General features: G+C 32.9%; 3 protein-coding genes across 4 annotated transcripts; 2 read left to right on the forward strand and 1 right to left on the reverse strand.

Moving 5' to 3' along the window:
* The first annotated feature begins 23415 nt into the window (after positions 1 to 23415).
* On the forward strand, positions 23416 to 27951 carry LOC9324282 (protein FAM135B). 2 transcript variants are annotated; one of them, XM_021035712.1, is made up of 15 exons: positions 23416 to 23711; positions 23923 to 24224; positions 24305 to 24390; positions 24486 to 24640; positions 24765 to 25018; positions 25116 to 25170; positions 25271 to 25489; positions 25585 to 25715; positions 25826 to 26006; positions 26087 to 26146; positions 26229 to 26477; positions 26594 to 26852; positions 26935 to 27140; positions 27236 to 27286; positions 27402 to 27951. In XM_021035712.1, exons 2-15 carry the CDS (start codon positions 24052 to 24054, stop codon positions 27702 to 27704), a joined length of 2382 nt encoding a protein of 793 aa, XP_020891371.1. In that variant the 5' UTR covers positions 23416 to 23711; positions 23923 to 24051; the 3' UTR covers positions 27705 to 27951. The 2 variants fall into 2 exon arrangements, with proteins under 2 accessions (XP_020891371.1, XP_020891369.1); XM_021035710.1 differs by having other exon boundaries at positions 23417 to 23711; positions 25582 to 25715.
* A 10264-nt stretch (positions 27952 to 38215) lies between these two features.
* On the forward strand, positions 38216 to 39121 carry LOC110230885. Its single transcript, XM_021035105.1, has one exon. The coding sequence runs from the start codon at positions 38216 to 38218 to the stop codon at positions 39119 to 39121; it is 906 nt and encodes a 301-aa protein (XP_020890764.1).
* Positions 39122 to 41454: 2333 nt separating this feature from the next.
* On the reverse strand, positions 41455 to 44623 carry LOC9322761 (protein DETOXIFICATION 48). The gene is made up of 2 exons (XM_002888173.2): positions 43545 to 44623; positions 41455 to 43177 (listed from the first exon to the last, which is right to left on the reverse strand). Exons 1-2 carry the CDS (start codon positions 43704 to 43706, stop codon positions 41741 to 41743), a joined length of 1599 nt encoding a protein of 532 aa, XP_002888219.1. The 5' UTR covers positions 43707 to 44623; the 3' UTR covers positions 41455 to 41740.
* Between the last annotated feature and the right edge of the window lie 27466 nt (positions 44624 to 72089).

The raw sequence follows: 72089 nt of genomic DNA on the forward strand, positions 1-72089 counted from the left end.
TAAACCTTGAATCATGTCGCAATCCTTTTCGTAGGGCGGATAAAGCCGATTGCTGGGAGATTCTTGGGAGTTTTGACAGCACTCCTTTGAATTTGGTGATGAAAACTCGAAGTGACTCATTAGATCCTTGCGTTAAGTTCCAAAGATCGGCATCCGAGATGCTTTTATCCATAAGGATAGAGTATTGCTTTAAAAATACGGCTGATAGTTCGTCGAAATTGCTGATCGAACCCGGCTCTAATTGGGTGAACCACATTAGAGCTTGGCCACACAGATTTTCCGAAAACAGTTTGCAATAGCCTGCGTCCTCATCAGCTTCATCCAACTCGACTCTTCCTGCAACGATTAGAAAGGCTGCAAGATAGCTTTTTGGATCCTCCAATCCGCTGTAAGGGTCCAACTTGAGCTTCCGGGAATCTTTGATCCTCAAACTTGCAATTCGCGGGATAAAAGGGGTTCGCCTAGCTTCTTCAATGACTCGATTGATGTCTGGCTCCGAACTTGTAGCCTGATGAAATTTTGATTTCATTTCTTTTAATTCCTGGCTAACTTTCCTCATGGTCTCGAACTGGTCGAGGTTCTCCTGCTCGTACTGAGCTGCAAGTTGTTCTTCATCCCCGAGCTGCGTCTCTTCTTCCGACGTCTGAGCTACATTATTAGTAGCACCGGGAGTTGTTTGTCCGCTGGTTTCATTTCGTGCAGCGGAATTTGGCGAGTTGAATATCCCTCTTCGGGTTCCCACCGGGTTTCCTGCACTTAAAGAGCGAACACGAGTTTGTATATTATTGACATTTTGACTAAGAGATACCTGGGATGTTTGCAACGTATCGACGGCCTTCTCCACATCCGAGAATTTTTGTGATATGTCCGACATGGTTTGCTGCATAGCTTTGAGGGTTTCGGCCAATGATGTTTCAACGGCGTCTCCTCCGGACATTGTCGCTTATCTCGGAAATGTAGAAAAGAAAAAATCTGACCACTCAAGAATCCTGATATTCCCCACAGACGGCGCCAAAATGTGGATGTCGGATTCACACACTCAAGTATTTTTGTTAAGTGGGAAAGATTATTCTTGAGGGACAAAATGAATATATAAAAAACTTGTAAATTGATACGAAAATTGCTATATTATTTCTCTCTCGAGAGGAAGATCCCCTTTACATGGCCATCGGCCTTTATATTTATACACCGATAAACGACATTAAAATGAGTAATTAAGCACAATTATTTCTTCTTAAATGTGTCCGTTTTGATTCTCCGGCTTTAATGCTCAACGTTTGAATTTGAGTTGACTCTGATCTTCATGGGCCTCGCCTCTTTCGGCCCAAGTGTCCGTAAACCGACTTTCCCGTGTCTTCTTACACCGAACTTGTGTCACAGTGTAATCACTTCGGATTCTCGAAATGGTGACAACCACTTCGACCGTCCCTTCGGCTCACGGGCCCAATGGGCTTCATCCTTTATGGGCCATTATCTTGATCACGTGGCAATCTTTGGTTGGTCTCGTACTTCTGGTGCGGGATCCGACACCAATAATGGAGAACTGACTTTAAAGTAGCCCCAATTTTGAAATTGATGTAAGATATAAAATTTTGGTCCATTCTAGTTTTTTTTTAAAATGAGAGAGATAAAGATGGAAGCAAAAGTGGTTAAGTCCATTTGACTCCGTCTTACCTACCGGAATTCGACTCCAATAAGTCGCGTTACCCCGCGTAGTAGAGATTGACTATGGATCGGGCTTGGTCGATCCAAAGATGTCAAAAAAAAAAAAAGATGGAAGCAAAGTTGAAATTGCAATTTTAAAAGAACAGCGAATATTGGTTTTTTTTTTTTTTTAAATAAGGAACAATGAATATTGATAGTATGGAATAAGGATTTTAAGGCCACGGATTAAATGTTTCCATTTCTTTCTTTTTTTTTTGTTCAAACGAAATTTCCCATCTATGAACCTTCTAAAGTGATTAGAAAACCATCCCCTGTTAATAGTAAGTAAATGCTAGCAAAATTTCTTGAAATTTTAACAAGAATTTTCCATATTTTAGTGATAGTGAAAGCTTTTTAAGTTATACTTGTTGCGAAATATTGTGATTCCAAAAGTAAACATAAGAATTCGTTACATTTGAGTATTGTATAGATATTAGAAATATCTGAATATATATACCTTCATGCTCCTAAATGGATGTCTAACCCTTTGGAAAAGAATACCATGCGTTTCCTTGGCACGGTGACCATTTTCCGCGAAATGTGTATAATTTCATTTTGAAGAATGTTTGCTCTCAAAGAAAAAATAGTTGTTTAGAGCTAATTAAGAAAATTAGTTGAGTGGACTTTGATATTCAAACTTAAATTGATTTGGTTATTGTTTTGAGAAGCGGGTATCTTATAGATTTTTTTGGATCTTTTAACACCTTTGAAGTCTCAACATAGATTACAACCTCCATAAAAAACTAGATTTAGATTAAAGTATGTAAATTCGGTGATGTTTTCAAATGTTTGCATGGTGTTCTTTCTAGCTTTAATGTAGCACAGAAATTGATTAAAGCCTCTTGTTAATGTTGTTGGATTCTTGAGTCCAAATGTAATAAGTAGTTCTTGGGAAGCTTTCAGTCTATGTCGTGTCAGCTGATGGCTTTTGGCTATCGTCCTTACTCGCAGCCCTCTCGTTTCGATGCATCAAGCATCTTTCTCATAATTGGCACTTCTACCAATCGACATGTTTGATCGGTCAACCAATCCATGTAACTTTTACAAGATTTTCTTATTCTTATACGTAGAGCCGTCTAAATCCCACTAATCCGACTTTGATTCTTTAGCACAATGCCGTCTAGTTTTTTCGACTAAATGCCAACTTCAATCATTTTGAAGTTGGTAATGAACGTCTCGTCCGATTGACTCTTTTGTAGTCATAAAGAAAGGCTGCATAATCATTTTTTAAGGTGTAGCTTCAACTCGAAATTATAGGATTATCTCTTAATAAAACTGCACTCGTTTTTTTCGCGAACTTTGCTAAATTTGTAAATTAATTTTATTAGAGTATCATCTAATTCATACTAAACTAAAAATGCATATATGATTAAAGGTAAATTTTTGAAAAGACTGAAAACAACTGCTTAAAAATAAAGATAAATTTATAAAACCAAAAAAAAATTGTTTAAAAGTACGACGGAACCATTTATTGTAAGTGGGGAAAAAAAACAATATGAGAAGCTAAAAGAAATTAATATGATAGGGTGGGTCATACAAAGATTGATTATCTATCTTAACGGCCGGAGTCGAATGGTGCTTTTTTACCATTTTATGATCATCCACTAAATCTAACCTAATTTGAATAAAAGAAATCAAAATTAAAATCTAACGGTGTCACATGGCCTCATAAAGTTCTTACTTCTTAGTGGATCCGCTCACGTCGACGATCATCTAGTACATTCTTCAACCTCTTCTCTAGGAATATCGAATATCGAAACAACTAAGGCATGCCTTTATTGCTCAGGGTCTTAACCGATAAGCTCTCTTGAAAACATAAGATAACAATTCGTTCTCTTCGAAGCTCCTTTCTTTAAAACCCTGTCCATATCAATTCATATCATACATCACATACCCTGGCCTCTTCAAATGATATCATTAGCTCATCATCGTCATTATACCATTTATTGTCATATGTCCTTAAGCAATATGTCATTCATCTATAAAAGCTGTTTAATTGTTTGGGAGTATATAGACCATTTTAACCAAAACAAGTAGATGCACTAAATAACTATGTAATTAGAAGTTTATCTGCAAAACGACGCGGCCGAAAACAATTTATAAGTGTAATGTAATATTGCATGTGTGTGTTTTAAACAGATAATAGCCTGGTTTGGAACTGGCTAAGGCGTTTCCAATTTTTATCTATTTTTCATTAACTTTTAAATCTCTTCGGCTATGTTACATTTGATAAACTTTTTTTTTTTTTTTTGCAATATAGTTTCACACTAAAATAATAATAATAATAATAATAATAATAATAATAATAATAATAATAATCTATATATAATAGCAATCTAATAAATACCATTTGCACATCTAAACGGTTGCTCTTTTTATCGCAACTTTTCGTTAATGTTTTTATTAATTAAAATATATATTTTACGGTTATGTTTTTTTATAAATGACATTCTGAATGTTTTCTACGGTTGCGTTTTTTATTGTAACTCTTCATAAATATTTGAAACCGCTTATTCGAATCATTGCAATATTTAGTTTATTTTACGAACAATTGCAACCTTTGGTTTATATATTTAGTTTATTTCACGAACAATTGCAATTTTTGGTTTATTTTATAAATAGCTATAACATTTAATTATCTACCGCCGCGTTTCTCGGTGTAACTTTTCATAAATTATTATTTTAATTCTTAATTTTTAATTACTAAAATGTATTTAAATGACATTGTAACTATTTAATTGAACTGTTTCAACATTTGGAATATTTGACGAATTATTGCAACTTTTGGTTTTGTGTTACGAACCATTGTTATCTTTAGTATATTTGATGAACTATTGCAAAATTTGGTATAATTGACGAACCGTTGCAGTTTTTGGAATATTTGATATCTACGGTTGCGTTTCTCGGATAAGTTCGTCATATTTTTAAAAAATATTTAAATACTAAAATATATTTAAATGAATTGTTGTTACCGTTTAATTAAATACAATAGTGTTTGGTTTATTTGACGTTGAACATTTTGGCTTATTTATCAAACCATTGTAATATTTGGTTTATTAGTTTATGCTTTTTGCACTTGGGAATAGTTTTTAGTTACAAATTATTATATTTCTAATATTAATATACTTAATAAATGCTTGTGAGGGTTTTCTTTATCATAATTTTTGTAAAATATATATTGATTTGTTATTAAAAAAATTTAAAATTATTACAATTCATTATGAATTTTTCGTTTGATATTTTTTAAATGATTTTTGAAATATATTCCTCCGCGACATCACGAGGGTCTTGAGTCCTAGTAATAATAATAATAATAATAATAATAATAATAATAATAATAATAATAATAATAGTTACACCATATAAATCAATCGATACTAAGTCAACTTGATGAACAAAGTTAATCGAAGACCACCCACCGGTGCCCAGGACACTAAAATGATACAATCCAAACCCAAGGGACCCTGTCAAGCAAAGATGACAACGAAAATCCCAAAAGAAAAATAGTAAGAGAAAATCAATTTAATTACTCATTTTAAGAAATTCCCCGGATGTGTAATACTATAGCGTAAAAGCAAATAATTTCCAAAACTACTTACCAAAAAAAAAAAAATCCAAAACTAGCATTTAATGCTATTGGATACATCTCCTCCGAGAAGAAAAGATGCACGACACACAACTTCTATCAAATTAAATTCAAAGGATATGTGACCTGAGCTGAACCAACCAATTCTGGAGCGCTATTATAATTTTTCCAAAATAACAATAGTAGTAGGTTTTTTCTTCAATAATAAATTTTTTTTTCCTGAAATTGGGTCCTTTTGTAATAGATTTTTTTCCAGAAAAAATAGGAACCCCATTGTATTGTTTGATGTTAATGTGCTCAGGTCCGGCTCTGTATGGGACCAACCTACATGTAGAACAACTCATGCAGTAATAATCCAAATATACTTTACGTAAACAATACAGTTACCCACATATGTACCTCTAAAAAATATCAGTGTGATCGAATCTGTTCTAGCTAAAACTATTTTTCTACATTTTTTACACGTCTTCATTCAAAGTTATCACATTTTCTTAGTCTTGTACCTTTTGTATTTAATAATTTTAATTAGAAGATATACGCCTTTCGAGGTTCAAGCAACCCAAACTGACTACAACAATTGAGAAGTATTTGATGGCCTAGTGGTTTCAATGTGACTTCTCACACACGACTGTCAGAGGTCACGAGTTCGACTCTCTGTCGATGGGATGGAACTGAAACCTCTCCAAATAAAATCCTGTTGTAGATGGCCCACGGGTTTCTATGACGCATATAAGATTTTCCTGAATATGGGGCCTTTCGGGGTGGGGTCAGTCACTAGAAAAAGTTTACCCTAACAGTTTTTGCCCAAGCATCTGTGGTCTAGTGGCAGAGGAAGCTTTGGGAAAGGGTGAAACTCCCAAAATCTGAGTTCGATTCTCCCTGGAAACAAAAATACATTTGTTTGAGAAGTCTGTCAGTTGGGCCTTGGCCCAATTGGTTTATCTGGTAGCCAGAAATGCAGGCGGCCTGACTACCCCCTGACACTTAGTCGGAAGGCATTCCAAACTCGGGATAGGCAAAGTGGTAGCCCGTAAGAGTCTAACCGTTAACACGGTGGACCAGTCCACTATGTAGTATCTCGGTGCGTTTCTACCGAGACCGACCGGATAGCCGATAGGATTTATCAAAAAAAAAAAAAAAAAAAAAAAACTTACTACAACCACTACGCACCTCCTCACTTCAAGCTTGATCAGATTTCTTATAGCACTCTCTAGCCCAACTCACAAATAGCAGATTTCATCTTATACAATCTTTGGTCATATTTGACATAGTTACAAAAATTCGCTTTTCGAAAGCACCCCGTTGTTGTAACATGTTACTAGTTTGAAAGAAGTTACATTGGCGTTTGCGAAACTCATCAACATCTTCTCAATCATTTCATTTTAAAGTTAAAATCTACGAACATTAAAACCACGAGTAATTTTAGATTTTTAACGATAAGATCCCATAAGAAGTTGAATGATTTGCATCATTACCAAAACAAATATATATATAATTTTTTTTAGTTGTCGTTTTCAACTGTAACAACACGTCGTCCTAAATCAAGTAGTTTTCAACTGTAGTTTGTGATGACGTTTTGTTTTTTCTAAAACGTGGTTGTGGTTATCGAGAGACAAAAATTGATTTCTGAATCAAGGACACAATTCGAGAAGATAATTCTAGGTATAGGATACAACCTGACGTCGCATTATATTTACCAGAAAAGATTTATAGCGATACCAGTAAAGAAATCAATAAGAGCATCATTATCAAGGGTGTCTTAAAAATGACTCTTAAAAATATTAAAGTAATAAATTTAAAAATAGCTCTTAAAAAATGGTTCTTAAGTGTGTATTTGTTTCTTAGGTAAGCAACTCAGCTTAGCTTTAAAGTTTATTTGATAATTAATTTTAATCATTTAATTGCTAAGATCATTTTAAGAAAATCTTAAGATCCCCTTGTTAATCATGGTTTGGCACAATGCATAAATTGACAAAGTAATTAACCAAACGAATTTCATTCTTTACTTTATTTAGTGCAATGTCTATTTCACTAGCTTATACTATACGTGGGAGGTTCATATTTTTTTTATAAAAACTTTAGGATATGATATAAGTAATGAAATTCAAAGACACGTGAAAGAGTTTGGCCGATAAAGTCGACCCCACAAATTAAATTCCAAATTATCAACTTATACAATGATTTCGAGAATGGAAAAAGTACTTTGAATTTGTATGTAAACTTTTTTGGGGGAACCCAAATTTTCATAGTCCACATCCAAAAAGAACTTTTGAATTTGAACTGATAAAAAATACTTATAATAATGTGTTCAGAGACAACCAAAACAAACTAAAACCTTTACCAAGAAAAAAAAAACTGAAAAAAGAAATATAGCAAAAGTCGATTTCGATTATGGGTGTGACTAGATGTTATAAATAGAGGAAAAAAATTAGAAAGAAAAATAATTCTTCTCAATTACTCTGTCATTCCTCCAATGAAGAAGAATTTATTCACCATCCAATTCTTCTCAATTCTTCTACTTTTCAGTAGAAACAACTATAAAAATTTCTTCCCATAAATACATGGTATACAAATTTCTTCTACTATTTATTTTTCTTTTCTTCTCATTTCCTCTAATAATTTTCTTCTCTTTTCTTCTCTTTTCTTCTTAAACCACACCAGTCACACCCTATGTATTTGCTGAGACAACTAACTCTGAATAAAATGGACGGTGTATCATTAAGTAACTTTAGTGCCGACTTCTAAATAGAAAGTTGAAAAAAATATTAATAAAACAACAGTCATAAAAATAATAAAATAAACATTAGTTTAGAATTTAGATACTAAAATTGGTTTTACAAATATCACCAAAGTAGCTCTCGGATTCTTAGAGCATGTACATGGGTGATACCCATTTAGTATCATTAGGAATTTTTTAGTATTATTTATAATGTTTGTTTATTGTTTGAGATTTTTTATGATACTCCTACTAAATATGTTTGCATTGGTGAGACCGGTTTAAGTATCATAAAAAAAAAAAATTGCAAAATCAAAAATTAATATATTAAAACATAGGATTACAAAATGTAATATTACAATAAAAAAAAAACATAGAATATAAAGCAAAATAAAACATAAAATTCAAAAAAAGTGAAAAAAAACATGATGATAAAAATAATTTAGTCGCTTGTAGTCAATTACCTTGGCCCCATTTTTGCCAAATATGTTCAATCAAATCTTCTTTTAATTGTCGATGTGTTTGTTCATGACGTATTTGAGCTCGATTGGCCATCAAATTGTTCACATTTGTAGCTGTCTCTGTAGAAAAAGAGTTGTCTACTTGAGAAGTCCCGCTTCCTTCGCCTTCTACGAAATCAGATAAATCGAACTGAGTATCTTTGTCTCGTTCATCTTCTACAATCATATTGTGCAATATGATACATGCTCTCATTATCTTGCCCATTCGCTCTTTATCCCAAAACAGACCTGGGTTTCGAATAATAGCAAACCGAGCCTGCAAGACTCCAAAAGCACTCTGAGAGAAACCCTAGACGGCCGGAAGAGAAGAGTAGGTACCGAAAGCAAGATCGTGAAGACGAATCGGCGGAGGAGAGGGAAACTCGAAATCGGCGGAGGAGGAGGAGTTCTAGGTTTTCTCGGGAGAGAGAGGTGAGAAATTTTTTTTTTCTCTGCCTTTAGCCAAAAACGCGTTTGCAGCACCAATCAGCACGTGCCACGTCGACTGATACCCAGTATCAGAAGTATCAGTCCACTGATACGGCTCAGACCCAAAAAAGTTGTTTGGTCTATTAATTAATATTTTCTGGGCTTATGATACCCACAATAAATCACCGCTGGACATGGTCTTATTTCAGGTCATATCACCAGATTTTCTACACAATCGACCGGAGTAGTTCAAACACGACTCAAATAGTACTTTAGTTCATGTTAGTCTTTGACACTGATTGATTTAGTGTTTGTTACATTTATTATTTTTAATGATTTATGAAAATGATTTTGGAAAAGTTTCAATGTCGTTGACAAACAAATTTCAAACTGTTTTGTTGACTAAGAAAAATAGAATTCCACAGAAACTAAAAAATAACATATATTCAGTTCAATATATGAATGTGAAATTGTTAGGAAAATACCTTAATTAACATTTTTTGTTTTGTATTTTAATAGTATATACATCATAGTGTGTACGTATATTCTTGTCCAGTATCGTCTCTCTATCTATACATCATTTTTGTATTACAAAATATATTATTCAGCAAAAACAAAATTTACATTAATAAAAGTGGGAATTAGATGTTTCTATATGGACACAATAGTGAATATATTTTATTAGAATATCCATTTATTATTTAAATTATTTAATAGCCAATCTAAAATATTTAATATTTGTAGAATTTAGATAATAAGAACCTCCACCATTGTTTTCTAGAATGTAATGTTGGAGTAGCATGGTCTAAAAAGAAACTACTAGTGGTGCTTTTTGGGTGCTCCATGATCACATGTGTAAGGTTTTTGATGCATGCATGATTTGCATTAGGTTAGTTCTATGCTCGGGCCGTTATACTGTTTGATTATGGCCATAAGGCTACTTTATTTTCTTACCACATCTTCGCTAACCATAAGTTACGAATGTAACTCTCTCGACCACTATTTTTAATACTAAGGCGAAAAACTCTTGTTATTACATTATAGTTATGAAAACGTTTCCAGGTTTTTATCATTCCGAGATAATTAATGATAGGATAGAAATTTCTAAAACGCTGCAACAAAACTAGACTACTAGGATTCCAAAAGCTGAACTCAATTGAACATTGGTAAATTCTTCTTCAAATGCCATTATCGAAATCATCATCACGAAATTAACTTCAACTTTAGTCCTCGCATTTATCACAATTCTTTTCCTTATACCAAATTTTCTAAGAAGAACCCTTGGATTCATCTCTAAAACACACTACAAACATATGGTAAATATATCATTTCGAATATGACTATGTTGTTGAGGGGAACATACTAAGGCCCTGAGAATGCCTCTCGAAACTTGGGAAGACTTAGAATATATATATATATATGATATACACAGAAGTTAGATTAATTTTGGAAATCATCAAAAGAAGTAAGAAATGTAAGGTTGGCCTAGAGGCTTCATGCCATGATGGAGAAGAATTTTTATGATCAAAATGGCAATGAATTTAAGAATCAATTCAAAACCTATTTAGGCTTGTCTAAGTTAAGGTACCATTTGTCTCCACATATGCTATTTTTGTTCTAGTTGTATTCATTCTCTCTATGTAGTATCCTCATCGTACATATAACCTAGCTAGTGGATAATTGTTTCTTGGAATGGAAGAAAGCTTCTTGATTTTTTTTTTCTTTTCCTATCGCCTGTTGATTTTTCAATTTGGTTATGCGGTTTGAGAATGACATGATTTGATTGTTTTAATTTACTTAGAAATTAGCGGAGACGCTTGTAGATCCCTCTATTCACCTTTTATCATTTTTAACATCCTAGTCGATGAAATAAACAAGACTCTAACCTTTATTATCCAGATTGTTTAATGAGTATATTTATTTCATCCAAAAATGCAAAACGTAAGTTCTCTGCCTAAATATAGTTCCACTAAACTGTCTAAGTGAAATGAAGAATTCCTAACACAAATTTATATATTTTATAAACTTGCAAATAAAATCTTGACTCTAACGGGAGTTTAACGTCGGTGACATGGCTAAACAAAGCATTAGACGTCACAACGGAGAAAATGGATGAAGACATATGGATGTCGAGGTACAGGAAGATCCTGTGGAGCATATGAGAGACTGCGAGACATTAAATGAAGATGACGTGGCGAACAGTGATTGGTGATTGGAAGTTTCCAGAACGTGATGCTCAAGTTATTCGATGTATTGAAGATACGATCAAATCAAGGAAAGAAGATTTGGTGTGATCTGAAGATTAGGAAAGTTGTCTATGACGCTTCCTTTATATTTGCAGTCTAGACTTTAGGTTTAAGTGGGCGTTTAGAATATCTCTGTGAATCTCAAGTACTAGGCTAGAAGCTGTTAGGGTTCTTGGTGAGTGAACATAGTGTATGCATAGCTGTTGCTGTGTTGTGAGTTTGGGTAGATTAAGAATTGGTCAGTGACGAGTTGTGTCAATGTCATGTAAATCTGATTAAACATCTTGTAGATTGTTTAAGTGATTCTTAATAAAGAAAAAGAAGTTCTTTTCAATTGCCTCAACATCTACTCCCTCCGTTTTCGAATAATTGTCGTTTTAACTATATGCACACAAATTAAGAAGCTATTAATGTTGTTAGTTTTTCAATATAAAAATATCATTAATTATCTACCTAAACATAATTTAACCAATAGTAAATCAAGTTGCATAATAAAAATAAATATAAAAAATAAAAAAGTAATAAATTTTGCATCAAAAACTGAAAACGACAACTAATTAAAAACAAAAAAATTTCTCTAAAATGACAACTATTCGAAAACGGAGGGAGTATATAATTACACTTGGTATCAGAGCGGGTGACCGACCTGAGTACTAACTCAATACAGGTTAAGATCCTGCAGATTAGAGATGTCGAAGGCAGAACTCAACAGACCGGTGATGCTGGATCACAGAGGCTACGGTCACTGGAAAACTCGGATGATGCAGTTAATCAGAGGACAGGGAGAGGACGCCTGGACTGCAGTTGAAGATGGCTGGGAACCTCCGTCCAGCACAACAGAAGACGGTCTGACAGTGAAGAAACCAAAAGCTAACTGGACTGATGCAGAAAAGAATTTATCCAAGTTCAATGCAAGGGCTATGAATGCTATCTATTCATGCCTTGATGATGATGAATTCAATCTAGTTCAAGGCAGTGAGAATGCTAAACAGATGTGGAATATTCTGTAGAAAACCCATGAGGGCAACACTGGTGTAAAACGCACCAGACTGGACCAGTTGGCTACAGACTTTGAAAATCTGAAGATGGATCCTTCAGAAACAATTGTTCAGTTCAGTTCTAAGCTGAGTGGGACTGCAAACGAAGCAAAATCATTAGGGAAAACGTACAAGGAGAAAAAGCTGGTGAAGAAGATGCTTCGTTGCCTACCACCGAAATACACTGCACACAAAGCTGTCATGAGAGTTTCAGGAAATACAGATACCCTGAAATATGAAGATCTGGTTGGGATTCTAAAGTCTGAAGAGATGGAAGTTGCTGAAGATCAACGAAACCAGAACAAAGGAATAGCGGTCAAAGCTGATGTAGAAAAGGGTCCAGATCCGCTGCAGGAAATCAGAGACAATCTGTCTCTCATGGCCAAAAATTTCAGAAAAGCTTTGAAACAGGTTGAAGAGGGTAAGGACAGAGATAGCAGGGACACAAGAGAGATCAGTCGCTAGAACAGAAGTGATGCTGACAAGTCAGACAGCATGCCTGTAAGGAGCGAATCATCAGGAAGGAAACTTGATCTGAAATGTCACAAGTGTGGAGGTATAGGACATACTCGACCTGAATGTCCTGTGGCAAGACGCAAGGAGCTGAAGTGCTATGAGTGTAATGAATTTGGTCATGTAAAATCAGAATGTCCAAGTTCACAGAAAGGTAAAGAGAAATCTTTGTTGAGCTTCAGTGAGTCTGAATCAGATAGTGATGGTGAAGCTGAACCTATGCTGAATTTTGTGGCATTCAGTGCAAAAGATCAGAATAACTCCAGTGAGGATTCTGATTCAGATATTGATGATGGAAATCAGATCACTAGTGACGACTACAAGACTCTGTATGATAGCTGGATCTCTCTCAGAAATGACAAGCTGCAGCTCACTAAGGAAAACTTGATGCTGGTGGCACAAGTGAACATGCTGGAAGAAGAAGTGGAGGAAGAAAAAATTGGTGAGAAGCTACCTGTGTCAAAAAAGGAGTTTCTTGAGGAGAAAATGAAATGCTTACTTGAGAGCTATGAAAAGGAGAAAGAAAAAGCTTTAATGTTGGAAAGAGAACTGAGTGAGAACCACAAGAAGATCAAAATGCTGAATAATGGTGGTAAAAATCTGGATTAGATTCTGTCCATGGGAATAGTTGGTTCAAGTCATAGAGGATTGGGCTATCAGTCATATGCTCCCAAAGCATCTCTGGATATGCCAAAGACATTTCAGTTCTTGAGGAGTACAACCTATCATGATGAAGAAGCTCAAGTGGAAGAGAAACAACAGCCTAGGAAGGTGAATTAGAATGCTCCACAGAATACGGCTGTACAATACAAGAAGACTGCACCAAGAAAGACTGTACCCAGAAAGAAGTGGACCAGGTCGAACAATAATACGGCTGTACAATACAGGAAGACTACACCAAGAAAGACTGCATCCAGAAAGAAGTGGACCATGTCAAACAGAGGTCGAAAAGTGTTTGAATGTTTTTATTGTGGAAAACCAGGTCATATCAGAAGGTCTTGTTATAAGTTTCAAGACAAGATCAAACAACTGTGGCAAGCAAGGAAATGCTTTATTGAACCATCCAAGTTTGGTAAAGTCTGGGTTCGCAAGATAGACCTGTACAACAAAGATTCAGAGCATGATGAGAAACAGTACAACAAAGCAGTCTCTGAATTTGAAGAAATCAGTCTGACCTGTAACATGACGATTGTACAACTGGATGAGTCTGATAAAGATGAGGAGTTTACTACAAAGGTAGCTTACACATCTACAGATGGAACTGCAAATAACCCTTGGTACTTTGACAGTGGCTGCTCAAGACACATGACAGGTGATTTAAGTGTTCTGTCAACCTTCACAGAAGAGGCCAGTGGAAAAGTTACATTTGGTGATGGTGGTAAAGGACGTATAAGAGGCAAAGGAAACATCGAATGTGATGATCAACCACCACTGATAAATGTGTACTACGTTGAAGGCTTGAAAGAAAATTTGATTAGCATAAGTCAGCTGTGCGATGATGGTCTGAAAGTAATCTTCACAAGGACTGATTGTCAAGCTGTTGATGAAAATGGAAACACTGTACTGTGTGGGGTGCGCTCAGGCAATAACTGCTACATGTGGAAGGCATCAGATATCTGTTTGTCTGTGTTTGTTAATGATCTGGAGCTGTGGCACAAGAGACTTGGACACATGAACGTTCAGACCCTGATTAAGATTGTGAACGCTGGAGTGGTTCGAGGTGTACCAAAACTGGCTGACAAACTGGAGTCTGTATGCAGTGTATGTAACAAAGGAAAGCAGATCAAGGTCAATTATAAGAAGGTACCTAAAATTGAAACTAAAAAGGTACTTAAGCTGATTCATATAGATCTCATGGGTCAAGTACAAATGGAAAGTATCAATGGGAAGAAGTACATCTTTGTGTTGGTAGATGATTTTTCAAGGTACACATGGGTTCAGTTCCTAAGAGAGAAGTCTGAAGCAGTGGAAACCTTTAAGATTCTTGCCCTACAGCTTCAGAATGAAAAGGGAAGGATCATTCAAATAAGAAGTGATCATGGAAGAGAATTCCAGAATGAGATCTTTGAACAGTTCTGTCAAACGCAAGGAATCAGACATCAGTATTCAGCACCCAGAACACCTCAGCAGAATGGAATTGTTGAACAGAAAAACAGAACACTGCAGAAAATGGCTCGTGCTATGATACATGGTAATAACATCTCTCAAGGTTTCTGGGCAGAAGCAGTTAGCACAGCCTGCTACATTGTCAACATGGTTTATGTGAAACCTGGCACAATGAACACTTCATACGAGATATGAAAGAGAAAAAATCCGAATCTGAGCCATTTTCGTGTATTTGGATGTGTGTGTTATATTCTTAATGAAAATGAGCACTTCGGAAAATTTGACTCTAAAAGTGATGAGGGAATTTTCTTGGGATACTCTACAAACAGCTCAGCATACAGAGTGTATAACAAGAAAACCAAGCTAATTGGTGATGCTGTCAATGTGGTCTTTGATGATAAAAATAGATTTTTGTTACCTCCTGTGCTAGACGAGTACATAGAAGAATCTGCAGCATACGAGTCTCCAGAAGCATCTGCAGCAGACGAGTCTGCAGAAGCACCTACATTAGACGAGTCTGCAGAAACACCTACAGCAGACGAGTTTGCAGAAGCACCTGCAGCAGACGCACCTGAAACAGCTCTTGAAGAAAAAGTCACTGACAGAGAAGTATCATCTGAGGCACATTCACCTGTTGTACCTTCTACGACAAAGAAACTAGTTGTTCATAAGTATCATTCAGCTACTGATGTGATAGGAGATCTGAATGAAAGAATGACCAGAGGTGTTCAGCTTAACTTCAAAGAAATGCTGCAGCACTCGTGTTTTGTGTGTTTGGTTGAACCCAAGAATATTGCTGCAGCTCTTGAAGATGAATTCTGGTATGGTACTTGTACAGAGGAACTAAATCAGTTTTCTAGAAATAAAGTGTGGGATCTGGTACCTCGACCTGCACAGATAAATGTTGTGGGCACAATGTGGATATTCAAGAACAAGATTGATGAAGATGGTTAGGATGTTGATCAGAAACTCTACAGAGCCATAATCGGAAGTCTACTGTATATGATAGCTAGCAGACCAGATCTGTGTTATAGTGTTGGTATGTGTGCCCGTTACCAAGCCTGTCTACGTGTATCCCATCTAAATGCAGTTAAACGTATTATCAAATACGTCAAAGGTACAGTTAAATATGGGTTGTCCTATACCAAGCATACTAATCATAATCTTGCAGGTTTCTGTGATGCAGACTTGTCAGGATGTCTTGATGGCAGACGAAGCACATCTGGAGGATGTTTTTTTCTGGGAAACAACCTGATCGCTTGGCATAGCAAGAAGCAGAACTGTGTCTCCCTGTCGTCCGCTCAGGCTGAGTACATTGCTATGGGTAGCTGCTGTACTCACCTACTGTGGATGAAACAAATGCTTGCAGATTATGGTATGACTTTTGAAATTCTGTTGATACACTGTGATAATACAGGTGCTATTGATATTACAAAGAACCTTGTTCATCACACTCGCACTAAGCACATTAATATTAGGCACCATTTCATCAGAGAGCTAATTGAAGGGAAACTTGTTGAGATCTAGTATATTGATACTGAGAAACAATTGACTGATATTTTCACTAAACCACTCGATTTGAGCACTTTCACAAATTTACAAAAGTCACTTGGTATTTGTGAAAACTGACCTGTTTTGTGTCACTAAGGGATTGTTGGAACGGGTTCACTGCACAGGAGTACATCAATTTTTTTTTTTAATCCCTTGGTTACTGTGGTACTGACTACAGCAAGAAAAACCTCCTATTGACAACTTCCCTTAGAAAAAGAGCTGCTCTGCATACTTAGCTTCGACGATGTTCAACAGAGATGGCTTTCTTGTCTGCTTTGCATATCAATCTTGGTCATTGAAAACAAGAGAAAAGAAAAAGAAAACAAAGAAATGAAAAGATGAAATGATTCTCTTTTGAGTAAAGAGGTAGGAAAATTTCCTATGACCTCATTATTTTACTTCGAAATGGATGATCACACAAAGATGGAAGCGAGGTTAGGAAAATTTCCCGTGATACCACTATTCGCCTACATTTTTTGAATGAAAAAAAGGAGAAAATTAAAGGGGAGAAAGCTGTCTTGAGAATGTTTTCTGGTTAAGTATGCAGATGTGTAGACTAGTCTGAGTAAAGCAGTGTGTGTGAAAGCTCCTCATCAGAGAAATAGCTACCTCACTGAGCTGGTGGGTTGAAACAGTTTTTTACAGTTCGATGTGCTTGCTCATGTGTACATCATGTTACTTTAGGAACTCAGTGTTCAAAGGTATGTGGTTGGTGCATTTATTGAGTGACTCAAAATGAATTGAATTTTTAATATGATGTTTCATGGAAAACAATTATGGATCTCTGACATGGTCACTTCCTGCCTCTGGTTGTTTAGTTGTTGCCTGTGATATTCATATGCTTAACAGTGTTCAATCTGTACAGAGTGCATGTTAAAACAAATTTCAAAGCAAAGGTGAATTTGTTATCTCATCGGTTAAAACTGGTTTATGTATCTTATTGGAATTTCGAGTTTTTGATGCAATTACAGGTCTGCTTTGTTGTGAAGGAGTTTTATGCCAATTTTGCTGAGTTGGAAACTCGTGCTGATGGTCTTACATTTGTCTACTGGATTCCTGGCACAAATCGGACTACCCTATGGCCTGATCGTCTTCTGTTGATAGATATGGTGCTGTCCTCCCAGAGAGCTGTTCTGACTCTGCAAACTGATACATTATCTCGTTCTCCTGGAGTATTCAAGGTCGAGACTGCTGAAGCTCAGAATGCTACACCTCCAGTTCAGACATCAAGGACCTTGCTTCGTGATGATCTTGCAGATCTCCTGGCTGTAGCTACCCGGATGAAGCGTCGCCTGGACGGTAAGTGTCTGTTCTCCTTCATCTGATTTTCCTGCTTAACTTGATTGTTTTTGGTTTACATGAATGTGCACTCAAGCAGGGGGAGAATAATTGTGATGGAAATCCTGCTGGGGATCCTAGTGATGAGGAGACTAGTGGTGATTAGTTTAGACTAGGCCTACTAATAAGGGGGAGCAAATGTGTAGTGTGTCTTTGATAGATTTTGCACTACTATTCTGTATTTGCTTCTGTTGGGTGTTGAACCTTGCACATGGTTCTTGGTGTATATCTTGGCAAACTAACCCTGACAGGTAGCTCTGGAGCTTGAGGTGTCACATTCAGGTAAAAAGGGGGAGATTGAAGACATATGGATGTCGAGCTACATGAAGATCCTGTGGAGCACAGGAGAGAGCTGTATGTGGGAAACTGCGAGACATTAAATGAAGATGACATGGCGAATTGGTGATTGGAAGTTTCCAGAACGTGATGCTCAAGTTATTCGATGTATTGAAGATACGATCAAATCAAGGAAAGAAGATTTGGTGTGATCTGAAGATTAGGAAAGTTGTCTATGACGCTTCCTTTATATTCGCAGTCTAGACTTTAGGTTTAGGTGGGCGTTTAGAATATCTCTGTGAATCTCAAGTACTAGGCTAGAAGCTGTTAGGGTTCTTGGTGAGTGAACAGAGTGTATGCATAGCTGTTGCTGTGTTGTGAGTTTGGGTAGATTAAGAATTGGTCAGTGACGAGTTGTGTCAACGTCGTGTAAATCTGATTAAACATATCTTGTAGATTGTTTAAGTGATTCTTAATAAAGGAAAAGAAGTTCTTTTCAATTGCCTCAACATCTATATAATTACTATGGACACATGCAGAAACGTCAACGTTTAAAAACTTCAAAAACCAAACTTTTTTTTTTTTTTTTGATAATTCAAAAAACCAAACTTACAAATGCATGCCGAGAAGTCTTCCTTGGATTTCAATTTTAAGGTACACATAACTCTAAGGTACAAAGTCTTCCTTGGATTTCATATTTGTATCACAAATACCACATTATTTAGGCCAGTCACAAATACGTCTAATGGTACAACATTGTGTCTAATTTTTGGATAATTTTGTTTTACAGTATAAAAGACAATCTTTTAGTTACAAAAAAATTGTTTAAACTATATGATATTTTCAACTTTCAATGCAAAAATTATTAATTTTTTATTGTTTTTGACTATATTGTTTTATCAGTGGTAAAATTATGTTTAGGTAATTATAATAAATGATGTTTTAGTTTAGAAAAAAAAAATGATTCCTTAATTTTTGTGCAAAATCCTTAAACATCATCTAGTTTAAATTGAAAGAAGTATGTTAAAGTTGATATTTGTTTTAAACGTCATTGTGGCGGAGAAAATATTCATGATATTAAAATTATGAACCAAATGCAAATGTGTTCAAAATGTGTACTCATCATTTATATCCAAATATCAAACTAAAATGTGTGTATGATTGTTCAAGGATGATAATGTATTTAAAATGCATGAAATTTAAAAGAAAATTGTTAACTGTCTTAGATATTAGTTCTTTTATTATTATTATAACATGGTTTGTAATTGACATGGTTTTGGACAATTGTGTTTTCTAATGATCCTAAATTTAGTTTAGTAGGTTATTTTTTTAGTTGGTAGTACATAAAACTTTCATCTTATAAAAATTAAAAATTTAGATGAATGGCCCCACAAGTGGATTACATGACAATATGTTATCACTACTGTATTTGATGATAGTAAAAGACCATTGCAGAGATTTCAAAGTAAAATAATATTAAAGATTTGAAAGAATTATCATTCTTTTATAAGAAAAATCTCAAGTATTTTTCATTCGACGTTTAATTCCTAATGTTTTTGGTTGAAAGAAAAATATATCCTTTAAATATATCTAGTATATATATCTTATTTTTGAATTGTTGGTAGATTCGAAACCCGCGATTTAATAGCCATAACCGGCGTTATGGAATTATTAAACGACGTTAAATTTTAACTTACATTTTTAAATAGATATATCCAAACTATTTACAAATTTTTGCGAATTTGTTGGTGTGACATGATGGTAACGCGTCAATAGAAAAAACCCACCTAACGCGGGTTCGATACCAACTTAACGCTACAGAGACATGAAATTTAACGTTGACAATACCAATCTAATTCAATTGGGTTTCACATTATTTGACGGTGGAAAAATTTCACGTAGTTTAATGATTTTGTAACGTCCGTTAATGGCTGTGAAATTACGGGTTCGAATCTACGAACAATTCAAAGATAAGGTATTTTTAGACCAGATATATTTAAATGAGGTATTGTTCTTCCAACCGAAAAATATTAGGTATTAAACGTCCAAATAAAAAATTGGAAAAATGTTGAAAAAACGTAAACTTTCAAATTTGGGACGAAAAAAGTATGAACTTTCGAAATATTATGTAAATCCTAAAGTTTAATTTGATTTTTTTTGATAAAATGGTCAAGTTTCGTTGACTTAACCATTTCAGACATGTCGTTAAGTTTCCGTTAACCAAACGATAATGGGGTTAATCTTTTTTTGGGATTTTTCCCGAATAAAAAGTGTTCAGTTTCTTGTGATTTTTTTCAATAAAAATCATGGTCTCAATAAATTAGGAAGAAAAATTTATTTGTCCACATCAAATTACCAATACAATAAGCTATTTACAATTGCTTCCTTCTAATAACAATCTTTTGGAAATCATATATATCGCTGAGAAACTCAAGTTTCTTAAGATCTAAAACCAAATAAATTTTTAAAGAGAACCACATATAACGTCCATCCCGAAACGACGAACCAACATCTTTAAGTATATTACAACCCAATTTTGAAGATAAACTATTACTTCAAATGATGGTAATTTTTAAGATTTTTTATTCATTCGAATTAAGGAATACTATTCTCATGGTATGATAAATTCCTTTGAATTCTATTTTCAAAGTGTAGTTAGAAACAAAATTTCGAGTAAAAGTTTTTAGAGTATGTTAGGGGTAAGGAGATAAGTTTGTTTAGTTGCATGTAAAGGCTCTGAACTTTTTTGTCCAAGGAAGTTTGAGTGTAGTAGAGATGTGATCGAATATAAAATAGGCATCATACCAATGATGTTCAAAACAAACATCAACTTTAACAAAAACTTAAATACAATATTATTATGAACGTAATATACAGTTTCATTTTACTACTTTATCTAATCATTGGACCAATGATATTTTGACAAAAAGTAATGTTTAGAAATAAGAAATGAATATAAGTTCGATTTTTCGAGGTCGACATTTAATCAAGTAAATTTTCGATGTACATTATTAACAATGATTATGTACTTTCTCAGAAACTCAGTATACATACAACGCCTTTTGATGAAACAAAACCATGCAATGTCTTTAGATCCAAGACTTTAAACATTCATTGTTAAACAGTAATCATGATTTTACACATGCATCGAATATATAAGACACAAAAAAATATGGTGCACAAAAAAAAAGAAAAAAAAAAGAAAAAAAAAAAGACACAAATGAAATATACGAAATAAGAAAACCATGATATAAATTATAAAAATAGAAAATAATTTTAAAATTGCTTAGTAAAAGATATATATATATATATATATATATATATATATATATATATTATTTTCTCCAAGATTTTTTTTTATAAATGTATGATTGAGAATCTCTATTTCAATTTTTGAATGTAATTTGATATACTATATAATAGAAAGCTTATCCTTTGATTGGCAACGCCAATATTCCTCCAGATATATATAATTAATCTTTTTTATAATATATATATATATATATATATATATATATATAATTAATCTTATGGGTTGAATACACATTCTTATCTACTTAATTAATAAAATGACAAAATAAGCAAAGAATCCTAATGGAATATTAGATTCTACGTTTAAAAAGAACATTAAGACTTTATCTTGCTAAACAAATTTGATGAGAAATAGATGAAGATGCCACTCGTGATGCTAACGATCTTCTTCATTTAGCTTTACAAAAAGATGTGTCTCTTTCTAACACTTTGTTCTTGAAATGTGAAGGAATCTAAAATGGTCCATGATTCCATGTACAATTTAATTCATATAGTAGTACTACATTATCAAGTCCATATACAATTTTAGGATAAAACGGAATTTGAACATCGGGTACATCTAATCTTTTGGCCTTTTGAAGATGTCTTGCATATCAAACGAAGTTTATCGACTTGACAAAACCAGTATCTATATATACATTTTTGGATCACAATTAGCAAATAAATCCTGAAGTTGAGAAGTATTTACAATGGCATGCCATTAGCATTAATTATTTAGATTTGTTTTATTTAAGTAAAGATTTTTAAATGAAATTCATTTCTCATATATTTAGCAAAAGTCTCTACAAAATCTTTCCTTAAGTAAAGATTTTAAAATCAAATAAGTTTTCAACAATTTACCAAAAATCTCTACACAATCTTTTTAAAAATCTCGACTTAGTTAACTTCTGATTTTTATCTACAAAAAAAAAAATTAATAGTAACGAATGATGTAAAAATCGGGAATGTTGATACTTGATACTACAATTTCTTCTACTTCTATTTTTTTTTCATATAATGAAAATTATTTTTTAGGGATATTTTCTCAAAACCTCTAAATACAACAAAGGGTTTCAAAAGATAGCTTCTCTTTTGGCGGGTCGACACGCAAACCCGCAACTCTCTACGGGCTTATCCGCATGAACCTGCGACCCGTAGTGGATAAAAATATTATTCAAAAAAAAATAACAAATGATGTTTAATTTTACGGAACGGGGTTATATGGTGTAACGGGTTTAGATCGATATTAATATTAAACAATATACTTTGGATGAAATCTTAGAATTAAAAATCAAAATTTAATTATAAAATCAGAAACACTAAACAAAATAAACAATATTAACAAAACAAATACAACTTAAAATTTTGCTAAATAATTTTTTAGTTATAAAAAATCGACCCGCGGTGTACCGCGGGATAAAATCTAGTATCAATACAAAACCTTTTAAACTCTAACACTTTAATTTGTTTATTTTTTTTCTTCCAAAAATGGTATTTGCGATTTTATGACATATATTTTAAATCGATCAGATAGTACAAGAAACGTTGAAATGTTATACATTTTTGAAATTAACATTTCAAAACTAAGTTAGTTATCATCGATTTCTAAAATACATCAATAAGTCGACTAGTGTTTTTTTTTTTTTTTTTTTTTTTTTTTGGTGTGTGTGTCAAAAACATGCAATATGAACTTAATTCAGAATATTGATTTGTTAATAACATTAACACAAACCATTAAACTATATAACATTGTAGTGTATATCATTAAATCGTATAAAATATTTGTTTTAGGGGAAAATGTGAAAACAAAAATCCCCATTTTTAGAAAATTCGAAAAAAGCCTAAACTTTGTCTCCTGTAAAATAATTCGCTAACTTTTATTGACTTTTCTAAATAAATCACGTCGTTAAATGTTTGATTAAGAGACAATATTAATGGAATTGTTAAAAAAAAAAGAAAGAAGAAGACTAAATTAATGGAGTTGCATAATTTGACGATATTGTTTGGGCCTAAACAAATGGCCCATTAAGCATAACAAAAGGCCCAAAACTAACTTAGTCAAGTTACCCGCAATTTGGCGGGTCAGATCTTTTTACTGTACGAATCGAAAAGACAAGACAGCTTGTATCGAAGATGAACATTCATCCTTACCCGACAAATTTACTCAATTCCGATCTAAAGTTTTGATTTTTATAATCAAATTTTCTCGAATTACTCGACAAAATTTTATTCCTTCACCATCACAATTTGTATTTTTCCCAGATCCTTTTTTCCTCTGTTCTCTTTCACATTGTTATCTTCAGTGTCTGTCACATTGTTCTCTTTCCCCAGAAGCTGAAACCAAAAAAAAGCTATAGCAAATCGGGTTTTTTTTTTCGTTTCTGTGAATCGTCAGATCTTGATCTGAGAGACCTAAAGGTTCTGTTTCTTCTCTACGATTGATTTAATTACATTTTGATTGATGATTTTATGTTCATGGATCGTTAATTACACTAACAAATCATGGGTTTTGTTAAAGTTTACTTTTTTCAAAAAAAATTATGTTTGAAGAAATGTTCATCTACTTAGTTTGTTGGAGAATATGTTTGTGATCATGTTTCTCTAAATGTGCTTATTGCTTTATCTGCAGGTTCTCTGAGTGTTTGGTTTCACCCAAAAGTGGAAGGATTAAGGATCATGAGATTTTGCTAAGAGTTGATTAATCTGAAAAGAACAGAGTCAAAGATTTAGAAAGTGATGTGATTTTTTGGGTTCACATATGTTACACCGTCTTAGATGGTTAATTGGATTGAGTAAAAGAAGTAGACAAGCAAAGACGCTTGATGCTAAACCTTACATAGCCAAGGTTAAGCCAGTACTGATGGTTGACACGGTTCAAGAGATTGCGATTTATATCCACCGGTTTCATAACCTTGATCTTTTCCAACAAGGGTATGTAACTTGTTATAGAAATTGATGTTTCTACTTCAGCATTGTTGTTTGAAAGTTTCTGACTCTTTTAAATTTATCAGATGGTATCAAATCAAAATCACCATGAGATGGGAGGATGGAGATAACGTAACTCGGGGTATTCCTTCACGAGTCGTTCAGTATGAAGGTAATGTATAGTAGCACACATGTCTAGGATCAGTACTATTACTAGAGAATTTATTTTGAGTATAATTTGATAGTGAGGATTGATTTTTGTTACAGCTACTGAATCCGGTTCTAATGACTCGTACGGAGTGTGGAGGATAGTTGATAAAGATAATAGTTTCTTAACACAGCCCTTCCGTATCAAATATGCACGGCAGGATATTCGTTTGTGTATGATGATCTCATTTACTCTGCCACTGGAACGATATGAGGTAGCAATCTAATAAATTACTAAAGTTGAGTACTGAATGAATTAGTCTCTGAAATGAACTGAATGATAATCATCCGGCGTGGATATTGCGTTTCTGAAGTTGCGAAATGATTCTACGTATGCAGGGATCAGCTACATCTGCAGCTATATTAAAGTTTGAGCTCATGTATGCTCCTTCTGTAGATAATGCATCAGCGAAGCATTTAGATGCTTCTTCTGTTGCAGTTCATGAGTTCCGTATTCCTCCTAAAGCTCTTACAGGCTTGCATTCTTACTGTCCAGTGCATTTTGATACACTTCATGCGGTTCTTGTCGATGTGAGTGTCCACATCAGTGTATTGAAATCGGCTGCGTATAAACGACCTGCACGTCTATCAAGGTTTGTCAACAGAATGTTTGGATTCTACATAATTTATTATATTGTCTGCTTAAGTTAATATTTCTATTAGTTAATATCTCAAGGTGTTTTGATGCAGTGGCGTAAGTAACAGTAAAAATGTCAGTGGCAGCAGCGCTCAATCTTTTAAGAAAGTATGTGATAATGATTCAGTACTCAGTAGTTTAGTATTTTGCAGTTGTCTAGATTTTGAAGACGTCTTATTGATTGGTTGCCAACCTTTTAATTCACTAGGCACTTGGTTTGCTTGCTTCTGCTGATAAGAAACTGGTGTCATTTGTCAAAGCATTACTTGGAGCTCGTGGTATTTTACTCGAGGAAATGCAAAGACTTAGCAAGGCAGTTGGTCAAACGATAGACTTGTCTGACTTTGTATCAAACATGAACAATATTCCCTTATCAAACTCAACAATTAACGGTTCAGGACAAGGCAAGGAACAAAACAGTCTTGAGGTCCTTGCTTTATTTTGATGCTGATTGGTTTTTTTTTTTTCGATTATTTTGCGTCGTCTTCTTCTGCTTATTTCTCCATTCTTTTGGCGCAGAAGTTGAATATCACATTTGATTTAGCAAGTGATGATTGGCTTCATGAACTCTCGAAGGATCATCTATCCCGTATATTCCACTTACTGGGCACCCAGCTGCATCATCTTTGGAACACATTTCTGGGATTTCACCGGTAATTCTTTGGATTTCAATGATCTAATTAAGTTGTAGGCCAAGATCGTTTCTTTATCTATCTACTGAAATATCAATATTCTAGGCATTTATCTCATATGTCTTTGTTAGGGATAATCACACAAAAATACTGGAGTACCTTCGTGATATCTGGACTAAAGATCGGAGAGCTGAATGGTCAATATGGATGGTGTACTCTAAGGTTGAAATGCCCCATCATTTTATAAATAGTGGAATGACAGATATCTTAAACCAGAGTGCGCACAAAAGGGCCTCAGGCGTATTGAATGAAGTGAGTTTAGTGTTCTGTCTCTGTTAATAAAATTTTGTGAAGACACAAGCCTGACTCATCCAATTTTTGCTTTGATGTAGCCGGCCCAAATTGCAGCTACCCGTGCTGAACTTCACCGTCGAAGTATTGCACAGATGCGGGTTTGTTCTTCTCTGTTTGATTTAGTTCCCTCTTGGTTTCATATACTCTTGGTTTATTTTGTTAATACATTTGTTGGTACAGATTAACAACCGTTCAATACAAGACATGCATATACTTGGAGATCCTATGCGGGTTCCTATTGTTATAATTGAACGTGTCTTGAATGCACCAAGACGCACTTTAAGTGATAATTCGTATCTGAGACATATGGATCTGCTTGATTCTAGCTTACTTAATGGGCACAAGGATGAAGCAGAAAAAACAAAAGCTACTAACTCCCACCAAAGTGCCCGTGAACTAAAAATCGTTGTATTTGTTCATGGTTTTCAGGCAAGTATCTTCTGGAAATTCACTGAACCATAGTAACAATTTTCTTAACTAGCTCCGTTCCTTTCGATCTGTTTTTCGCTTGCTTGATAGAAATTTGCTCATATTTGGTACCATAGGGGCATCACTTGGACTTACGGCTTGTCCGGAATCAGTGGCTTTTGATAGATCCAAAGATAGAGTTTCTCATGTCAGAGGTAAATGAGGAGAAAACACATGGCGATTTCAGGGAAATGGGACAAAGGCTTGCGCAGGAAGTTGTTTCTTTCCTTAAGAGGAAAAAGGATAGATATGCGAGACAGGGACATTTGAAAAGCATCAAATTGAGTTTTGTCGGGCATTCCATCGGCAATGTCATTATCAGAACAGCAATTGCCGGTAATATTCTAAGAAATCTGGTAAATATCAAATGACTCTTAGTTATGTTTCGTTGTTTATGCCTTCTCTTTTCTTGTTTCAGATAGTTTAATGGAACCATACAGGAGGTTTCTGCATACATATCTATCGCTTTCAGGTCCACACTTGGGGTATCTATACAGTACAAACTCCTTATTTAATTCTGGGCTTTGGCTCCTGAAGAAGTTAAAGAGTACACAAGTTATCCATCAGCTTACACTCACAGATGATCCTGATCTCCGGCATACTTTCTTTTACAAACTCTGCAAGGTTAGAGAAAAATACCTCAACTTGTGTTCAGATTCATGGATATACAGAAATATTTCTCTGTTCGGTTCTAAAATCGGTTTGAATTCGTTTTTCAGCAAAAGACATTGGAAAACTTCAAAAATATAATTCTCCTCTCGTCGCCTCAGGTACGGTTCCATGTTTTAAAACTTGAATGTGTGAAGCAGTTTTAGCCTTGTTAATGACTTAGGGAAAACTGATACTTTTTCTCAACAATAATGTGATTGTTATGTAATAACGCAGGACGGTTATGTTCCATATCACTCAGCAAGAATCGAATCATGCCAACCAGCTTCTTTCGACAGCTCGAAAAAGGGAGTAGCCTTCTTGGAAATGCTGAATAATTGTTTGGACCAAATACGTGGACCAGTCCCCGAAGCACCACATCAGCAACGTGTGTTCATGCGCTGCGACGTCAACTTCGACATGACCGTGTATGGCCGTAACCTGAACTCATTCATCGGACGTGCTGCTCACATCGAGTTTTTAGAGTCGGATATCTTTGCTAGATTCATAATGTGGTCATTCCAAGATCTTTTCCGCTGAATTTTGGTACCAAGTTGGAGAAATTTTGGGATTCACAGTGAGATATAAACTGTTGTATATTAGCTATATAGATAGACAGATAGTTTTGTCTACAATTGCTTTGGAGAGAAAAATAGATAGTTGGCCTACAAGCAATGTACGTTCTTGTAGGAAGATGTTTTTTTGTTCTCTTTTTTTTGTTTTCTTTTGTAAGTAGAAATATAAACTTCGTTTTAGATTTTGATCTAAATTCAATTGTTTTTAAGTTTGGGATCCACACTTAAAAGCACATACTTGGCAAGTGCAGTGTCCACCTAAGATACGCCATTTTTTTGTGGCAAATTTTAACGGGTTGTATACCGGTTACGGAAAATTTGCAGAAACGAGGAATTGACTGTGATACAGGTTGTGCCAGATGTGGTGCACTAGAGGAAACGATTAATCACACACTCTTCCAGTGCCACCCGGCACGGCAGATTTGGGCGCTTTCACAGATTCCCATAGGTATGGGGTTTTTTCCCACAGAATCTATTTTTGCGAACTTGGATCATTTATTTTGGAGAATACCTTCGGAATTTGATTGCTCAGTTTTTCTATGGATTATCTGGTATATTTGGAAAGCAAGGAATGAGAAAATATTTGAAAATATAGACAATGATCCACTAGAGGTATTACGGTTAGCGGAAAAAGAGGCACAATTGTGGCATGCAGCTCAAATCGAGCTTATTAACGAAAATCAGGGTTCTGTGGATTTGGTAACTCGATCTCGAGTGAGGGATGCTTCACTTGATTCGACTTATTCGGGGTACCGTTGTTTTGTGGATGGATCATAGAAAGGAAGTGATAAGTTCTTCGGTACAGGATGGTTCTGTACATCATCAAATGGAGAACCGCCAACCATGGGAGCTGCCAACCTCCGTAGAAGTCTATCTCCCCTACATACAGAAGCCGAGGCCCTTCTCTGGGCGATGAAGTGCATGATTGGTGCAGATAATCAAGAGGTAGCGTTCTTTACAGACTGTTCTGACCTGGTGAAGATGGTGTCTTCTCCAACCGAATGGCCGGCGTTTTCAGTGTATTTGGAGGAATTTCAGAGTGACAAGGAAGAATTCTCTACTTTTTCTTTATCTTTAATTTCTCGTAGCGCTAATGTAAAAGCGGATAATCTGGCACGAAAAGTTCGTACAGAACCGCAACATATCACATATGTAAACAATATTCCTCAGGAATGGCTCTTTTGAATTTTAATTAATTTCGGATGACAAAAAAAAAAAAAAAAAGTTTGGGATCCACACTTCTTTACCCAAACCCATAAAAACAGATGGGCTAGAGGTTGGGTCGAGGAAAGAGACTGTATTTTCAAATTTCTTTGGTCACAAGTTACAAGTTACAACAAATATACATGGGCCGAGAATGGACGTATCTCTCCTGATTGTAATCAACTAAATGAACTAATCATATCAAAACATTTGGATTCCTGTTCAAAAGACGATAGCTAGACGTTCGATAGGTGTCTAGCGTTTAGATTAACTAATCGGAGCCTATGTGGGATTTAGACGTTAATATTTTGTTTATTTATTTTTAGTAATTTTATAACAAAACATTGTTTATAAAAAAATGAAATATTAAATAAGTTACTTATTCGAACTTATTATATATCCATACACATACTTTATACTAAAATTAAAAGATCTTAGTCCCAATAACTAACGAAATTATGATTAACTAAATCATAACTCACAGACCAATAAGCTCGACTAAAAAGAATCAGCGGAGAAATTTTGTGTATATATATGGTAATTTTTCTATTTAATTTTTTCACTTATTCAAAAATATATCATATTAAAAAAAATCAGGCACTAAATCATCCGATTTGACCGATTGAATTTAAACGCCTGAACTAGTAAACCGATTTAATTAACTCCTCGGAGGTTCCTAAGCGCCTAAATGTTTTGAACTTTGGTTTTTTGTGTTATGGACCCACTTCATAAAAACGCACATTTTCAAACTCGATCACATACTTCTCTATTTTTGAGATAACCTCATTATTGGATAAACATTTAAAGATATAAGAAGATGTTGGATTTAGAGAGCAACACTTCTTTAGATCCGCTTCCTTTTTATACTTCACCAGCTATCGCCATATCTCCTTCTGCCCCGACATTGTTTCTTACCATAAGCTAAAGGAATCACCTTCTTAATTACATGACTATAATTGTTACTCATTACAATCCATAATACACCTTATCCCACATTTTGCATGTTCTTCTAAACTCTCTTATCAGAAATGATCACTAAAGTCCCTGCAACCACATACTTACACTTAGTAAAAGATCCAATAGTGCGTGAGGCTATACAGAATTAGAAACTTTGGAACGAAATTCAACTTGAGATATTTGTTCTTTTCACTCCAAGAAGAAACTTGGGGTTATGAATTAGTGTATAAAGTGATGTTTAACTTTGATAAGAGTTAAGAGTTTAGGAAGATATAAAGTTTGTTTAGAGGGGATATAGCAGATGATTGGTCAGGAAGTAGCTGTAAATTATTTACGGAAAAAATTTAGTTTGTAAAATATTTTTTGTTGGTCCTCTAATATTTTGGCTGTGAGAAAAAATAATAATAAATAACTATAGCCTCTAAATTCCAATAACTGTAAAAGTCATAAGTTTTAAATAAGACCTATTTAAATATTTAAAAATCTGATTGGTAAACTAATAATGTAAAGATGCAGTAAAGGCTTCAACAAACACATATAAACAAATATTGAAAAATATATATATTTTTGGTACTTTTAATTTTTGAAGTTCATTGGTAATGTAATTGATATGGTGGTATGATATTTGGATCCACATAAAATGGTATTCCTCTTATATCATTTTCTTTTCTATTCAGTTGATTTGGGTCCATTTTGGCTATTGTTTTACCGTTCGTTTTTCTCTTTACCAAACTCCCACAAAAGTTTGTCTATTTAAGATAGGGAGCCGCCTACGAAACTCTTGGGCCATAGTTTGTGTAGGTTTTAGGTCTATCATCATCATTTAAGGTTCTGGGCACCAATTATTTAGGTTTTGATGCGTTGATTCAACGATTCTCTTTTCTCGGCCCATCCTAATAATAAGGGGATGCATGCAATTATTTGAAAAAAAGTTTGCGGCACATGCATGTTTTTTTTTTTTTTTTTTTTTTTTTTTTGTTAAAGGCATGCATGTGATATTGCTATTATAGTTTCCAACCACATGTGTTTCTTTGTCTACACATAAAGATAGCGTCAAAGGATTATATATTTATGCTCTAACTTGTTTGTTTCTATGCCAATTGTCAAGAGTGAGAGTTGTATTATTGATTATATTCCTTTTGGGACCAAATATCTAAGTTTAGAACTTTTTGACTAGTCTTATGAGACATTTCATATTTGCATAATTGTTGTTACACGTTTTGGTAAGAGTAGAGATGTTGTCAATCTCAAAGAATTATGAGAATTCTGCAAAACGTATTGACGTACGCAATAGACTCGTACGTATTCTCTTTCAAAAATCTCAAGTGCAATAGGACCACCATTTAGGTATTGCACGTACAGCTTTGACCAGTCAATGTGTAAGCAAGAAAGCTATTGCTATGGCTTTTTCATTAGAGTCAGACTTGTTCAAAACTAGCAATAATAATTATGTGCCTCGCTCAAGATTTTAAAACATGGATCCTTAATTATGTGGAGTCTCCCAATATGTCTAAGCCATGTATCGATTCTGTTCAAGTGTCTAAAAAAAAAATCTTACCATCCATAGACATCTGTGTTGACAAGAAATTCAAATTTCTGTGTACTGATATATCATAGATTTTACCGTTTTTAATCATGATATATGTGTCAGTTTTAGAGTCTTTTTGTTATTTCTAAAGTCTTTTGTAATCTTTTTCAGGTCTTTATACGTTCGGGACCAATTTGGAGATTATGCATCATTCTGCAGCAAAACCGAGAAGTTATGATACAAGAGCAATCCGGAGACCAAAATAGGTGCAAGTGTCGATCGACACCAATATCTGACGGTAACTCAATTTCGAGTCTCTTTAAAGTTTTGAAGATTTGGAGAATCGCCCCAGAATTTTTTTCTATTTTCAAAGAGGTCTCTGCACGTTTTTAAGAACATATAAATAGATTTTTAGGGTTTTTTTAGAGACATCTCTCATTCTATTGTATTTTTTGGAGCTTGAACCCTTTGAGAGATAACTAGAGGAAGCTCCTCCAGAGAAGATCTTTCTTAACTCTATTTTCTTCTTTGTTTTCTTAATGCAATTCTATTCAATCATGTTGTTTGTTTCAATCTCCATGTGTGAGTAGTTTGCTTGTTAGGTTTAGGGATTCTCATTAGAAATTTAGATGAATTAGTAGATCGATTACCTGTTAGGATTAATCTATAGAGTTTTTCACCTTAGGTTGTTCTTAATGCTACTTCTAGAGTAGCTAACTAGAACTTGATTATAGGATAATAGGTTAAATCCGAGAGGGCGCCTGTTACTGGAACTATCTTACGTACGCAAAAATTACTAGATTCATACGAGAGGTGGTCTAGGAATGTAACGCTCCGACCGTCCCTACCAGGGGGCCCCACGTCCTCTCTCGGACCCATGGACCCATCCCTGTCCGACGGCCGGTCCGCTACGTCCGGGAGGCTTTAAAGACTTGTTTACAGACCCTACAAATCACCACATGATCTTTCCCTTTGTTTTGTCCTCACTCACACAGTTCCGACAATCACTTCATGGAAGGTCACCCATCCTGAAATTGCTCCAGCTCAAGCACGCTTAACTGTGGAGTTCTCTCAGTTTAGTTGACCAAAAAAATAAGTGCACTTTGGTGACATAGGTGGTCAAATCAATTATTTTAAACCTCTCCGCATGCACCACTATATTCCTGAAACCAAGGTGTTACAAGAAATATCTGTGAACATATCAGTTATTAATGCTAGTCTAATTTTAAGAGTTTACAGACGAGAGTTGGAACTTCCTGCTATTAGGTTTAGTTAGTCAATGCAAACGAGAGTTAGTTGGCTATAGATTAGAGATTTGAGTTCTAGAAAGGTTCGATAAATAATCCTAATTAATTTGCTAGATCTACTGTTTATTTATTTTCAGAAAAATTCTTTAGGCCTGACGTTTTCTTCATCTGATTTAAACCCGATTCACTTGCTTTGCTTTTATTTAATATTTTTTATTTTCTGTTTAACTTAATTCAAAACATGTTAGTCTATTGTGTGAACACGAGAGCTTTGTGAATTCGACTCTAAAGTGCTACAAACAATCTCTTATTTGAGAGAGTAGTCTTAAATCTAATTTGACTCACATATGTACCCCGAAATTAGCTTGGAATGTTGTTGGGAGACAAACCAACGTCTCACATCGGAATATTAGAAAAAAATTGTCTAATATATATGTTAAGTTCAACTCCAGTTATTATGATGCCTTTTGGGAAGGAACGCAAAAAAATCCGTGCAGGCTTGATCAGTTGGTACAAAACGGACAATATCATACTAAGAGAGTTGGATCGGACTTGGAGAATCCAACAAATGGTAAAAGATATATATTAGTGCTAATATTTCATTCACTTTATTTCTTACGTTGGAATAGAAAACATTAGGATTCTACGCTAGCTTATCTAGTATCTTATCAAGATACACATCACCATCACTCTCTTGTCCTCCGGAATATGTGATCGTGGCTTATAAGTAAGATTGTTTTAGAAGCATGTTACTTTCTCTTCTAGAAGATAGATTGCCCAAATTTTAAAGATGTGTGATAGGTTCCATGATTCGTGTGGTCTTAGACGACTTTTGTATGAGAAGGAGAAGAAGACCGTAAGCTTATGTTTTCAACAGTGGATTAGTCAATATTTGTCAGAAATTCATGAAAGTGAAAGCCTGTAGTTCTTTCTTCGTTATAATTACATATAATAGTTGATGAATTGCTTTTTAATATTGATGTTCATTACTAAACTGCATCATATCACATATGTAAACAGTGGAATGATTTTTTGAGTTTTAATTAAAAACAGTTGACAAAAACAAATATTGTTGTTCATTGAATAGATTAATTTTGTATAAAAATCACCAATTAACAGGTGTCATTAGCTCGACTAGATAAGCACCCAATTTTTTTTTTTAAAGTCATATATTTAGTTGATACTTGAAATTGGATCATAATACATGTTATAGTCTCCATTATATTTGACCAAATAAATGTCTACAATATAAAAGACTGTAGTTATGTTTTTATCAAAAAAAATAAAGATCTACATTTACCTAAATGACATGATTACTCTAAAAAAGGCGTGGTTAGTTCAACCATTTAGAGATGTATTCTTTTAGTGCTACTAAATCCGAATCTAAAATATTAGAGAGGTATTGTTTGAGTGCTACCGAAGGCAAAACTAAAAACAATTATATTTTAAACCTATGATTTTTCTTTCTTAAGTTAACCAAAAATTAAATGTTATTTTAATTTATTTATTTTTCTCTGTAAAATTTATGTAATAAATATGAAATTTTCTGATTAATAAAAATTAAAGGATATCTCAAACTGATGTTTAAATGGTTACAAGCGTACAATGATATATATGTGTAATTAACTGTGGTTGGCTGGCATGTTGGCATGACTGTTTCAATTTATTTGTAGGTTATGAAAAAATATTTAGTGGAAAGTATATTTAATTTGGTTAAACAATTTTGTATATAAACTCTAATTTATATGCATACTTTAACACAAATTAAGGATTTTTTAAAAAACATGCATCGGAACCTTATTCAACTAGTCCACTTATACATGCTAAAAAAGACCATGAGAATGTTTGCTTAATTAGATTTAGAGTTTATCAAAAAAAAAAACAAAAATTACGATTTTAGATATTCTCTTCGTGATTATGTTATCCTAGTGTGAGTGTTTTTTTTTTATAACGTTATATACAATAGAAAAAGCGTTGACCAATAAAGTTAGACGAGTTGAAAATTTTAGAAGATGGACAAACATGGGATATTTTTGAATATATCATTTTCGGATAAATACAAGACTATATATCACATTTCCCGACCCACTAATTAGCAAATATAACACAATGGAGTCTTTGACCAGACCATCAAAGGCGTTATCAAAACAAAACAAAAATCAAAGACGTTATCAAAAGCAAATCCAATTGGCAAATGTATAGTTAAGGTTTTGCTCCATAATATGAAATGAGATGAATGTTTCTTACGTCTTTCTTTGTTATTCTGTAGAAAGTTTGTGGATGAATTTAGAATGTCATAATGTATTTATCCTATGTCCAATTTTTCTAATTAAGCAGACCACGCCACCAACATAAACAAAGCGAGGTAATAATGTAATATAGTGCACAATTCAAAACGCAAAAAGAAATGAAAAAAAAAAAATATATATATATTAACATGCTTCATTTTAATCTAGCCGACCAGCACAAAGGAAAGAACTATGTATTGAGAAAAAAAAATTGGTATGTCAAATATGCAGTGATATTAGATTTCATTGAACAATTACAGTAAAATCTTTATAAATCAGTACTCGAAAAGATAATAATTTTATGAAAATCTCTATGTAAATATATGTTTTTATTAATATAATAAATTAAAAATTATGTAAATTTACATAAAATACATTATTTCTATATATAATAATTTATGGTTTTAGTTGTATAAAAAATTTGAATTAATCGTTAGAATTCATCTGTAACTTTTATCATATCAAAAGTATCAAAAAAAAATTTATGTTGTGTTTTTAAATATCGCATTGTAGTATATATTGTCTATAAATTTGACATAAAGATAACTAAAATTTTATGTATGTTTTCAAATTTTAAAAATACATCAATTTTACTACAATAGTCATATAAACTATTAAAATACGATAGCTAAAGTCATTAATCACAAATTTAAATTTATTTGTATTGTTTGTATAAGTGAATTCATCTGTAGTCATTGTTATTTCTTGTTAAAACAATTTCTTATAAATATTAAATTTTCAAGTTTAAAACTTCAAAATTTATAACATCGAAAAATTAAATTTCATTAGATGAAAAAGATAAAAAATTTCTCAATTCATTATAGAATTTTAACAATTAAAACAAATATTTTTATAAATTGTATCACCATAAAATATCATAATGCCAACATATTTAATTTAGAGGTTTATATTAATTCGAGAAGAACAATTAGATTCACTGATCATTTTTCCTAGCATTCTAATCTATCAGTTTTAAATTTCAAAAAAAAAAAAATTATGTACAATATCCATTACCACTAGTGACATTTAGCATGTACAAATGTAGCACTTTTGTCAACAAGGAAGATAGTTGCTCGCATAACCCATATTTTTTAATAATAATAATAATAATAATAATAATACTTAAAAAAAAGTAAGAGTTTCAAAAGGAGGTAACAACAATTAAGTGCCTTTATCCTTCACGTTTACATGTTCATATTGTATAATTTATGTAATGATATCTTTTGAGTAAACTTTGATGTTTTTGTGTGCAACAAATGAGAACTCGCCATAAATATTACATGATATACATTCTAACGCGGTGGCAAAAGAGTGGCCTTCTTTTCTTATCTTGATAAGTGATAAACTGAATTTTATAATTTACTTTTTTGAGCTCTTTCTAATTGACTTTAATTTTTTAATTTCAATAAATTAGTATAAAGTAATAACGAACAATTCAAAGTGAGTAAGAAAAGGTATAACCATTGGTAAGGGTTTATCCGGGCGGCAGAGCCAATGAGTTACTTATCAAATATTTAATCATACCCAATTTTTGGGGCATGCTTAAGGCGAATTAAGGTCGGTTGCTCATGCATCACGAGTTCCTTTTTCTTAATTTCAACGAAGTCAATGTTTAAGAAAGAGAATAAAGTTTTTAGGTAGTTTATCATACATGTCAATAATCAAGAAACTATACCAAGATTATAACAATCATACATGTCAAATTGTCAATAAAGTTATGAATATCATATGTTTAAATCTTTGTCGGCATTTGGCATTATAGTTTTTTAGATATGATAAAATACAATATATTAATTAATAACCATATGGTTGAGAATTATTTGTAAAGTAACCATAAAGTTTTTCTTTTATTTGCAAAACAATCTCTAGCTAGTTATTGATAAGCGGAAAACACATGTAAAGCCTTAATGTGACCGATAGCTAATTTTCCACGAATGAATAGAATTTCGATCACGACATGCTCGGTCCGTTGCTGCCTTAATGGATTTGAGGGAAACTAGATGGTATATAAGTTGTCACAAACACTATTATTTTAACGGTAAAAGAGGAATACACATTTCAAGCAAAAGGGTAAGGAGCCAAGTGGCGTCATAAACAACAATTGCAACAATCTTGCATTCAACCTCTATGTACTCGATCATGATATGCTTAGTTGCTGGTTTGAGGAGCAGAAAATGAGATTATCTCATGGTTGGAGTCATGAGAAGATGATGTTTGAAAAAGTAAGTAGGTGATAAATTGGATTGTAAAGCTATCTTTTTACAAGAAAGGGAAATTAACCGCTCATGTCACCGGGTGGGGGACCCTGCCTACTCTCTTTCTCCTCCAAACTCGAGCTTTACCACACACGGCATTTATAGACTTGGCATCTATTAATTCGATTTTTCTTCGAACACAAACAATTATCTACGACTCTCTCTACTCTCTACATATTATGAACTATATTTATATGTTTGTGATGCCTCATGTGGCTACAATTGAACATTTGATCCAGACAAAGACGCTGTAAGAACATGTGTTTGATGTACCTAGCTACTCCACTTTTATTACTGTACACTTGCCATACTTATTCTAAGTATACATGAACATATATCACCTTTTGGATCTAATTCTATGATGTACAAAAAATGTGTCATTAATTAGACATAATTAATGCTCACCTCCTAGGATAGTTTGCAGTGTTACTTTGCAAAAAGACAAAAAAATCCTCATGTTCACTCATCTCATGTTCGCGGATGACGTTATGGTGTTCTTTGATGGCTCCTCCATGTCTCTTCAGGGAATCTCTGATACCATGGATCTTTTTGCTAGCTGGTCTGGACTGGTTATGAATTGTGCTAAAACCCAAGTTTTCACTGCCGGTTTGGAACCTGCTGAATCCTCAGCCATTGCTAACTCTGGATTCTCCATTGGTTCTTTGCCAATTCGCTACTTGGGACTCCCTCTAATGAGTAGAAAACTCAGAATCTCCGAATATTCATCTCTTATTGAGAAGATGGTTAAAAGATTCAAATCCTGGGCTGCCTCTTCTTTGTCCTATGCTGGGAGACTTCTACTGATTAAATCAGTCATCTATGGGCTTGTCACGTTCTGGTCCTCTACTTTTATGCTACCAAAAGCTTGCATCAAGAAGATGGAGTCTCTTTGTGCACGATTCCTTTGGTCTGGTTCCATTGACAGTTCCAGGGGAGCTAAGGTTGCTTGGGCAGCAGTTTGCTATCCAAAGGATGAAGGAGGTCTTGGTTTGAGACGAATGAGCACTTGGAACTCTACCTTGTGTTTAAAACTGGTCTGGCTGCTGTTCGCTGGCAGCGGCTCTCTTTGGGTGGCTTGGCACCATCATCATCATATCAAAGGTAAAAGTTTCTGGTCTCTAAAGCCTTCTGCCTCTGATTCTTGGAACTGGAGATCCTTGCTTTTGCTGCGTCCTCTTGCAGAGAAATTTTTGACCTGCAACATAAGGAATGGAAAGAATGGTAGTTTCTGGCTTGATAACTGGCACCCGCTTGGCACTCTCATCAAGTTTGCTGGCCAGCAGGGTCCCGGAAAACTCAGAATTCCACTACTCTCTTCAGTGGCTGACGCTTTCGCAAATTACTCTGCGAGAATACCGAGACTCTGCTCTCCACAAATTGTGGCTGTTCATGATCTGCTCTCCACTGTCCACTTGACTGACGATGAGGAGGACCATGATTTCTACAGTTGGTTGGGACGTGATTCAAACCTCATAAAGTTCCCAACTGCAGAGACTTGGGATAGTTTAAGACTAAAAGCTCCTGCCAAGGCTTGGTCATCCTCTGTTTGGTACAAAGGAGCCACACCTAAGCATGCCTTTAACATGTGGCTAGCTCAACTTGACAGGCTACCAACTAGAGACCGTCTTATTGCTTGGGGCATGCCGATCTCTCCCGCCTGCTGCATTTGTTCTCAATTTGCTGAATCTAGAGATCACCTTTTTCTTAGGTGTGTGTTCAGCGAGCAGATTTGGAAGCTTATTCTCCTACGACTAAACCCTGTCTCCTTGCACTTTCTATACTTGGTTTTTTTTTTTTGGGTGGACACGGCTCAGCTCTACCACTGTTCCCACGGTTTTAAGGAAGTTGGTGGCTCAGGCTGCGATTTCCCATATATGGAAGCAGGGGAACAATTTTTTTTATAATCAAGTTTCAATCCCGGCCTTTACTGTTTTCATGACCTTGGAGAAGGGGATCAGAAACCCGATCCCTGTTAGAAAGAACAGACGGGTTTTTCGCAACTTAATGATCCTTTGGATTCGATAATGCGTTGTTTGACACCCATCGCTTTGTTTTTTATTATGTAACCCTTGTTTTTTATTTTTTTTTTGGCAAGGTTACATTCACTTAGGTTATGCTTTCATTGTAGAACCTCACCTCTTCATATTATATGATATTCACATTCCTATCAAAAAAAAAAAAAGACAAAAAAAAAAAAAAAAAAAAAAAAAAAAAAAACAAAGAACCATTTAGGGAAATGACAAGTATTTAAATTGTTGCTAACATAAGAGTACTGTTAAAAAGTTGAATGAAAATGTAATGCGTTATTTTATCAAATATACCTTTAAAAACATATTTATTTTGTAGTCTCGTTATTGATTATACACATATCAAACAAACTTCAACATAATAAGCTAATATGCATGAATTAAATATCCAGGTATATTTTAAAGGCTCACATAAATAAAATAACATAAAGAGAAACAAAAATATACTTTCTGCAAGATTTATTAGATGATATGAATAAATAGCCGTTAAAAAAAGATGATATGAATAAATTTGTATAATAAATCGACTTGATAAATTTGACATCGGTGCAAGAAAAAACAATGATGTTAAAGAGAAAAAAAAAGTCCTCCCGTCGTAGGACATTTAAATGAAATGGATAAAATCATTCAAGAGGGATGGATTTACTTATTCTTTTCACTTAAATAAATTTATTTTTGTAATAAATTTGTAATAAATTTTTTTAAAAAAAAATTGGTGGTATAAATTTATAATATAACTAAGTACAGTTCTTAACAACTTATAACTAACAAAAACATAGGCTTTAAATCTACGTTATATATACTTTTTTTTTTCGTGGTTAATCATCTACGTTTGATATCTTTAAAATTTTGAAATAGCTTCACCGGTAAATTTAGAATGAGTATGATTGACCTCATAGTGTTTACCAATAAAAGACAAATACATTTAACTATTTACATGTTAATAATAACAAAAGGTAGATGTCCAAAATATATAATACACAATTGTCTTTTCTTTCGTCATAATTCAAAGGCCAATGAAATTCGAACTTTTTATAGATGGCCAATGAAACTCAATGATTTTTCAGCAAGCCAATGAATTCAGTTTAGGCTTTACTTATTTTATTTCTTAAAATATCTATAGAAAAGGAATATCAAAAGGTAATTCATATCGTCGACACGTAGACGCATTATCAATTCCACTCAGTTTTATTTCATTTTCTTGTCATATTAATGTTTTATTCTTTGGCCACATCGCTGTGAAGTTCGTATAAATTCATGTTCCGGTCCCAGCACCAAAAAAAAAAAAGTATATGTAAAAGAGAAAGAGCGGATATTTTTTGTGTCAAGGAAAAGAAAAGATGCTTCTCTCTGCTCAAAGGAAACAACCAAAATCAAATAAATGTGATCTCAATTAAATTTTAAAACGTATCGAATCCCAAAGGCGTTGAGACAAAGAATATGATAAAATAAAGAAAATATTTTCCATTTTTGGCTGCGAATATATTTTCCTTTTATAGAACATGGAACAACCAAAAAGCTCAAAAATAAGCTCAAAAATAAAAGATCCATATTGCATGTCCTTAAGAAAAGAATTGATTGTTAAATAAGCAAAGTAATCACAATACATACACGAGTAGAAAATAATTGGCAAAAAAAACCTATTATGGAAAATTTTCTAAACTTTTACTTTATCCGTAGTTATTCTGATTGTTTTCAGCCATTAGGTTTGAATTTGATTATTACCAACATATACTAGCTAGTATGGTCTTTCTCAAGATTTCAATGGCCTAGTCTTGAAAACAAAAAAAAATTAGTATCAATCTTCTTAAATATATATACACGTTGAAATTGTAATGGAGTTAAAAAAAAAATTGATTTTAATTTATTCTTAGTAACAATTTTAATTTATTCTTAGTTTAACAAAACATAATTGGCAAAATAATTGGCAAAAAAAACCTATTATGGAAAATTTTCTAAACTTTTACTTTATCCGTAGTTATTCTGATTGTTTTCAGCCATTAGGTTTGAATTTGATTATTACCAACATATACTAGCTAGTATGGTCTTTCTCAAGATTTCAATGGCCTAGTCTTGAAAACAAAAAAAAATTAGTATCAATCTTCTTAAATATATATACACGTTGAAGTTGTAATGGAGTTAAAAAAAAAATTGATTTTAATTTATTCTTAGTAACAATTTTAATTTATTCTTAGTTTAACAAAACATAATTTCACCTTCTCCTAGAAATGGACAAAGCTAAAGATATTAAATTAAAATGAGTTATTACAAAAGGGAACACACAAGTACAAACTGCTAAAGTTGAAGCTAAGAACTATCACACACACCCATACAACCATAAATAACATAAACACCACTAAAGCCCACAAAACAAAGTCGTTCTTGAATCAAAAGGTAGAAATTAAGGAGCAATATAAACTCCAAAAAATGATGACAAGAACATATGTACGTTACGTCAATGTTGAAGGAAAATGACACCAAAGAATAGCTATCAATCTAAACCAACATGGTTCTCATCATATCTTCTGTACCGGAGCTAGACAGGTTCTTAGACCTGGCGATGGGGAGAAGAGGAGGAGTCTTTCCGGGAGTTTGTGACGTCAGCTCTTCAGCTCTCTCCGCTTGGACTGCCCAATCTGTTCTCAAAAGTGCACACAACATGAGAGAAGCACAAGTTGCTTGAGCTGCAAGCAACCCGAGCCAGAGACCTGGAAACCCTTGTTTGAAAACAAACCCAAACAGAATAGCGACTGGCATGCCCACAAAGTAAAATGAACCCAAGTTTATGTTGGCACCAAGTGTTGGTCTTGCACAGCCTCTTAAAACCCCACAACCAGTCGTTTGAGGACAGTTTCCGAGCTCACATAACCCCACAATGGGCAATGCGATGGAAGTCAGCTGAAGAATCTCTGCATCCGTGCTAAACATGCGACCCCAATGGTGCCTAACCAGCACAGCAAACACCATTGCCATTAAGCCTAAGGTGATCGCGCAGAAGAGTGAAATGATCATGGATACACGAGCTTTGGCCGGGCGTTTAGCCCCAAGCTCGTTGCTAATTCTTGTAGAGACACCAAGGCTGAGAGAAGATGGGAATACGTAGACCAAAGCCGTCGTTTGGATCAAGATTCCCATGGAAGCCACGGTGGCTCTTGGGTTAGCCAAAAGTCCACACAAAATGATCATGAACTCGTACCACCACCACTCCAAACAAACAGACACACAAGTGGGTATGGCAAGTGAGAGCAAAGATGACCAACCTTTAAGGGAGTCAATAGTAATTGGGACCCATGTGTCACTATGCACGCTCGTGAAATACACAAAGGAAGATAAGAGGACTACAAGGTTGAGATTTGTCAAAACCATAGCTATAGCGACTCCCGCGACTCCCATTTCCAGTTTCACCACTAGAAGGTAGTTCAAAGGAACGTGGAGGAGAACGGACACGGCCGTAGAGTAAGTCACGGGTAATGTAATGTTTTGTGTTCGGAGGTAAATGCGAAGAGGATGAAGCAGAGAGAGGAGGAAGAGGTCAGGGATAGCGAAGAGAAGGAACTTTTGAGCAACAGAGGCGATATCTTCGTCTTGGCCACACCATAAGAGGATTCGGCGCATGTTGAGCCAAGAGAAAGATATAGGGACCGAGCAGGAGAGGAGGAGGAGGACCGTTCTTTGAAGGGTTAGTCCTAAAAGCTTCATTTGTTTAGCTCCGTAGGCTTGGCCGCAGATTGGTTCCATCCCCATGGACAAACCGGAGATGACGGAGTAGCCGGTGATATTGGCAAAGCCTATGGAGAGAGATCCTCCGGCTAACTCAAGCTCGCCGAGGTAGCCTAGGAACAACATCGATATCATTGCTCTTGAGTACATAAGAAGCCCGGTCATCGCCGTTGGCCCAGAGATTCTTCCTATTGCCTTCACTTCCTCTAAGCCCTGCCGCCAGATTTTTAAGAAAAGAAAAGTCAAGAACAAGAACCGTCCACGTCAGTAGATTTTTATTTTCCCTGGTTAGTGCTTAATTATATTAATCAAATAAAGCTTATGTTAAACCTTTATAAATAATAACATAACAAAAATCCCAAACCGGGAATAAAGATTTAGGTATCAAATCAAGAAAAGAATTGTGAAATTTTGGTTTCTATATTAATACATATATATATATATGTATGTTATTGGTATAGTTCGTACAATCTAGTTTTGGAAAGAACTCGATTCTTGTATTACTATATTCATATATATGTATACGCCGTAAGAAAAAAAAAATAATAATACGTATAGGAAAAAAAAGGAGATTATGTACCTCCAGAAAAGTTGGCCATCTTTTAAGGTCTAGAGAATCATTATCCGTGAAGTCGGAATAATGAGGATTATCTGTATCACAGGTTTCGAGTTTTGAGAAATGGGTTTTGTCTTTACAAGATAATAAGGAAGAGGAAGCAGAAGATGGTTTTGAGTTACACATGATTCTCGAGACGAGTAAACTGGTTTTGTGCGGTTTAGAGATAAAAGAACTAAAGAGACAAATTCTAGTGCTTTGAAGTCTTTTGGTTGGAGGCAAACAAAACGATTTTGTGCAAATGGTAAAAAGAAACAGAGAGGCACTAATATTTTTAATGTGGAATTGGTTGGGCCTTTTGGAGGAGGAGGGTCTCTATTTATAACTAGCAAAGAATTGATATCGTTTCTACACGTGGCGAAAATTAGTTTTAATTTCTTTTTAACAAAGAATTGATAATCTAATATAGAAGTGGAATTTTTTGTTGGCTTTGACTAAACAAATCGTGTGCCCACCATAGAAAAACGACACTGGTTTATGATAGCTAGAGAGTCTAAACTTTTTTTTTTGGCTCAACTTCAACTTCATATTAACTAATATTCAGTTACAAATTATCTATTTCCACAAAGGGTTTAACCCATATTAGCACTATAGAGTACAACTTAGGATCATGATTCTAAAAAAAAGAGACTTCTTCGCTATTCTGTCCGCCACTCCATTGCCTTTTCGATACGTAAATGTCACTTGGGAATCCTCAACCCACTGGAGGAGGTGCTTGATGTCTTGATGGAAGACAAAAGAAAAGGTTCAGTTAATTATTTAAAAAATTAAATTACATCGAGGCATTTCCTTTTAATAATACCAAAGCTCTTGCTTAATTTTAACACTACTTTGGGTTTCACTACGTTGAACTCTTTCGGTTATGTCGGCTGGCCAATTCACAATAGTACTAAGTGCTACAATATCAGGCTGTTAACTCTTAGGCTGAGAGGATCTGGCTAACAATGCATGGGTTTGTGCTTCTAATTTGTAATCATATAACAATAATGTTACAATGAGCCTCTTCTATATCCTTTTCTTAAAATAAAAGTTTTATTCTTTAAGTAATAAAATATGTAACAGATGTTCAAAATATCACATTTTAAAATATATATGACAAATATTCTAAAATAAAATTTTCAATGTTTTAAAATTCTTAAAGTTTTGAATATTGTACATTACTATGTTATAAATTGTTCACGAGGCTTTAAAAAAGTCTTAAATTATTTAATAATTGTTGTTGAATATAAATTAATTTATGAATATAAGAGTCGGGAAAAAAGAAGAAAAATAATACTCGGAATGGTGTGTAGTTAAGAGGGAAGAATATTTTTCATCCAAAATAAATAAATGATATGATAGAAAAAAATACTCTTTATTGGCCACAAAAAAAATGTTTTCCTTTTCTTTCCATTTCCCCTTTCTCCCTCTCTATAGTTATCATTCACATCCTAAATTCTTTTATAGTCCAACACTTTTGTAGTAAATGTTTGGTATGCATTACCAAATAAATCTTTAGGAAAATCCCATAATTTTTGTTAAAAATTCTTTTGGGCGAAACTTTTATAGTAAGAACGTCCATCCTAAACACTTAGGGGGTATATTGAATGATAAATTTAGAGTGACTTGAATTTTATTGAGTTTTGAAATGATTTTGGTGAAATAGAAAATTTGTTATTAAAATTCTCTTAAATCTCACATAAAAACATGAGATTTGTATCTTTGTATTTTTAACTAATAAATTCTCTGAAATCTCACTTTAAGTCACTCAGATGACTTCAAATCCACTACTTAATTAAAATATTTCTAATAACAATGAATTTGTACATTTTAAAATCACTAATCCAATAACACAATTTTTTTTTTTTAAATTCATATATAAATAACATAGTATTTATCATTTTAATAGAAATCACTCCGATTTTCCTCCAAAATTACCTCTATAGAACAACTACTCTCCTTATAATCTCCGTAAACATTCTCTTCGATTTTAGGAAGCTAACTTAAAATACTAAAGTCAAAACTGCTTTTAAAAATCGTTGTGATGTTGTCTCATACAACCATTTTCTACTATTTAAAATTTTTGTTCCTTTCATTGGAGTATTTTTAAATTTACCCAACATGTCACGATCCAGATATAAAATATTGATCACTAAATCATCATTTTTCAATAGGAAATCTTCTCGTGGTAGTTCTTAATTTACCAGCACTACTAGGTAATAACTGCAACTCTGCAAGCATCTTCTCACCCACCTAAATACTTTTATACCGGTCTTAAATATCTAACAATCATTAAAATAATGCTCTTTTCTTGTTACTTTATATATCTAGTTATATCTTGTTCAGCCATTGCAAATATTTTGTCTTTCGTCTATATTGTCCATGTGGAATCCAGATTGTTTAGATACTAACATTAATACATGATTTATCTTTTCCATGAGTAATCTTAACACGATGATGCCCATGAAAAACCATCAAATGGTTATACCATGTTGAAGACCATTTGAAATTAATGCGGTATTATTCTTCAAATACTCATATGACTTCACAATCCATCTATAGTCTTCAACAGTCATCATTTCTATGACTTGGCAAAAAAAAATTCATCTATATTCTTTACTTACTACAGACCGAAGTCAAAACAACTTTCTCTTTTGGGTTAGAGACTTAAGCACTATTCTTATACATAACATTTTTTATAATGTAGAAACTCTTCTACAGTACTCGTATTCTAACAAATGGTTTCCACACCACATTCTCGGAAAAAAAAAAAAAAAACTCTGAAGTGGAGAAAAAATATTAGAGATAAATTTTATATAATATATCTACGAATCAGATGATATTTGAAAATATTCTCATAATAAAGGCTTCCGCACCAAAGGCTTATGTAGTCTGTGCTCTCACATGTCCAAGTTCTCACATACTGACATACATAGTCTACTACAAGACATGCGCAGGCTTTCTCATCCTATTAATCAACACTAAAGGCTCTTATAGGCTCATGCTCCCATAATCCAAGTTTTTTGCTGTCCAGAGTCATGTATATAGGCTGGTTTACTGCTAAGAAATTCTAGAAAAAAATTTGAGATTATAATATCTCACCAACAAAAAAAACAAATTACAACAGGATATCGTGTGCCATATATTTAGTTAGTGCCTTCAAGTTTACTGCTATTATCATGTAGCTGGCAAATTTACTAAGAATCTCTATAAGATACTTGTTTATTTTCACAGGACAAATTTTCTTTTTCCTCCAAAAAATATTATGTTTTAGAAAGTGAAGACATTAACTTTATCTTTGATTTAAGCGTCAAAACATCTTTATAAAAAGCCACATTGGTGTTTCATGATCTCTAAACTATATCACTTTGCAGTGTAAGTGCACAAAACAAAGGATTCTTTAATTATATGTATGTTGAGAAATATATTTTCGGTTAAAGGTTTGATGTCAAAAGATCCTTCCATGAATCTTGTTGCTAAAGATATTCCTAAACACATGTTCTAGAAGGTTCTGTCCATAAACATATTATGAAAAATCTTTTCTATATATTTGCTACGGTGATGTTTGCAAAAATATTATCTATGACAGTTCTTCTTAAAATGCATCTTGCATGATGTCATGATGTCCTCAATGACTATAGAGGGAAATCTTTTGTCTCAAATCTGCTATATATGTTGATCATTTTCGTCAACTTTTTTTGGAAACTCCGAAATGAATTGAGTTTATTTTCGTCAAGTGAATAATATTTTATAGATAAAATAACATTTTTGAAAAAAAGAAAAATTTAAAATATTTATTCATAATCATAACGGTACTAAAATATAATGTAGACTGTTGTGAGGGAGAATTTCATAAACAGAAAAATAAAATACGATATGCTTATATCTTATTATATAAAGTATAGTTTTCAAAATTAGTAACTCATAAAATCGTGCCACGTGTCAAATTTATCGATCCCACATTTTGACGCATATTAAACCAAAATTTTCTTTTATTTATTTTTAAAAAATATATAAGGAAACTATATGCACATGTCAAATTTATCAACGTGTAAAACCAAAAAAAAAATTGAAAAAATTTTATAAGGAAATTATACGTATATATCTAATATAAAAAAATTCTAAAAATCTAAAAAAGATAAATATAAGAAAACTAGATGTATCTTTTGAAATAAAAATAGAAATTTAAGAAAAAAAATTTATAAAGAACCTATACATATATATCTTATAAAAAAAATTTAAAGTAAGGAAGATAATTATAAAGAAACTATATGTATCTCATTGAATAAAAATAGAAATTAAAAAAATTATTTACTAATTCTAATTTAAACCTACTAATTCTAGAAGAAAAAAGATTACTTTTTTCTTAAAATTAAAATAGATTTTTGATATTATACAATGTATAATATGATAATTAAAGAAATTTTATAATCAATTATTAATCCTAGAAGAAAAAAGATTTTAAATACTCACCTCTATAGATAAAAAAATAGATAGATAAACAAATTAAGAATGTATGGGGATGGAGGCAAATTTAGAATTATAAACAGCGATGGACATAAAATAGAGTTGTTGTGGAAGAAGATCAACCCGCTGTCAGAGGAGATAAAGAAGGTGTAGAAATAAGAGCAGTTGGGAAAGAGGAAAAATTGCGATAACGGTGGTGTTGGTGTTGATGACGGTTGTTCTAGCTTGGTGGTGGTGGAGGTAAATATTGATGAAGGTTGTGGGTCGGAATTAGGGAGATTTAGTATTGATGGTGATGATGATTGTGATAGTTGTGAGATTCAGTTGTGGTGGTGGCCTGGTGGATCGGAGTAGTGAGACTCGGTGGTGATGCCCGACGATAGAGAGAAATAGAGATCCATATTATCAAATAAAGTTACATGATGTGGATATAAACCGTCTCATATTGTCACAATTTTGTTTCCATCTTACCCACATTAAAATTAGAAAGTGTTATATACTCTACCGATGGATGTAGATAATTTATTAAAATTCAATAATAAACTTATGAATAGAGGACAAGTAGCAACTCCAAAAATAAAACATTTCTTATGGCAAATTGCTTCGGGATCCCTAACAGTTACTTCAAAATTAGCACACAGAGGGAATTCGATGTGATACTATCTGTAAAAGGTGTGAGCTGGCAGAGAAGACGATAAATCATGCTTTATTTGAGTGCTCTCATTCTCATAAAATATAGGAATTATCCGCAATTCCTATGGCAACAAGTACTTTTCTTCTAAGCTCGGAATTTTCAAATCTACATTATCTTTATTGGAGATTACCATCTACACTAGATGGGGGGGGGGAGAAAACCTAATGTTATTCTTGGATCTTGTGGTTCATATGGAAAGATAGGAATAAAAAGGTATTCAAGGGATTACAATCTGATCCCACATATATTTTAAATCACGCTTTGAATGAAAATTATTGTGGGAAGAAGCTCAGTTGGAACAGATCGAATCTAGCACTACTACGAAAACTTTGGAAAGCCCAGTTCAGTCAATAAGATGTCGGATTGATGGCTCTTGGAAAAATTCGGATCCAACTATGGGTTTAGGATGGTGGTGTTTTCAAGGAACTGAACATACGATACTGCTCGGTGCAAAGTGTCTTCGGAGATGTCCCTCCCCCCTTCACTCGGAGATGGAAGCTTTAGTTTGAGCTATGAAGAATATCCTTTCAAGAAGGATCGATTGTCAGGCGTTTGAAACAGATTGTTTGGAGTTAACCTCGATGATACAGTCACCTGATGATTGGCCCGCTTTCTCCAATCTGCTAGATGAGTTTGGTTCATTCTGTGTCTCTTTCCCTTTCTTCTCGCTTTCTCTTATTTCTCGTTTATGTAATGTTAAAGCGGACTGCTTAGTACGCTCTTCTAGATTTTTATTTTCTGAAGTTTCTTTTGTAGACTCTTCTCCTCTTAATTGGACAACCAATCTAGGAGTTACTTATTAATAAATGTGTGGTTGACAAAAAAAAAAAAACTTATGAATATTTATTAAATATCATACTGTAACATATAATAAACAAAAATACAAATAGTATTTTATATTGCATATTATGCATAATTAATCTATATTTAAAAATAATTAAAATACTACATTTTCTAAAATTAAAACATATTTTTATATAGTTTTAGTTAAGCTTACAAAAAAAAATTGACAATTTTGACCAGTAACCCGTCTAACGCACGAGTTCATATCTTATATATATGTTAATATATGTTTTATGGTTTTAAGGAAAATATATTTTAATTGATAGTCAAAAGTAATGTTCTTCAGTTTAAATAAATATTATCCTATAATTTAGTTCCAAATTTATACAACTATAAATTGTGAACCAACGAACCTATTTAAGTGGTTTTTTGTTTTTGGTTTAGTGGTGCTTACTAAAACTCTCTAAAGATTAGACTTCGTATAATGTTTAGTTTAAATCATATTTGAAAGAAATTGAAACAAAGTTTGTCAAATATACCCACATACACATGACTAGCTTTTAAGTTTGGTCTAGAACTCGTCAAATATACCCACATACACATGACTAGCTTTTTGCTCCAATTATAGAGAGAGAGAAAGAGATGAACCAATTTCTTTGTTGATTTACTTTAATCATTTTTTTCTCCTTAAAACCGCCTAAACATTTAGAAACGGGGGTTGGTCCTATTTGTATATCTATGACTTTGTCCAAAAAAAAAAAGGTGTACTGATGACAAACAGAAACTGCACTAGATTAGTCCATACACTTTCTGTGAAGGTAATCCTTTTTCTTTTTAACTTTCGGTTTGACTTATGTAATTTTTTATCAAACAAGATTAGACTAAATATCGAAATTATGCTGTAAAATGGCATGAGATTTTAAATATCATTTTTCCTAATTTCAAGTTGCATGTGTATTGCAACTTTAACATAATTCTAAAATTTATTCTATGCATTTAAATAATTTTTTCTTTTACTTACAGTTAACTTCTTGTTTTTGTCAAACAAGATAAGATATAAGTTTTTCCCATGATTAATATCGAAATTATGCTGCAAAATGGCATAAGATTTTCAATAGCATTTGTTCCCAAATTCAAATTACAGTATATGTCTATTGCAACTTAAGCATAATTCTAAACCTGTAATACCCCAGTTTCAGGAATATGGTGGTGCATGCGGAGAAGTTTAAAAGAATTTATTTGGTTACCTATATCATCAAAGTGCACTTATGTTTTCGGTCAAACGTCTGAGAGAACTCCGCAGTTAAGCGTGCTTTAGCTAGAACAATTTCAGGATGGGTGACTTTCCGGGAAGTGATTGTCGGAACTGTGTGAGTGAGGACAAAACACAGGGAAAAATCATGTGGTGATTTGTAGGATCGGTAGCAAGTCTTTAAAGCCTCCCGGACGTAACGGACCGACCGTCGGATAGGGGTGGGCCCATGGGCCCAAAAGAGGACGTAGGGCCCACTAGTAGGGACGGTCGGGGCGTTACAAGTGGTATGGGACGTTACAAAACCTCTCCCCCTCTCTTTTTCTTATCTTCCAGTCTTAATTTATAAAACTTGCGGTATACATTTTTTTAAATTTTGTGTCTACATTTTATTATTTTTAAAAGTATTCTTTTTTTGCCCGACATATATCATATTATCTTTTTTTTTTCTATTTTACTCATTATTTAAAAAAATGATACTTCAAAACACATTATTATATAACTATTTATACTATTTCTATAAATTGGTAACCTTAAACTTAAAAAAGTTACTCATTATATTTAAAATTTAATGTAGTGTTGAAATAAATTATTTTAAATAAATTATATTTTATATAGACATAAAATATATAGTAGATTCTTTGACCTTACAATCTAGAAAATTAATAAGAGGATGTTATTGGTTCCTAATTTACAAAGAATTTTGATGACTTTAATAAAATCATAGAAAGTAAACAAATGAAAGATTCTAAACAATTGTTAGAGAGTTTTCTATAATCTTGTTGTTTAGTTTTTCATAATCTTTTAAAGTTTCCCAAACAATCTCTCTATTTTGATAATACTTTACGTGACTTTATTTTGTGAAGAAAAGTGTAGAAAGTCATAAACCAATAACATAATAATTTAATTCATTAACAATCATGGATTCTTTTGTTTTAATTGAATAACACAAAACTTTTATTGACTTTATAAAAGTATGAATCCAATAACTCAGATTTATGAAGATTTTAGATTACTTTTTACAAATCTTAAACTAATAACACCAAACTTTAACAGATTTTTTAAAAATCTTGATTGAATAACAACATATTCTACATAACATTTTAAGTCACTAAAACTCTATTTAAATCACAAACCAATAACACCCCCTAATTCTGAATGAGGGCTTATTGGTTTAATGTGGCAAAAAATTCAGTTTTTCAAACGTAATTAGAAATTTATTAAGGTTCACTTTCAATATTTTGCTAAATCTTCCATGGTTGATTCTTTTTGTTTCTCTAAATATAGAACTTTTGAAAATAGAGTGGAGGTTTGCTCTAATAGTTGGCTTTATTTATTTTAAAATAACTATTCCAAGTATATTCTATTTTAATTTCTAACATAATCATTTATTTAAAATTTACAAATCATACCCCTTTAATTATTTTTAAACAAATATTTAATAAAACTACTATATAATTAAAACTAAAAATTTATTAAAACACATAAATATAAAACCGAATGATTGATACATTTTTTATATAAAACATAATAGCTAGTGTATTTCTCCCATAAAAATGATCAAATAATGCATTCCAAAGTCAAAAATGAGTTTTTTTTTCCATCTTAATTTAAATGACCAAGATGACACGATTGATAGATGATCTCCATCTAAACTACCAAGTGGAGTAAAAAATCTAAACTGAAAACGAAAACATAGATAAAATATTTGATGTTAACAACAGTTTAGAAGAAGGAAAATGAAAACATGTGGAGAACCTAAAGAAAACAAGTGCACTAAAAAAACATTTGGATCCTTAAAGTAAGAATTTAGCATTGAAAGAACTCAAAGAAGAAAACAAAGTTTTACATCGAGTTGAATTCAGTAGAAGATTAAAAATTTTGTGCATATGTTAATTTGGAGAAGAAAATACCAGATCGGTACAAGCTCTTCGACATCTACCTTATTTGTTCAATATTTGATAATCTTAATGGATCTGGATTACTAAATCACTAGTTTATAGTGTGCTAATTAAGGTTTGTTTTATGTGCAAGTTTAATTGAGTTTTTTTTTTTTAAGATTCTGCTAATTATAGATAATAATTTTATTTTATATAGATGATAATTTTAGTTTAAAATCTGTAATTTTAGTCCGTGTATCTATGACATAACTTATTTGCTATTATAGAATCCTATACTATTATTTGGGGAGTAAAATTTAAAATTACCCTTAATTAATCTTCCCCTTTGTAAGAATTTACTTAAGAAATAAAATTTTATAGAGTAAATGAATTCAACTCATTAAAGATAAACAAGTCAAATACTATTTTATGCAATTTAATTAATTTAATTTAATTACAAAAACGAAAATCTATTATTAATTTCTTTAAAAAGAATGACCAATCAAAATGAACAAATGAATTAAGGAAATATTTTGGTTGTGAGAAAAAAAAGGAAAGTCAAAGCTTCTAAAGCTTGATTGGATGTATTTCAAATCTTTAGAAATTTTTTTGCTTTGTAAAGACTCTAAAGCACTTGCCAATCAGGCCCATGATCCTTATAACAGACGGCATTTTAAGAGTTTATGATGAGATGAGTTTAATAAGGTTTGACACTTCTAAATATTTGAAAATTTGATTCTGTAAGCAATTTTGAAAATAATAAATAATAGATTGTGGCGCAATATTTTCATAGGGATTGTAAAATGAAAATATAGACTCCACACACGGATTGAATTTGGTATTATTATATACCAAATATATGTTCATAACATATTTGATTATGTGAATAATTTGTAAATTCTGTAATTAGCTCAAACAAATCTCTATTTCAACAACAAATGAATCAGAATTTGAAAAAATAATTTTCTAAATTAATTCAAAATAATAGCTAATTTTCTTAAGTAATTCAAAATAATCTACGTTTTAGATGCGATTCATTTATGATATTTTGATTTTTTATCTAACTAAATTATATGCACTCTCATTTTGTGGTTGTTAACATAAATTAACTCATTGTTCAAACAAGATTAATTTTTTACAAAAATAATCTTATTTTTCGTTTTCATATCTTAAAAAAAAATATCCATAATTGAATACTATAGAAAAAGGAAAATATATTTATTCTAATATTTAATATAGGGACTGGCAAAATAATAATATTTTTCACTTATTATTATAATATATCAAACTTTATTCTAAAACATAAAATTTATTAATTTTGTGATAAATGAAATTCAACCCGTACTGTAGTACGGGTGATGATCTATTTATTTTTTATACATACTCATGACCCAAAACAATCTTTAATAATTTACATGTACCAACTACCAGTTATCAATTATGTGACATATTGGATTACACTAGAGTATCTTTCAATTCGAAAATAAGTAACCATTGGCTTATTGCATCCAATTTGGAAAATATGGGCATATACTTAGTAATTATATAGTTTACTTCTAATAAATATATCTAAATATCAAATATTGGTTTACAAGTTACAATCATAAAAACTCTATGGTAATAAAGAGAATCTTTTTTTCTTTTTTTTTTTCCTTGGTAATAAAGAGAATCAAAATATGGACTTGTACAATCTAAATTAGGCTTCTAATATGTTAATTAACTAGGATATGACCCGCGGTACACCGCGGGTTAATTATTTGATTTTTTTATTTTTATAAATTGATGAATTTATTGTGTATAATATTTTTTGTTGTATACCGCGGGTCACATGCGTTGTATCTAAAATAAAAAATTTTAAGTTGTATTTATTTTGTTTAGTGTTTAAGATTGTATAATTGTATTTTGATTTGTTATTTATAGGATTTCACCTGTGGTATATTGTCTCGTATTAATATTGACCCAAACCCGTCCAACCATATAATCTAAAATGAAATTAAACATCATTTTGTTATTTTTTTAATAACACTTTTATTTAAATGTCATATAATTCGAGTTAATTTGAAAGTTGATTTCAAATAGTTTCCATGTATATTTTTAAATTAGTGTGTGTTTTTGGACCAACCCGTAAAAACAATTTATAATTGTATCTTAAAATACTAATTAGGATTTCACCCGTGATATACTGTCCCATTTTAGATAATTGTAAAAATTAAAGAAAGATCCGAATGACTCAATTTCGGGTCTGAATAAAATAACGACATGATTAAATGCTCAATTTGTTCTTAAAAATGTTAATATAGATTACACACATATTTTTATTCATCGATTGAGTAATATATGTCCGTTTTAAAAAATTTGAATTGTAACATATGCAGAAAAAAAAACTAAAATTTACTAACTATTTATATATTTTATAATAATTTAAAATAATATAAATATAAGATCAAATAAAAGTGAAATAAGAATCATATATTTATGTTTAAATTAGGTAGAGAGGTTTTAGGAAATTAGTGCAAATTTGTTATCTTAGCATTAAATCATCATATTTGATTTATTTATCTATAAAAATCGTGGAGAATATACCATAAATAAAGCGTTTAAATATAGTAATTAGTTGAGAAAGTATATATATTTTAGATTTTATTAATTATTTTCGTTTTTTAATTTTGCCAAAATTTAAGGAAAGATCCGATTGAAGATTTCCGGGTCAAAATTAAATAAATTTGACCCGATTTGGGTACCCCAAAAACTGCTGCAAAAATGTATAGTAGATTTAGGAAAAAGATGGAAACAAATAGGATAAACTAAGAGATTTTAATTAATTTACAAAAAGATTGAAACAAGAGAAAACTAACATTAGTACCACAATTCCCCATATTATTTTTCGTTTCTACCACTTTTTCTTTCTATTTTTCACTTATGCCACATTAGGTATGTGTTAAGACTAAATTGTCTTTCCTTTTGTGTTCTCAAACTTCGGGGACAACTTTATGTAAAATTCGGAAACAATTAGTAAATAATCGAATCCACAATTTCATCTTATTTTTACATATTAGCTGGTTTTTGTCCCTCGATTTTAATTCATTGTCCTTCGATTTTAGTTCTCCCAAATTCTAATTGCGGTCTTTCATTTTGTTTAATGTTTTTATTTTGTTTAATTATTATCTCCGAATAGATTTATTAAAATCATTCACCGATTTTTTAATTTGTCCTTTTAGTTTTGGTTTCCATATACAGTGGCGGAGCTAGAATTTTAGTTTATAGGGGTCATATATAATTAATTAATTTTTATTTAATTATATATTAATATTAAATCATTTATTTTAAACTAAATATAATATCTCTAAGAACAATTTTGGAAAAAAACTAAAGAAAAAAATAAAATATATCTAAAAAATTAATATGTACCAGGATTTAGAGATTTGTAACCAGATATTAGAAAAAACATAAAACAAAAAATGGAAAATGAATTAATACTAAAAAAAATTAACATGTGAGGGGTCAAATTAAGAAAATTGAACCAGGAGTTGTCTCTTAGTGGTAAAGGGCCTCCAGCTGGGGGTACCGCCACCTGGGTTCGATTCCTGGTGACTACGGAATTCACATGGCGCCTGCACGCTTCCAGGACCACGTCAACTCCGCTTGGACACGACGCTAGTCGGGCCATTTCGGTGGGACCGGACACCTGGGTTATCAAAAAAAAAAAAAAAAAAAAAATTGATTGATGGCATGGGGTCATTATGGAAAAATTAAAGTAAAATATCCATAAATTATTGTAAGACTTACTTTAAAAACCAAAAATCATAAATGTTATGGGGTCAATTGACCCCCTCCCTCTTCACTACCTCCACCCCTGCTCATATACTTGTTTCCATATGTTGCATTTTATCAGCTACATTAGCTGATGACAAAACCGTCTTTTTTATACCACAATACCACATTTATGTGGTAGGAATGAAAAGAGATGATCAAATATGTATATATGCAAAGGCTTTGATTTAAAGTGGTAGAGTTGATTAAATTCCCTAGAAACAAACATTAGTTAAACAAGTAGGGTAAACTAAAGGATTTGCTTTGTTGCTTCATGTAGTCTCGCTTTACATCTTTCCTGCTTTTATGATTGTTATGGTTTACAATGATAAAACTTTTCTTTTTAACGTTTCTAATTAAGATAAAATTACTCATTCTTTTACTTTCTTTTTTATTTACTCTGCTTTTTTTTTTTTAATTCTTTATCCAATTCTTTTTCCTAAAATTGCAAGTACTCGTTATTGAGTTATTATCTTATTTTGAAACCTTGGTTAGAACCGTTGATTTGAAATCTTGGTTAACAATTTTGTGGAGAAAAAGGAAAAAAAAATATATTTTACAACTTTTATATTGTTTGCTAGTTTGTTTTTTTTGTTTACTTTTTTATAAATGACAATAGTGTTTAGTTTTATTGATGTTTTTATTTTTATTTAATCAGAGTATTTTATTTTTAATCGCTTATGATACTAGTTAATGTTGGCATGACTCTCGTTCCTATGTGGAGACTTAAAAACAATGTCATAAGAGCATTATCAATAGTTCATTTCTATGTAATGTGCATATCCAACTCTTTAGCGATGGAGCAAAGACTTATTGAACTTTTTTTTTTATCAATGGATATTTACTATTTAAGAAAGTTCACAAGTTTTTTTTTTAAATTATCCGTGTCAATCAACATAAAGTTTTGTTATATTTTCCCCTTTTTTTTAAGAACTTCTTTTTGTAGTACTCAATTCATATGCTGATAATTATTTCTAGAAAAATCACATATCCTAGAGTTCCTTTGATTTAAACACACATAATGTTGGAATTTTTCGAATTCTTTTATAAAAAATAGATGCATCTCTAATCTCTTAAAAAAAAAAAAAAAAACACTAATGGTAGATATTTTTGGAAATGTGAAAGATCTTTTTTCAGTGTGACAAAGAAATTCCAAATAGGGAAAGAGACAAGAGGCATTAAAGTAAAATGCTTGGAGAAATGGTGGCTGTCTCGTGTTACAAGGCGAAAACACTGCCATTTTTTGTTTAGTAGTGAGCAACAACATCCATGTGAACAAAATCTACTCTCTTCCTGTCTGCAAAAATATTCAAGTGTCGAGGGTAACCCATAACAACCAGAGGACTGTTGAAAGTTAAACTTGATTTTGAATCAAGTTTAATTATTTGGTTAATTACCCAATAATCATTTGATGGGCCAAATCCAAGTTCTAGAGTTTTCTCTACAAATATCATCATCTCCACCTCCTTAAAAAGTTCTAGAAATTCTCTAGAATGATCTTCCATCACCTCCTTAAACATAATAATCTAGATATTTTTATAGAATAATCTAGATAATTATATTATTATAATCTAGATATTATGATATTATAATCTAGATATTATGATGGAATAATCTAGATTTAGAACTAAAATATTTTAGATATTTTGTAGTTTGGAGGCTATAAATACCTCCTCCCTCTCTCATTTGTTGTAAGATTATGAAGTTGTCTTCAAGTTAAAATCAAAGCAATAAAAGTTGTATTTCCTAAAACACTTTCTCCATTACCTCTAAAAGAATTTTACTCTAACAAAGTGGTATCAGAGCCAGGTTGGAGATCCTAAAGATGGCGAGTAACAACGTTCCCTTCCAAGTTCCAATGCTCACAAAGAGCAACTACGATAATTGGAGTCTACGAATGAGGGCTATCCTAGGAGCACATGACGTGTGGGAGATAGTCGAGAAAGGTTTCATTGAACCGGAGAATGAAGGTAGTCTTTCTCAAACTCAAAAGGATGGTTTGAGAGACTCAAGAAAGAGAGACAAGAAAGCTCTCTGTCTAATCTATCAAGGATTAGATGAAGATACGTTCGAGAAGGTCGTTGAAGCTACGTCGGCCAAAGAAGCATGGGAGAAGCTTCGAACCTCTTACAAAGGTGCCGATCAAGTCAAGAAGGTACGTCTTCAAACTCTAAGAGGAGAATTTGAAGCATTGCAAATGAAGGAAGGTGAACTCGTCTCGGATTACTTCTCCAGAGTGTTGACGGTTACTAATAACCTTAAAAGAAACGGAGAGAAGATAGATGACGTAAGAATCATGGAGAAAGTTCTTAGATCGTTGGATCCAAAATTTGAGCATATTGTCACCGTCATTGAAGAAACAAAAGATTTAGAGGCTATGACAATAGAGAAACTTCTTGGATCATTACAAGCTTATGAAGAAAAAAAGAAGAAGAAATAAGATATCGTCGAACAAGTCCTCAAGATGCGGATTACTAAAGAAGAAAATGGCTAAAATTACCAAAGACGAGGTGGCGGTCAAGTACGAGGACGATGTCGTGGATATGGAAACGGACGAGGTTGGAGGCCAAATGAAGACAACACAAACCAAAGAGGAGAAAACTCATCGAGAGGTCGTGGGAGAGGAAGCTCAAAATCAAGATATGATAAGTCAAGTGTCAAATGCTACAATTGTGGGTAGTTTGGACATTATGCTTCCGAATGTAAAGCTCCTAGCAACAAAAAAGTCGAGAAGAAGGCCAACTACGTTGAAGAAAAAATCCAAGAAGAAGACATGTTATTAATGGCTAGCTACAAGAAAGATGAACGAGAAGAGAATCATAAATGGTACCTCGATAGTGGTGCAAGTAATCACATGTGCGGGAGCAAAAGTATGTTCGTGGAGCTTGATGAATCGGTGAGAGGAAATGTGGCTTTAGGAGATGAATCAAAGATGGAGGTAAAAGGCAAAGGAAACATTCTCATCCGATTGAAGAATGGAGATCATCAATTTATTTCCAACGTTTACTATATTCCGAGCATAAAGACAAACATCTTGAGTCTTGGACAATTCTTAGAGAAAGGTTATGATATTCGACTAAAAGATAATAACCTTTCTATAAGAGACCAAGAAAGCAATCTCATTACCAAGGTGCCAATGTCGAAAAATAGAATGTTTGTCCTTAACATTCGAAATGACATTGCACAATGTCTCAAGATGTGCTACAAGGAGGAGTCTTGGCTTTGGCATCTTCGATTTGGGCATCTAAATTTTGAAGGATTGGAGTTGCTTTCGAAGAAAGAAATGGTGAGAGGACTACCTTGCATCAATCATCCAAATCAAGTGTGTGAAGGATGTCTACTTGGAAAGCAATTCAAAATGAGCTTTCCGAAGGAGTCAAGTACAAGAGCTCAAAAACCGTTGGAGTTAATACACACGGATGTGTGTGGTCCGATCAAGCCCAAATCACTTGGTAAAAGTAACTACTTCCTTCTCTTTATTGATGATTTTTCAAGAAAAACATGGGTTTACTTTTTGAAAGAAAAATCCGAGGTGTTCGAGAACTTCAAAAAGTTTAAAGCCCATGTTGAAAAGGAAAGCGGTCTTGCAATCAAAGCCATGAGATCCGATCGTGGAGGAGAGTTTACATCCAAGGAGTTTTTAAAATATTGTGAAGATAACGGCATTCAAAGACAACTAACGGTGCCAAGATCCCCTCAACAAAATGGTGTAGCGGAAAGAAAGAATAGAACAATTCTTGAGATGGCGAGGAGCATGCTCAAAAGTAAGAGACTACCAAAAGAGTTGTGGGCGGAAGCGGTCGCATGTGCGGCTTATCTATTAAACCGATCTCCAACAAATAGTGTTTCTAGGAAAAACACCACAAGAAGCATGGAGCGGAAGGAAGCCCGGTGTTTCTCATTTAAGAGTCTTTGGAAGCATTGCTCATGCTCATGTACCGGATGAGAAGCAGAGTAAACTAGATGACAAAAGCGAGAAGTACATCTTCATTGGTTATAATAACAACTCCAAAGGCTATAAGCTCTATAATCCCGATACGAAGAAGACAATAATTAGTCGAAATGTCGTTTTCGATGAAGAAGAAGAATGGGATTGGAAATCAAATGAAGAAGATTATAACTTCTTTCCACACTTTGAAGAAGATGACTCGGAGCTAACAAGAGAAGAGCCACCAAGAGAAGAACCCACTACACCACAAACTTCACCAACAAGTTCTCAAGGAGAAGAAAGCTCAAGCGAGAGGACTCCTCATTTTAGAAGTTTACAAGAGCTCTACGAGGTAACCAAAAATCAAGACAACCTTACTTTATTTTGTCTATTTGCGGAGTGTGAACCCATGGACTTCCAAGAAGCCATTGAAAAGAAGACTTGGAGAAATGCCATGGATGAAGAGATAAAGGCGATAAAAAAGAATGATACATGGGAGCTAGCTTCACTTCCAAATGGGCACAAGGCGATAGGTGTGAAGTGGGTGTATAAAGCAAAGAAAAATTCTAAAGGAGAAGTGGAAAGATACAAAGCAAGATTAGTGGCCAAAGGTTATAGTCAAAGAGCCGGAATCGACTATGACGAAGTATTTGCTCCCGTTCCTCATCTAGAAATGGTTAGACTAATCATTTCACTAGCGGCTCAAAACAAGTGGAAGATACATCAAATGGATGTCAAGTCGGCCTTCTTAAATGGTGACCTTGAAGAAGAAGTTTACATTGAGCAACCACAAGGCTACATAGTCAAAGGAGAAGAAAACAAAGTCTTGAGGCTAAAGAAGGCGCTTTACGGATTAAAACAAGCCCCAAGAGCTTGGAATACTCGAATTGACAAGTACTTCAAGGAGAAAGACTTCATCAAGTGTCCATATGAGCATGCACTCTATATCAAAATTCAAAAAGACGATATATTGATTGCATGCTTATATGTAGATGACTTGATATTCACGGGTAACAATCCAAGCATGTTCGAAGAATTCAAGAAAGAGATGACGAAGGAGTTCGAGATGACGGATACTGGATTGATGTCTTACTACCTCGGAATTGAAGTAAAACAAGAAGACAATGGAATCTTCATTACTCAAGAAGGCTATGCTAAGGAGGTACTTAAAAAGTTTAAGATGGATGACTCAAACCCGGTGACCACACCAATGGAATGCGGAATCAAATTATCAAAGAATGAAGAAGGAGAAGGAGTGGATCCAACAATCTTTAAGAGCTTGGTTGGAAGCTTGAGATACTTAACATGCACAAGGCCCGATATTTTATATGCGGTCGGAGTTGTTAGTCGTTACATGGAGCATCCAACAACAACTCATTTCAAGGCGGCCAAGAGGATTCTTCGCTATATCAAAGGTACCATAAACTATGGCTTACACTATTCTACTTCTAATGATTACAAGCTTGTTGGATATAGCGATAGCGATTGGGGTGGAGACATAGATGACCGAAAAAGCACAAGTGGTTTCGTGTTATACATTGGAGATACGGCTTTCACATGGATGTCAAAGAAGCAACCAATTGTCACTCTATCCACTTGTGAAGCAGAATATGTAGCGGCTACTTCATGTGTGTGCCATGCTATTTGGTTAAGAAACCTCTTAAAGGAGCTAAGCTTACCACAAGATGAACCAACGAAGATCTTTGTGGATAACAAGTCGGCAATAGCATTGGCGAAAAACCCGGTCTTCCATGATCGAAGTAAACACATTGACACACGTTATCACTACATTAGAGAGTGTGTTAACAAGAAGGACTTGCAATTGGAGTGTGTGAAGACACATGATCAAGTAGCCGATATTTTCACCAAGCCTCTCAAGCACGAAGATTTTATCAAGATGAGGAGTTTGCTTGGAGTAACAAAATCAAGTTTAAGAGGGGGTGTTGAAAGTTAAACTTGATTTTGAATCAAGTTTAATTATTGGGTTAATTACCCAATAATCATTTGATGGGCCAAATCCAAGTTCTAGAGTTTTCTCTACAAATATCATCATCTCCACCTCCTTAAAAAGTTCTAGAAATTCTCTAGAATGATCTTCCATCACCTCCTTAAACATAATAATCTAGATATTTTTATAGAATAATCTAGATAATTGTATTATTATAATCTAGATATTATGATGGAATAATCTAGATTTAGAACTAAAATATTTTAGATATTTTGTAGTTTGGAGGCTATAAATACCTCCTCCCTCTCTCATTTGTTGTAAGATTATGAAGTTGTCTTCAAGTTAAAATCAAAGCAATAAAAGTTGTATTTCCTAAAACACTTTCTCCATTACCTCTAAAAGAATTTTACTCTAACAAGGACATGCTTCTCTCATCTTGTTGATCTTTCTGGTCCCATGGATTTGATATTTTTCTTCTTTCGTTATTGAAGATAAGAGTTATCTTGAAGTCTTGAAGATAGCAAGGTGACTCTAAAAGCAAATGAAACGAGAAAATTGAGTTATTATCGATGTCATATCGCGAAAATCCATATCGATCGTTGGTTCCGGTTCAGAAGGACTCGTTCCATATGACTGGTAGTGACATGAACAAGAAATATTAGAATTCTCGACGTAGATAGATGCTACATAGTTTTTTTGTCCATTAAACAAAACTATGCTAGAAATAAAAAATGACGCAACCAATTTTTAGTCTAGTATACGTAGTTGAAATGTTAAAAGTTCTAGTTTTTCTATTATCATTTAAATGATAGTTAGTCACTGACGATGAATTAAAAATTATATTTGGATCTTCCACAATTGTTTTCTCGTCTTCTGTGTTGCTTTTCTGTTGGATCGTATAGTCCATTGTTTAAATGTCATTTGCGCATAGATAATTCTAAATAATTGTCACGATGGTCACTTTAGTTTTCATATGTTTAGTTTGAGTCTTGGAGATATCATTATATATAATAGTTGGATTAGGAACAAACGACGACGAGCTCTACTATAGCACGTTAATGACAACAACATTTTCAATAGTTAACAAAAAGACAACATTTTCATTAGAAAACGAAAAAGAATACTAATTAATAAATTATGTACTAGGTTAATTTTTTTCTATACTAAGAGATCAGATTCTTAATGGTAGCTGGTAGTTAATAATATGGTCTTTTGGGGTCCATTATTTGGATTCGGGTCCATTATTTGGATTCGGATAGATTCTATTATTTTTCATCATTACTACGATTCTAGATATGAAATTTGTGGAGCATTTTAAGAAAACTATACCAAACATCAATAAAAAGAGTGTTTACCAATTGTATCGCTTGTATTATATACTTTTTTTTTATAGTATAATTGGCCAAAGAGCATGTATATAGTATATTGATTTGTATGTGACTTGTAGACATACCATTGATTTTAAAATTAAATCATATGTTCATACGCTATGAAAATGTTGGTAGAGAAAAACTTAGTAGTATTGGTATATTGGTAAAAGATTTGGGGACATGGGGTTTAAATAGTTTTCTTAATATGTTTGAAATAGGTTAGAAGAAAACAAAAACAATTCATGGTTCTTTGCTAATCAATAATACAAAAATTTAATACCTTTAATATATAACAAGCATGACTAAAATAAACAAATCTCATACCTCACATGATTTATTTATATGATAAGTGGGGAAGAAAAACTATGAAAATCCAAATTAGAAAAGGGACTATTAATAAAGAAAATGTCTTTAATCAAGTGGATAAATTTCAATGTCTTTATTAGTCTTTCTTAGCAGATTTCGATTCCATGATTTTTGGTGCATTAACAATGAGTTGTTTACGATTCCAGATAATGAATTAATTTTCACATTTGCCTTGTTATAGCATGATGGGTGGACTTAGGTTAGACGGAAGTGGGGCATGTGCCCCACAATAAATTTATATTTTTGTGTTAAAGATTGGATAAAATGATCAGGCATTTTTGGTTGTGTCATATCAATGTTTCCTTCACAACTCAAGTTCGATCATTTCTTCCGCTGTATATGATGTTTTTACTTTTCATTTTCCAAATAGTTTATTAAATTAGTTATTTAAATGTCAAATCTAAATTTATTTTTATTATTCTGTCTTTTAATTAGTTAAACAATAAATTTTGCAAGCATTTACAATTTAATAATTTATGGATATTAAGTAGTTTGAATCAAATTTCCATAACATAAAATATTGTGCTACATGCAAAATACTTTTCTAGATTCCCACTGCTAACAACATCTCCACAAATTGTTAGAGTCACTAAGAGCACAAGTAGTACTGCTTTTTGAATATGTTTCTCATCCTCAGGTCAAAGAAATTTCATATGAGTTGGATATGAATATATGATATGGTCATTAGTGTATGCAAGTGAGTAAGTTGGCGCACTGAGAAATTCATGTATTCTTCTCTTGAGAGGTAGATGTATTCATCACGCCTTGTCATCATGTTTACATGCAATATATCGTGATCCGCCATTCACTTACTCGGTGTGTATGTGTATCTCTTCATGCATGATCGTATACTATAATACAATACCATGCATGTTTTTGGAAAAAATAATAATCAAAGATGTGAAACCTACTCTGTGTCAAAAACAGTAATATAATACAATACATAATTGAGAGGCACACAAAAGACTAGCAAATAGGTTATCTTTCAAAAATATAAATATGGATAGATTTTATGAAGATTTAGTCTCATCCAAAAATCTTCTAGAATCTCTTTTCTTAACCATTTCTTCTGTTGGATATCTTTGTTAACTATTTCTTGCTCTCTCTCTCTCATATCCTATATGATTTTCGTCTCTATATGAATTTATTATTTACACCGTAATTGGGTAATTCTAAAAAGTTCCTGAACGTTAGAAAGGTATAATAACTCCTTTTTTTCTAAAACCTTTTTTTTTTTATAAACACTATTGGTTGATCCGGTTAATCCCGATAGAAACGCACTGAAGTGTTTCAGAGTACACTTCTCCCAGAAGGACAACCACACTGTCTGTTCCGAGTTTGGAATGCTTTCCGACTAATGCCAGGGGATAGCCAGATCGCCTGTTACTGGATTACCAGGTAAACTGCTTGAACCTTTGGCCCATGCCCAGACTTTCCACACAAATGTGCTTTTTATTTTCAGCGTGGATCGAACCTGGGTTACTTCCTTCAAATATTTCTTCAATTCTCAACTACCACTGGATCACAGCTGTGTGACAAAACCTTCGAGTATTAAGATAAACGAACGATTAATTGAATGCTTCCAAAACTCTAGAATGTAACGTTAGAGTGACCAATAAGTGGTAGCAGAATACGTTGCAGGTCATTCTTTTACTTCAGTGTGAAAATTTTTATGGTTCTCTTTCTCTTTCTATCTTTTTTTTTTCTTTTTTTCTTCTGAAACGTTAGAAAGTTTCAAAAAATACATCAATATTTCAAAGTCATCTACGTGTTTTCTACTCATGCGAAAACTCGCCAACTAGAAAATAAAACCAGCTTGGATATATACTTTTCATGGTATAGTGTTGATGTTAACAAAACTCTAATATACCGATTGCTAAAAAACAATAAAGATAATTATTTTGTAGAGATATGCATTCCAAGTAGGTATATCATATAAAATTTTAACATAAAGAAAAGTGGTGAGGAATAGAGAACGTGATCCAATAGCAATTATTATATTTGTGAACAGAAATGAAATTGTTGCACTGGAAGAGATAGACCAATTCCTCTGCCTTGCTTCTGGGGACAAAAACTTACTGGGGAAACAAGACAAAAGCAAAGCAAATATATAATAAACAAATGAATAAACAAACAAAAGCTGCCTTATCAACTATCTTCACTATTTTCTTCTTTTATATCCATTCTTCTTCTGGACCGTTGCAAAAAACTGTATATATAAAATAAAAAAGCGTCAGTGGTCAGTGGTCACTGTAAAAAATAAACTTATCCAAAATATGTCTCAATTAATTATATTCTTAAGACTTTTTTTTCGTGATGAAATTATGTAGAATAACATATTATCACGTACATAATATTTACATATGATTTGTAAAATAAAATAACAAAAAATAATTAAATTAACTTATTTAGAATTTTCGCTTAGGTCGTTTAAAAAACAAAATGACCATTGCTGCATTTATTTGATTAAACATGTTGGGAGAGAATCGGTCGATAATGATCATTGGAAAAATTATATAAAATTTGTTGGGTGGCTGTTTGAAGTTTCATGGTAAATGAGAGAGAAAACACAAAACCAAACAGATATGAGTGGGCCAGAAACTGAAACCGGCTTCTTCATACTTCTAGTCTGATCTTGGACATATCACATATGTATTGTTGTCGATAAGCAAATGTGGAAGAGAAACAGTATGAAAGTTGTGGCCACATAGTGCCATGTCAGTTTTGGTGCGTTTTTCTTATTATATATTTTTCTCTTTTTCTCTTATATAAGGAAGACAATTGCTCTGATAGTGGAGATCAAGAAGAGTGATACTGTCGGCTACACAAAACATCCACAATCAAATAAAATAAGGAAATTATTCAAACGAGCAAAGTTTAAGACTTATCAAGAGGGTGAATATTATATACAATGTGTGTATGTAAAAAATGTGAATGTGGTATAAGACAAGCGTATAACAAGAACGAAAAAACAAAGAGAAAAGCATATAAACAAATTGTCCACAAACTTGTGGAACAAATTCGCAGAATCCACTATATGTGTTTGCTGCCACTTTTTGTGATAAGTTATGGCCGAATAATACAATTATTTGCTTGGCTGTTTCAAAATTGGAACACTATCCCTTTTTCTTTCTTTTTTTGTTGCTTTTATGCTGTCCATAAGTAATTCCTCAAATTTTTAGCGTTTTGCCGTCTAGGTGTAATTAAAATATATATTATTTATAATTATTTTTTGGCAGTTGTGAAGTTGAGATAAATAGAAAACCTCCCTGATCTTATATGTTAAAATTGAAATCATAAAAGTTGCAGGAATTGTTTAAGCATGTTTTATTTTGTAATGGTAAACATTAGTAAGAGCAGCTCCAATAGGAGCTCTCTTGTGAGTTTCTCTTGTGAAAAATGATTAAAATTAAATCAAAAAGTTGAATTATGGGAAGAGTTGGTTCTCTAAAGAGAGATTTGATAACCCAAAAAGAGTTGGTTCTCTCAAAATTTATATTAAATAATTGTAGAGAACCTATAAAGAGCTCTCACCATTGGAGATGCTCTTATAGACATGTTTACAATCTTAAACTTTGCAGATAGAATATAAATATTGGAGAAAAATACCAATAACCCATTATAGAACAAACGAAAATACATTTTAACTAAGTTAATTTCTTATGTATAATATAAGATTAAATTTTCGTATTATATCATGTGGGTTATCTATACTAGTATTTTTGCAGTCACTTTGGTGACGGGTAGGTAAAAATGATTCCGGATTATTTGGATATCCGTCCCGTTTCGAAAAATCCTTCAAAAAAAATTTGTTGGGTCGGGTTATATTTAACCCAACTCATACACCGGATATTCCATATTTAATAATGTAGATATTTAGAAGACTTTATTAAGATTTATAATTATGATTCTCCTATTATCTTTGTTTGATTTGTTTTTAACTGTTTTGAATCATCATATAATACATAAAGGAAAAAAAAATCAATTTTGTTCTGCATATACTATGATTCGAAATTTTAAAACGGACATATATTATCCAATTGACGAAAAAGTGTGTTCAACGTTCTACATCGATTAAAATATTTAGGCAATGATTCAGAATCATATCATAAATAATAACATTGATAAATAAATGAGTTTTTTGGCCGGACGGGTTTGGCGGGATGGGTTTTTGAATCAACAATAATAAAAATAATAAAATATTATTAATCTGCCGCTTCAATACGGATTAAATCTTTTTTTTTTAATACCACAAATATTAGACATATTAAATCAGTCTCATTTAGAAAAGATTGTATAAAACCAAAAATTGTCCCGTGGTCTTAGAGAATGATATGATTTGTAAACTTTGATATATAATAAATAATCATTAAATTTAAAATAAAAAAATCACGGGACGAGTTAAGAAATTACGGAACGGGTTATATTTCGGAAAGGATTTATATGGCGGACGAATTTGAATCAATATTTATATACCACTTTAATACGGTTTAAATCCTCAGTTTATTAATAATTGTCTCGTGGACTCGTGGTATACCGTTACTAAATAACAATTGTAAACTATAATATAAATAAATATGTTATAGAGAGATACAATTTACAAAATATTTTCATACTAACTTTAAAATTAAATCATCCCGCGATGTACCGTGGGTTAAAATCTAGTTTGCTAGATAAAAATACTGTAGTGTACTTACGAAAAACTGACAAAATAAGATGCAATGGCAAAATTGTAAATAAATTGTGGGTTTTCCACATAATTTCTATAAACATAGTGTGATGTCATGAAACATAACTTGTTAACGGATAAAACAACATAATATTCGTAAGAAAAAAAAAAACATGAAATCCATGTTATTAAAAAACACAGGATAAAAAAAATACTTATTCTCTTAGCAAAAAAAAAAAAAAATACTTGTTTAGAATGTGGTTGTCCAGTGCATATTATCTATAATCATTAACAATTTGTAATTAAAAAAATGTTTTTAATATATTTTTAATATATTATTATAAATTAGAATATCAAAACTAAGGTACTTAACTATTTGTTTTTGAATTTTGTACTGGTTTGTAAGTTTTTTTTTTATCGTCTAGATTTATTACTAATTGCAAATTATGAGAACTGTTACATAGACGATTCTACAACTGACAATTCCTTCCGACCTTTACTAGATCCACTTCCTTCTCTGCGTAGAATCCTGGCGAACGGCTATAATTGTACATCGCTCGAGATCTCTTTCACACTTGTCTCCATTAATCTGCAAATTTGTTAATAAATCGCAATACCTGGGACTCGAATCCCAGACCTCTTAGTGTAGAAGAATTAATCAATCTTTAGTCAACCAATAAACTAAGGGGCTTCCACTAGTGGTTTGTAAGTTAGAATTTCTTTTAGGTTAGATAACAATACCAAAAATGTTTTTAATATAATATTAAAACAAACGAATAGTTTTTCTTTTTTTCTGCTGATTGGAAAATCGAATGTTAGTACTTAGTATGGAAAACTATTCTTCTTAATGCATATTTGCGTACTTTAGTTTTTGTTACTATGCGACGACGTCCTTTATGAAGTTTTGACGCTATACGTTTTTGGAATATTAATAAAAAGCCATCATAAATATGCGAACCTTTCTTTAAATGTATTGATGTGATGTCCATTTGCCTACATCCAACGCACAAAATTGCTGTCAATTCAATATTTGGAAGAACCCTAAAATTGTTAGTCGTATATGCTTAAATTCTTACATCACAGCATAGACCAATACATAAACAGTTGTTTATTTATACAGTCAACACTCAATAGTAACCTAAATAATATAATCTAATATAATCTTGACTTGACGCAACTTGTGTCACGTAGCTACAAAACTAAGCATCAAAGTTTCAAATTAAAGTAAAGATGCATTGCACCAATCTAATATGAACTTAGAGAGATGCTCTGATTCTGCCAGACTAAAATCCTGAAAAGCAAAACGAATTAGTTCTCATAACTCATGACAATGTTGCCTAAATTATTATAAACATAACATTAAGCGCCGGAAGGAATTGTCTCATCCAAGGTGTCTATCACCAACTGCACATACGAATCCGATTCTTACAAGCCATTATGGATGGTTTCCCAATCTCTTAACCAAAATATGCACCATGAAAAGAAGCATCTTTACGTATTGGTTTTTTTCCGACAGGCATAAACCGAAGTTGCATCTTCAACAGGTTTTTTTGTCAAAACCACCAATGCTTTTTAGTTTTTACATGTAGTCATGATGAAGCAATCGTGCACTCTGTAATGCACTACGTGACAAACGAATTATAATCCGTTATATATTGTGAAAGACTTAGTGATAATAGTGGACGAAAATTCGATTTCATTTGTACTTGTTGTGCTCCCATATGGAGAATCAGTTTTCAACTCAAGTGCATGAGTAATGAGTTGATAGTAAGACGGCCCCTTTTGCAGTAGCAAAATACGACTAGGCATTCCATTTTTCGGGTCTTTTTGGATCTTCAAGAAATGAGTCCCAAATAGAACCGGATTATATATCAGTTCGAAAGTTTTCCTTGTATTTTGTGTTTCATAAATAGATTTAATGAAGATAAAAATAAGTAATTAAGTTTAATTAATTAGTATCCTATATTTTTTGTATATTTAAAAATGCTTATTTCTATGTATCTGGTAGAAGCTAAAAATTTTAAATTTTTCCGATTTCGGTTTAGTTGATCTGGTACATAAAATCTCGACGGTTCTTATTATCATGATCTTGGTTTGAATTCAAATTGATGAATTTTGGTTCTGTTTTCTTTCCCCCACCCCAACCAGTGACCAGTGGTAATTCATGGCGACATGCCCGGCCCAAATAGGGTGGGCAGAGGTGTCATGCCTCAGGGACCAAGCTTAGTAGAAAAGAATTAGAATACTATGAGAAAATTGACCATATTTTAAAAAAAAACATTAGAAATTTTTCAAGATTTACTTAAGAGGGCCCAAATATTCTTAAAATACATATTTTAGGGCCCAAATTTTTTATCTTTTTTTATTTTACTTTAACAATAAAAAAAAAACATTTTATAATATTCCATAATTTAAACAAAAGTTTAGAAAAATACCTTAAAAATTTGAAATGTAACAAGAAAAAACTCCAAAAAAATTTCTGTTTGCCCAAAAATCCTCATATATGTTGGGCTGGGCCGCGTGGCGACCCGAATAATGGAACATAAATACACGAGAGATATATGCATATAATTCATAACGTTGAATGATGTCAATATTTCAATGTGAAAAAACTTTCATGTACGAGGAATCATCATAGCCTTAGAAGTAGAGGCCTAGGCCCAAACTGCAGCAAATTGTTTGCCGATAATTGATAAGAACCACAGTAAGCTGCTCACATTTCCTCCCATCAGAATTGTGACATATTACATTAGATGTTGAAAACTCGTCTATTTTTGTATCACAAAGATTATTGAACATTTGCATCAACCACCTTTACTAAATCAGCAATAGCCTAAGTACTACTAGTTTATGACTTGCCACATAAAAGAGGCAACTTCTTGGGAGAGTGATCTCTTGAGCCACTGCCAATACACCCTATTAAGTTGACAAACATAACATATATTACCTCAATAATAGTGAAGTAGAGATTAAATTCAACGGTGAAACATGAAAACCATATGAGAAGCATCCACCACCGAAGTGGCATTAGGTGAAATTGTGCTTATCACTGGTCTTAACAAGAACACGGAAAGCGAAAGGTTCGAATAAATAACCGTTAAAGAACCCAATTCCTTCACTTGTATCCTATTAAAAACTTTTTTTATACAAAAAGATGTAGGAATTTCTAATTTTAGCCAATGGATCATATGAATAAAAAGTGATACTGCTCTCCAAAACCCCAAAAAATAGGCGCTAAACAAGAAAAGCCTATCCATTCGCCAAGGCCCAACTAAATATGCATGGAAATTAATGCCTGATGAGAACTGTATAAGCTACATGTGACAAGAGCAAAGAGCTAGAAGATTTACCACCAACTTGAGG

This window comes from Arabidopsis lyrata (genome assembly GCF_000004255.2).
Source record: "Arabidopsis lyrata subsp. lyrata unplaced genomic scaffold ARALYscaffold_2, whole genome shotgun sequence".
NCBI lineage: Eukaryota > Viridiplantae > Streptophyta > Magnoliopsida > Brassicales > Brassicaceae > Arabidopsis > Arabidopsis lyrata.

What these genes read in the sequence shown, in the direction of transcription:
- LOC9324282 (XM_021035710.1), top strand. Translation starts at nt 24,052, where the DNA reads ATGTTACACCGTCTTAGATGGTTAATTGGATTGAGTAAAAGAAGTAGA. An exon ending in GAAGTATTGCACAGATGCGG is followed by an intron (nt 26,147 to 26,228) that starts GTTTGTTCTTCT and finishes TTGTTGGTACAG; the next exon opens with ATTAACAACCGTTCAATACA. An exon ending in TATCAGAACAGCAATTGCCG is followed by an intron (nt 26,853 to 26,934) that starts GTAATATTCTAA and finishes TTCTTGTTTCAG; the next exon opens with ATAGTTTAATGGAACCATAC.
- LOC110230885 (XM_021035105.1), top strand. Translation starts at nt 38,216, where the DNA reads ATGAGCACTTGGAACTCTACCTTGTGTTTAAAACTGGTCTGGCTGCTG.
- LOC9322761 (XM_002888173.2), bottom strand. Translation starts at nt 43,706, where the DNA reads ATGTGTAACTCAAAACCATCTTCTGCTTCCTCTTCCTTATTATCTTGT. An exon ending in GATGGCCAACTTTTCTGGAG is followed by an intron (nt 43,178 to 43,544) that starts GTACATAATCTC and finishes ATCTGGCGGCAG; the next exon opens with GGCTTAGAGGAAGTGAAGGC.